The 72089-nt window shown below is 42.8% G+C and overlaps 1 protein-coding gene and 1 long non-coding RNA gene across 3 annotated transcripts in view; one reads left to right on the top strand and one right to left on the bottom strand.

The window, feature by feature from the left end:
* The window catches only part of zbtb44 (zinc finger and BTB domain containing 44), a 25743-nt gene extending 3245 nt beyond the window's left edge, over positions 1–22498 (top strand). Inside the window, exons 2-6 of one of the 2 annotated variants that reach the window (XM_033049995.1) lie at positions 1–969; positions 5261–5345; positions 8600–8763; positions 16019–16319; positions 19065–22498. The exon at positions 1–969 is cut by the window's left edge and continues 76 nt beyond it. In XM_033049995.1, coding sequence (XP_032905886.1) covers positions 1–969; positions 5261–5345; positions 8600–8763; positions 16019–16319; positions 19065–19371 — 1826 coding nt within the window. In that variant the 3' untranslated portion in view covers positions 19372–22498. Of the gene's footprint in view, positions 970–4943; positions 5045–5260; positions 5346–8599; positions 8764–16018; positions 16320–19064 lie in introns of those variants that run through there. The other variant, XM_033049996.1, reaches the window with a different exon arrangement.
* Positions 22499–40445: 17947 nt separating this feature from the next.
* LOC116991379 lies at positions 40446–55065 on the bottom strand. Its single transcript, XR_004416773.1, has 3 exons — positions 54988–55065; positions 41558–41562; positions 40446–40458 (listed from the first exon to the last, which is right to left on the bottom strand). It is a non-coding gene; the product is annotated as an uncharacterized LOC116991379 (long non-coding RNA).
* Positions 55066–72089: the final 17024 nt, after the last annotated feature.

Genomic DNA, 72089 nt, shown 5'->3' with positions numbered 1-72089 from the left:
AAGAACTTCTGGGAAAGTTAAACAAACTGCGCAACGAAGGACACTTCTGCGATGTGACAATTCGAGTCCAGGACAAAATCTTCAGGGCTCACAAAGTGGTTCTTGCTGCTTGCAGTGAATTCTTCAGGGCAAAACTTGTAAATCAATCAGATGCAGATGAGTGCATTTTGGATTTGAACCATGTTACTGTCAGTGGATTTTCTCCATTGCTGGAGTATGCATATACAGCTACACTTGCCATAAATACAGAGAACATTATTGATGTCCTGGCTGCTGCAAGCTATATGCAGATGTTCCATGTAGCAAACACCTGTTCAGAGTTCATGAAATCAAGTATCTTATGGAATACAAGCAGTAATCCTTCAGGACCTGTTCTTCCACTCCCTCAAGAGAACAGTGGTGCTTGCATCATTCAGTCCCACGATGACAGTCTATCTCCAGTATTATCAGAATGCAGTTCCGTTGAGAAAAGTAAGCCCAGGGAATCCCGCAGAAAGAGAAAGAACTTCATAATGATGTCCCCAGAGAGTCCCACAGAATCTGCTGTCCAACCCAACTGTTCACATGTCGTGAACCCATCGGTGACTTTCTCGGATAATCGAAACCAGCAGTCTGTGGACTCGTCGCTGTCATTTCAGTGGACATATCCGGTGGGTGCTGATCGCCGGACTCACGGTGAGAAGGTAAAAGCAACAGAAAGCGTTCGGATTGTGGAACATCCCATAGCCACCGACATTACAGGAAGAGTATCTGAATACACTGCCTGTGAGAGTACAAAAGCAACATCACCCCCCATGATAGAAGACGATGTAAGGATCAAAGTTGAAAGGCTGAGTGATGACGAAGGTCACGAAGTTGTATCACAGCCTGTCAGTGCTTCACAGAGTTCACTTAGTGACCATCAAACTGTACCGGGGAGTGAGCAGGCTCAGGAGGATTTATTGATTAGTCCCCAATCTTCCTCAATCGGTAGGTATTACTGAACGATAAACTGCTGTTTTCCACATGTATTAGCTTTAGTAAACCAGTGTAATAACTCAATGAAAAATCTCCATGACATCTCAAATTGTCATATTGTAGCCTTAGTTCACGTGACCAGCATGTTATTTACAACCCAGAAAACAGTTTGTATGAATTAACAATAATTAGCTGTGGTTATTTAGGAAGGAATAACAGTAATTTGCATGTTGAACGATATTCTTTTATTTTTGAGTATAAGTTTTCTTTCAATAATTGTAGTTAGGCTGATCTCGTCTTCCTTCGAGTCAGCTGAAGTGACAAGTCAGCTCTTTGTTTTCATCACAATGCTGTCAGCTCTCTGAGAAAGTGGGTCATGCTGCAGGTGCTTATCAATCCACAGTTACTGTTTGGCCCTCCTGCCCAAATTCTAAGCAGTGATTGCCAAGACAACAGCAGCACTTCCCTATTTCATGTTTTTGCCTCACTCTTAACAATTATTTCATTTAAAAAAAATCATCAAACAGCATTACTTTATTATTATTCATATGGCATTTGGAAAGTAGCTGTCAAAATGTTTACTGAATGTTGAACTGGTAATTGATTCATTGACACCAGCTCCTGGATGTATAACGTTGATAATTCCTGCGTTAGAATTTTAAGGTCAATAATTAGTCCTGCGTTGAACAGATTGCTCTCCACTTTATTCACAATTAGACAATTGTTTAATTTTTGTGTTTTTGAAAAAAGCTGCAAATTGCACTTAACTGAACTACATCTGCCTTGATTAGTTTGGTAAAGTGTAACTCATAACCCTCCTTCTCTGCAAGTTGAAGGGAGGTAATTCGTATGTATGTCATCTCATTATTTTTCAAAACAGAAAGCAATCCATTAATAATAATTATTCACATTATATTTTGTATTTTCTTGCCATCATTGTGAGTACCTGGAAATATTTTATAATTTCTTATTCCCCAATGTCTGTCACTTAAAGTTCCCCTTATCTTTTCCTAGAAAGCAGGTATTGTCCATCTAAGCCAGTCTCCTGGGGTTGAATGGCGTTTCCACCATTACTCAAATGGCCAAAGAGTCCTTTGTGCGATTAGCAGGTAGACCTTGATGGGGCAAGTTGATCAGTTGTATGGAATGTTCATCGTTCCTCCTATTCACACATACCCACTACATTTTCCCATCTTGGAGATTGGGAAACTTAGTTCTTTCCCAGATGCTCCTTCACCATTTAGTTCACTTGGGGGCCAAGAATCCCCTTGAGTCCATGTGGATTTTACAGTTTTATAGAGGTTTTTAGAATATCCTTTAAGTAATTTACTCCTGAAATTACTTGCTGTGATAGAACTCAAAGTAAGTGTGTTTATTTAGGGAGCCTGGTGTCAGATATAGTGTCAGTCTCCTACTATACTCCCTTTACACTCTCAACTGTACGGACATATTCGGCTCTAATTTTATCTACAAGTTTGTAGACGACACCACTGTGGTGGGCCAAATCGCAAACAATGCCAAGATGAAATAAAGAAAAGCAATACAAAAACTTAGTAAAATGGTGTTAGGACAATAACTTCTCCCTCAATGTTAGCTAGTCGAAGGAGCTAGTTATTGACTACTGGAAGCACGGTGGAGTACATGTTCCAGTCAGCATCAATGGTGCAGATGTAGAAATGGTTGAGAGCTTCAGGTTCCTTGGTGTTAATATTACCAGCAATCTGGCGTGGCCCAACCACATGAATGCAACAGCCAAGGAGGTACACCAATGCCTCTACTTCCTGTGAATATTGAGGAAATTCAGCATGTGTCCAGTGACTCTTACTAATTTCTGTAGATGCATCATTGAAAGCTTACTGTCGGGTTGCCATCACACCTTTCTTTAGCAATAGTTCTGCCCAAGACCTCAAGAAATTGCAGAGTTATGGATGTCGCCGAGTCCATGACACAGACTAGACTTCACACTATTGACTCCATCTAAATTACACGTTTCCTCGGAAAAGCAGCCAACATAATCAAAGGCTCGTCCTACCCCAGTCATTCCTCATCCTCTCTGCTCCTGTCTGGCAGAAGGTACAGAAGTTTGAGGTCCATTATCAGAAGCCCATTATCGGGCTTCTAACCGGTCCTTCCATAAGCTAGGGTTCTGTTCAATTCACCTCTACCACATTGAAGACATTGGACTTTTTCTAAGGAACTGATGCACTTCAATGCTGAGAACTATGCTCTATTATCTATCTTCTCCTTTGCTCTACCTATTGAACTTGAGTTTATCTATTGATTGTATCTATGTGTGGTTTATCTGATCTATTTGGATAGCATACAAAACATCACGTTTCACTGTACCCCAGTACATGTGACAATAATTTACCTAAACCTAAAGGGATCATGTAATCAGCCTCAATCACAGTGGATTCTGGGTGAAATGACTATCACGCCAATTAATTTGAAGATTTTTGATACATCTGCAGTGCTTTGTGGTGTCTATTATTGACTGTCGCTGAAGTATACAAGATGTGGAGATCATTGCTGTTTAGCGGCCCGTGTGTTTTTTGTTAAATTTGAGGTAATTTCCTTAGTTTGTAGGTCTATGGCACACTGGAGTTGATGAAATTATTAAATGAAGAATTTAAGTAGTGAAATCTGCCAGAGAAGTGGGTCCTGAAGTACACAAACGATTCAAAGTTTTATACGGTTGTCATTGTTGATTGTGTTTGTTGTGGGTGGGGAGGGATGCACTATTGCCCAATGGGTCAGGTTTGGAGAGCTTTATTTTCTTGACTTTGCTAAGAGGCTCAGTCCCATGTATGCTTCAGTCAAAGACTTAGTGATTTGTATCTCAGCTTTTGAACCGATGCATTTACTTGTATCATTGGCATTCTGTAAATCAACAACCGAATCTGGAGTGATCTTGGTTTTGGAGTAGAGGTTGAAAGGTAAATAATTCCACTTTGTCCCATACCATGGGAATGACCATATATTGAGTCCTATTATGGCAAGAAACATGTTGGAGATGAGGTACAGTGTTGCAGCAAGGAGAAGAATTAGTAAGATGGCACAGTCTTGCTTTACCTCAGTTCCATTGGGAATGGGGTTGTGGTGGACCTGTTGGTTAGAATCACAGCTGTATGTCATTATGGCAGAATTGGATGGTAGAAAGTTTCTGAGGCCAGCTAAACTTGAGGAGGGTTCTCCATAACCCCTGCATTCTGGCAAGAATCAAAGGGTTTTGTGCAGTTGCTTAAAGCCTTGGATACAGGTGATTTGCTGCCTGATATTTTTCCTGGGTTTTGTGTTGCAGTGATGATCATGTCTGTTGTACCTGTCAATGGATGGAACTCGTGTTACAACTGGAGGAGGGGCATCTTGGCCACTGGGAAGTGAATCCATGCAGTGACTGTTCATGTGGAAGACTCCAGATCTCATGGGAAAGCTTTTGGAAGTTACTGCAATCGGACTTTACTCCTTTCTTGAGATCCCTGAATTTCTCAAGCGTCCTCACCTCTTCCCAGATGAGGATACGCGTTTGAGCAAGAGGTTTTTTCTTGACATGTTTTCAGCTGGGATTTTGTCTGCTCTAGAGGCTTTATTTTTCACTTGCCATTTAGCTTTTTACATCGTTGCTGGGGTTGGGGCACTGCAAGCATTGAGACTAATGGTGTGCTGTGTGATGGACATCAGTATTGAAGATAGACTTTTAGTTGTGGATATCTGTGAAATGGTCCTTCCATCTGACACTGACTGCCTGTCCTGTAAGCTCTTGGCTCTGGATGAGGTGAATCTTTGGTGTTTGAATGGTAGATTTCCATGTTAGCCCCGATGAATCTGTAAATGTTAAACAGCTAGTTGACAAACCTCTTGTGCTTTTTCCAAGTCAAGGTATTTGGTGGATCTCAAGCTTCAGAAGTTAGTCGAAGAATGCTTTGAGTTGCATACTATTAATGCCAAGATCTCCCTGACCATTTTCATCAATCCAGTTTGTATTTTCTGGTTGTGAAGTCATGTTTCTCTACAGCTGCTGATTCTAGACTCTATGAGCACTCCGTGACTCCAAAATTGCCACTATTACCATTGCAAGATTCACATTGTGAATATTTGCTTTTCTTTTTATAATTGGTAGATCTTAGTGTATTGATTTATCATGGTCTGCTTTAGAGGGTTATTATCAAATAGGCACAGTGTAAAGTTTCAATTAGTGTGTTGACTTTTAAACAATGACTTTTTCAATGCAGAATGAAAGTACAAGTTCATTTCAGTTATTGCCGTATTAAATAATTAGTGTCATTTTTTTTACTCTGAACAGGTTCAGTAGATGAAGGAGTTACAGAAGGGCTACCAACACTTCAAGGTACTTCCAATGCCAACAATCACCCTGATGATGATGATAGGTAGGTAGACTTTGTACATACAGTAAATGAGTTCAGAGTGACTGCAGAGCAATATGATGAGATGAAGTAGCAGTTCGTGGTTTTTAAATATATAGTTGACCTTTATGGAGAAGCTATGTCTGAAAATCAGTTTTATGACATTCATTTGGAAATGTTTTATAACAGTCATCAGCACTTGCAAGACAGAAGTCTTTGCTTGCTTCATTGCTACTACCCCTGTGGAGACTTAATGTGGCAAATTAAAGCCATTTCCTTGCTCACTGTAATGCAACTCAAATTCCAAAAACAACAAGAAGGGCGACAAAAGAGCTGATGTATTATCCTTATTTTAATGAATGCTGAAAATACATTTCATTGTGTATTGTATAACTTGAGGAGTATTACACGATGAAAGTACTATGAGCACATCTTGTAGTCTTTTCCAAATGCACACAATAAACTGTTTTTGAGGAATATGTTTTTAACATGCTCCTACCCTGCAGAACATAAAATTGTACTTGCTATCGCAAAGATGATAAAGCAATTCAGACATTTCATAAGTGGAGGATAATTGCTTAGTGGTGTTCATCTGTTGATTGCCAAATGCTTGTAGATCATTAAAGTAATACTGAAATGATGGACTTATTTAAAAATAATGATTAGGTTTGGAATGAAAAAGAAATCACTATATAACTTGGGGAATGATCCAGAGTGCAACTGATGTATATTTATTAATAGTGCGAAGAAGAGGCAAAAGGGTGGACAAGAAGATGTGGGAAAAGTAGAGAATTTATAGAAATATGGTTCAAATTTGTGAGCATGTGCGTACATCTGGGTGTTTAAACTCTAGATTTTAACTTCGAGTTGTACCAGTACCCAAAGTGCCAATCTAGACTGGGAGTGAAGGTCGAAGGGTTAAGTGAGATTTTGTACAGCATGGGATAAAGGCAGTAACATTTTGGGTGAACTGATGTGAACTGAGGGGTGCTGAGCCCCCTCCTCTACTCTTCACCTACGACTGCACACCTGTACATGGTACTAACACCATCATCATGTATGCAGATGATACAACGGTGATTGGCCTCATCAGCAACTACGATGAATCGGCCTATAGGGAGGAGGTCCAGCTCCTAGCAGCATGGTGCGCTGACAACAACCTGGCCCTTAACTCCAAGAAGACCAAGGAGCTCATTGTAGACTTCAGGAAGTCTAGGGGCGGCACGCACACCCCCATCCACATCAACGGGACGGAGGTGGAACGTGTTTCCAGCTTCAGGTTCCTGGGGGTCAACATCTCCGATGACCTCTCTTGGACCCACAATACCTCAACTCTGGTCAAGAAGGCTCACCAGCGTCTCTTCTTCCTGAGGAGACTGAAGAAGGTCCATCTGTCTCCTCAGATTCTGGTGAACTTCTACCGCTGCACCATCGAGAGCATCCTTACCAACTGTATCACAGGATGGTATGGCAACTGCTCTGTCTCCGACCGGAAAGCACTGCAGAGGGTGGTGAAAATTGCCCAACGCATCACCGGTTCCTCGCTCCCCTCCATTGAGTCTGTCCAAAGCAAGCGTTGTCTGCGAAGGGCGCTCAGCATCGCCAAGGACTGCCCTCACCCCAACCATGGACTGTTTACCCTCCTACCACCCGGGAGGCGCTACAGGTCTCTCCGTTGCCGGACCAGCAGGTCCAGGAACAGCTTCTTCCCTGCGGCTGTCACACTACTCAACAATGTACCTCTGTGACTGCCAATCACCCCCCCCCCCCCCCCCCCCCCCCCCGGACACTCCTCCCACAGGAAAAACACTATGACTGTTTGCATGTAAATAGATTTATTTATTGAAATCATATTCTATGTCGTTCTTCCAGGGAGATGCTAACTGCATTTCGTTGTCTCTGTACTGTACACTGACAATGACAATTAAAGTTGAATCTGAATAGAAGGAGACTGACTAAGAGGCCACCTTTAATGATGTTACACAAACTCAAAGCTCTGGAATTTGACCAGTGACTAGTGGGATAGCGCAAGGCTCGGTGCTGGGATCGCAGCTATTTACAATATACATCACTCATTTAGATGAAAGGATTCAGAGTAACATTAGCAAATTTGCAGATGACACTAAGCTGGGTGGCAGTGTGAACTGTGAGGAGGATGCTATGAGTGACTTGAGCAGGTTGGGTGAGTGGGCAGATGCAGTTTAATGTGGATAAATGTGAGGTTATCCACTTTATGTAAATGGTGTCAAGTTGGGAAAAGGGGAAGTACAACGGGATCTGGGCGTCTTTGTTTATCAGTGAATGAAAGTAAGCATGCAGGTACAACAGGCAGTGAAGAAAGCGAATGGCATGTTGGCCTTCATAACAAGAGGAGTTGAGTAGAGGAGCAAAGAGGGCCTTCTGCAGTTGTACAGGGCCCTAGTGAGACTACACCTGGAGTATTGTGTGCAGTTTTGGTCCCCTAATTCGAGGAAGGACATTCTTGCTATTGAGGGAGTGTAGTGTAGGTTTTCAAGGTTAATTCCCGGGATGGCGGAACTGTCATATGCTGAGAGAATGGAGCGGCTGGGCTTGTATACTCTGGAATTTAGAAGAATGAGAGGGAATCTTATTGAAACTAATAAGATTATTAAGGGTTTGGACTCGCTAGAGGCAGGAAACATGTTCCCGATGTTGGGGGAGTCCAGAACCAGGGGCCACAGTTTAAGACTAAGGGGTAAACCATTTAGAACGGAGATGAGGAAACACTTTTTCACACAGAGTTGTGAGTCTGTGGAATTCTCTGCCTCAGAGGGTGGTGGAGGCAGGTTCTCTGGATGCTTTCAAGAGAGAGCTAGATAGGGCTCTTAAAAATAGCGGAGTCAGGGGATATGGGGAGCAGGCAGGAACAGGGTACTGATTGGGGATGATCAGCCATGATCACATTGAATGGCAGTGCTGGCTTGAAGGGCTGATTTGCCTACTCCTGCACCTATTGTCTGATGTCTACTGTCACTGATGAAGCGCAACATTTAAAATACAAAAGGAAAATACTGCAAATACTCAACTGGACATCTGCAGAAAAAGAAACACAATTAATGTTTCATGTGATTGGCCTTGTCATGTTTTTAGTAGATTTAATTTCCATATTGCAAAGGTTTGTTATCATTGGTTAGATAGGTTGCTATATTTGCCAACTATTGAACTCTGAAATGTTTAGGATTTTGTTAAGACAATGGTTTGTTCATTTTGTTACTGAATGGTTACACTTTTACATTAACTTTCTTTTATTTCTCTAGGTTAGAGAATGGGCAGTATTCCTATCAGCTCTATATAAACCCTTCAACAAGTGGCACAGAAAGACCCAGTCCAAATGGCCCAAATAAGCCTTTCCAGTGCCCTACATGTGGTGCCAGGTTCACACGCATCCAGAACCTCAAACAACACATGCTTATTCACTCAGGTGCATGCATTATCTGCTTCTAAAAAAATGGTGTGATTCTTGTGACTTGTACAATTTTCTTTGTGCTGCTGAATGCACATGTGATCGATCATACGCAAAAGCATATAAAAGAATTAGGACTAAATTCCGACGGATACAATGTTTTGAAGAGAATTGTAAGCTAATGGTGTGTAAACTTAAGTGGTATAGTTTTTATAGAAATATTTTTGAACTGTGTAGGATCTAGTACTGAAGAAAGAGCATTCAAAGCATGATGTTAGTGCCGAGGTAGCCAATGATTTGAGGTCTGTTCTGGCATACAAGCCGTGATAGAAGAAGATACAACAATATGTGGTTTCCCTCAGTTGTTTTAAGTTTTCTATTGATCTAGTTGTATTTGATTGATAACTATCTTACCTTCCAGCACACGGTTTATTATTCGTGAGGTGTATTTTGCTGATTTTGTTACAAAAGGAGATCCTGGAGGAAACTTTATTAGTAATTCTGAGGTTAAATAATTTTTGTGATTTATTTTTATAACTTTAATGACTAAACAGCAGAATTTGTAAAATTATATACAGCCTGTAGTTTGTGAAATACGATTTGGAAACTGGGGCCACTGATACCAAAACTAATGGGTGGAGTGCACTTTTTGAGTTTATTGGATATACCATGTCACATTGTCTAAGATTTTGGAGGAGACCACCTTTAAAATATTTCATATTCAATATTTCTTGCTAAGTGTTATCTTCAGACAGAACATTGTTTAACCGAGTGCATCTAACTCCAGTATATGAAGTTCAGTGTATCATTCAAGTTATTAGGTAATAAACCATGTTGTCTTGGAATATGATGGACATCGACATCCTAATGATAAATGGTAGGGTTTGGTTAACAAGCCTACCTTTGGTACACATTTTCAAAATTTTAGTTAAATATTATTTAGCTGTTATGCTTTCAGTAGGTAATGTTTGTATTCCTGACATAACGTAATAGCTGATTTTCTTGTGGAAACTATGTGGAAGAATCTTTTCTATTCATAATTATAAATTTAATGAAATGTGACTTTTTTAATTCTGTAGCCAAAATGGCTGTGAATCAATAACTGCAGTTTGATTAACTGTGAGCATACCCAGTAATATTGGCAGTTATTAGTAAATTAGTTTTGTTGTTGTCTGTTTGCAAATGTATCCGAGTGTTGAACTTTTAACTGTGATCCTAATATTTTTCCAGGAAATTGTTTTCGGAAGGAAAAATAAAAGGGAATTAGTTTTATTGTAGAATTTTCACAACAATCTGGAGTGCAGTTTAGCTGAGATATTGTTATGTGTAATATGTATTCCAGCCGTTACAAAATAAATCCATATCTCATTTATTTAGTAAACTGGGTTAAGAAACATGGCAGCAGGCCTGGTTTTCTTTCCTGGATTGCAGCCAGGTGTTTGATTTCATGTTTGAGGGTAGGAATAAAGCTGGCAAAGCAAGGAAGTGCGCAAGTTTGCTTTTACTAAAAATCCATTTAGAGTCTGAAAACAATTGGTCCTGGATGCTAACAGCTATAATTTTTGTTCATTTTAAATATTGATTGGGAAATTCAATTGTATATTGCATGCTTTTTTAGTGAGCGAGAAGATTGGATTTTGGAGTAAAATAGCTCATTAAATGCTACTGCCAGATTGTAATGTGCTTAGTAAATGATCCGATTTCCTAGCCCATGCATAACGCACCTACGCAACAAGTAGTGTGCATATGATATGATGTTAATATGTCTTCTCTGTAGGTCATCTGGACCAAGCTCGGATAAAAGAGCTTGCTCAGCAAGACCAAACCAAGCACCTAAAAGGGATCATCATTTATTTGTTCTAAAAAATGACACAAACTCAGTGGGCTATAAGGTCATAAGTGATAGGAGCAGAATTAGGCCATTCAGCCCATCAAGTCTACTCTGCCCTCAAGCATGGCTGATATATCTCCCCCTCCTAGCCCCATTCTCCTGCCTTTTCCCCATAACCCCTGACACCTGCACTAATCAAGAATCTATCTGTCTCTGCCTTAAAAATATCCATTGACTTGGCCTCCACATCCTTCTGTAGCAAATAATTCTGCAGATTCACCACTCTCTGATTAAATAAATTCCTCCTCATTTACTTCTTAAAGGAACGTCCTTTAATTCTGTGGCTATGACCTCTAGTCCTAGACTCTCTCCCACTAGTGGAAACATCCTCTCCACATCCATTCTATCCAAGCCTTTCACTATTCAGTACGTTTCAATGAGGTTCCCCCCTCTTCTCAACTCCAGCGAGTACAGGCCCTGTGCCATCAAAAGCTAGCAGTCAGTGTGTGAAGCAGGGGGCAGAGAATGGTAGCACTCTGACCCAAAATGTAGGGGAGAGAGAAGAAAAAGAAAATAATCAGAGAATAAGAGAGGGTGGGTTTCTTAAATGTGTATATTTTAATGCTAGGAGCATTGTAAGAAAAGTGGATGAACTTAGAGCCTGGATTGACACCTGGAAGTATGATGTTGTGGCGATCAGTGAAACATGGTTGCAGGAGGGCTGTGATTGGAAACTAAATATTCCAGGATTTCGTTGCTTCAGGTGTGATAGAATTGGAGGGGCAAGAGGTGGAGGTGTTGCATTGCTTATCAGGGAAAATATTACAGCAGTGCTTTGGCAGGATAGATTAGAGGGCTCGTCTAGGGAGGCTATTTGGGTGGAACTGAGAAATGGGAAAGGGGTAGCAACACTTATAGGGGTGTATTATAGACCGCCAAATGGGGAGCGAGAATTGGAAGAGCAAATATGTAAGGAGATTGCAGATATTAGTAGTAAGCACAAGGTAGTGATTGTGGGAGATTTCAATTTTCCACACATAGACTGGGAAACACATTCTGTAAATGGGCTGGATGGGTTGGAGTTTGTAAAATGTGTGCAGGATAGTTTTTTGCAACAATACATAGAAGTACCTACTAGAGAAGGGGCGGTACTGGACCTCCTGTTAGGAAATGAGATGGGTCAGGTGGCAGAGGTATGCGTTGGGGAACAGTTCGGGTCCAGTGATCACAATACCATTAGTTTCAATATAATTATGGAGAGGGACAAAACTGGACCTAGGGTTGAGATTTTTGATTGGAGAAAGGCTAACTTTGAGGAGATGCGAAAGGATTTAAAAGGAGTAAATTGGGACAGTTTGTTTTATGGGAAAGATGTGGAAGAGAAATGGAGTACATTTAAAGGTGAAATTTTAAGAGTACAGAATCTTTATGTCCCTGTTCGGTTGAAAGGAAATCGTAAAAATTGTAAAGAGCCATGGTTTTCAAGGGAAATTGGACACTTGGTTCGGAAAAAGCGGGATATCTACAATAGTTATAGGCAGCATGGAGTAAATGAGGTGCTTGAGGAGTATAAAGAATGTAAAAAGAATCTTAAGAAAGAAATTAGAAAAGCTAAAAGAAGATATGAGGTTGCTTTGGCAAGTAAGGTAAAAGTAAATCCGAAGGGTTTCTACCGCTATATTAATAGCAAAAGGATAACGAGGGATAAAATTGGTCCATTAGAGAGTCAGAGTGGCCAACTATCTGCAGAGCCAAAAGAGATGGGGGAGATATTGAACAGTTTCTTTTCTTCGGTATTCACCAAGGAGAAGGATATTGAATTATGTGAGGTAAGGGAAACAAGTAGAGTAGCTATGGAAACTATGAGGATCAAAGAAGAGGAAGTACTGACACTTTTGAGAAATATAAAAGTGGATAAGTCTCCAGGTCCGGACAGGATATTCCCTAGGACATTGAGGGAAGTTAGTGTAGAAATAGCAGGGGCTATGGCAGAAATATTTCAAATGTCATTAGAAACGGGAATAGTGCCGGAGGATTGGCGTACTGCGCATGTTGTTCCATTGTTTAAAAAGGGGTCTAAGAGTAAACCTAGCAATTATAGACCTATTAGTTTGACGTCAGTGGTGGGCAAATTAATGGAAAGAATACTTAGAGATAATATATATAAGCATCTGGATAAACAGGGTCTGATTAGGAACAGTCAACATGGATTTGTGCCTGGAAGGTCATGTTTAACTAATCTTCTTGAATTTTTTGAAGATGTTACTCGGGAAATTGATGAGGGTAAAGCAGTGGATGTTGTGTATATGGACTTCAGTAAGGCCTTTGACAAGGTTCCTCATGGAAGGTTGGTTAAGAAGGTTCAATGGTTGGGTATTAATGGTGGAGTAGCAAGATGGATTCAACAGTGGCTGAATGGGAGATGCCAGAGAGTAATGGTGGATGGTTGTTTGTCAGGTTGGAGGCCAGTGACGAGTGGGGTGCCACAGGGATCTGTGTTGGGTCCACTGTTGTTTGTCATGTACATCAATGATCTGGACGATGGTGTGGTAAATTGGATTAGTAAGTATGCAGATGATACTAAGATAGGTGGGGTTGCGGGTAATGAAGAAGAGTTTCAAAGTCTACAGAGAGATTTATGCCAGTTGGAAGAGTGGGCTGAAAGATGGCAGATGGAGTTTAATGCTGATAAGTGTGAGGTGCTACATCTTGGCAGGACAAATCAAAATAGGACGTACATGGTAAATGGTAGGGAATTGAAGAATGTAGGTGAACAGAGGGATCTGGGAATAACTGTGCACAGTTCCATGAAAGTGGAATCTCGTAGATAGGGTGGTAAAGAAAGCTTTTGGTGTGCTGGCCTTTATAAATCAGAGCATTGAGTATAGAAGTTGGAATGTAATGTTAAAATTGTACAAGGCATTGGTGAGGCCAATTCTGGAGTATGGTGTACAATTTTGGTCGCCTAATTATAGGAAGGATGTCAACAAAATAGAGAGAGTACAGAGGAGATTTACTAGAATGTTGCCTGGGTTTCAGCAACTAAGTTACAGAGAAAGGTTGAACAAGTTAGGGCTTTATTCTTTGGAGCGCAGAAGGTTAAGGGGGGACTTGATAGAGGTTTTTAAAATGATGAGAGGGATAGACAGAGTTGACGTGGAAAAGCTTTTCCCACTGAGAGTAGGGAAGATTCAAACAAGGGGACATGACTTGAGAATTAAGGGACTGAAGTTTAGGGGTAACATGAGGGGGAACTTCTTTACTCAGAGAGTGGTAGCTGTGTGGAATGAGCTTCCAGTGAAGGTGGTGGAGGCAGGTTCGTTTTTATCATTTAAAAATAAATTGGATAGTTATATGGATGGGAAAGGAATGGAGGGTTATGGTCTGAGCGCAGGTATATGGGACTAGGGGAGATTATGTGTTCGGCACGGACTAGAGGGGTCGAGATGGCCTGTTTCCGTGCTGTAATTGTTATATGGTTATATGGTTTATATGGTTATATGTTAACCCACTCATTCCTTGGATAATTCTTGTAAACCTCTTCTGGACCCCCCTCCAGGGCCAGCACATCCTTCCTCAGATATTGTGCCCAGAATTGCTCACAATACTCCGAATGTGGCCTGACCAGTGCCTGATAGAGCATCAGCATTACATCCCTGTTTTTGTATTCTAGCCCTCTTGAAATAAATGCTAGCATTGCGTTTGCCGCCTTTACTACCAATCCGACTTGTAGATTAACTTTTTGGGAATCCTGCACCAGCACTTCCAGGAGCCTTTGCACCTCTGATTTCTGGATTCTCTCCCCATTTAGAAAATAGTCCATGCCTGTATTCCTGCTACCAAAATGCATGACTCACACTTTGCTACACTCTATTCCATCTGCCACTTCTCTGCCCTCTCTCCCAACCTGTCCAAGTCCACTGTTGAGTCCCTGCTTTTTCTGCCCCTCCACCTATTTTCGTATCATCTGCAATCTTGGCCACAAAGCCTTGAATCCCCTCAACCAAATCATTTATATACAAAGTGAATAGTAGCGGCCAAATTGTAAAGCACAAGAGTAGCGGCCCCAGCACCGATTCCTGCAGAACTCCGCTAGTCACTGGATCTGTGCAACTGTCCTGACCTGAAATGTCATCCCATAGTTTTTCTCCAATGATGCTGCCTGAGCCGCTGAGTTACTCCGACCCTCTGTCCTTCCTTGGTAAATCAGCATCTGAGGTTCCTTGTTTCTATTACAAGTTGTAAACTCCTATCTGTTCACTGACTACTTCTGGCAGAGGAAATCTAATTTACTCTAGCCTGTGTGACTCCAGACTTGATAAAATGATTGACAGTTAAAATGCCCTCTGAGAGATGTAGTCATACAGCATGATAACAGGCCCATCAGTCTAACTCATCCATGCCAACGAAATACCCCATTTAAGCTGGTCCCATTTGTCTATGTTGACCCATATCCCTCTAAACCTTTCTTATCCATGCACCTGTTCATTGTCATTGCAAATCCCTTAACTACTTCCTCTGCCTTCCGAATGGTTAGCAAACTGCAGGGGCAATTAGAGATGGACAGTAAATGCTGACTAATAAATATACTTAGATGACCAATCCCTGGAATTTCATGATAGCATCAAAGTGTGGAATTGAGAATATGATAGCAGCAGTCAGAGCTTCCAACCCCACATGCAAAACAATGAGTGATTTTGCCTTTGTTGCATTGGGAACTCTGTGACCTGTCATTAGATGTTGTCACAAAGTTTGATCTGCATGTGTTGGCATGGAACTAATTGTCATTTCCACTGTGGAAAAGATGGGAAAAGATGTACACAGCTTGGAGCTGGATCCCTCCAACTACCCATCCATTAACTCCCTTTAATATCTTACGCATATCGACAATATACAATGATGATCATCAGTTTTAGTCTGTAGTCCAACCCATTAGAGTTCTCTCTAAAGCTACAGATTATTAAGAGCACTGATACAAACTGAACAGGTCCCCTGCATAGCAACTTGGGCTGCAGAATGTGTAGTCAGTTTCATTCAGATCGTGGTGCATATTTGTGCAGATAATGGCCCAGCTATGCACTTGACTCGTTTAAACGGATCATTTATTTGTGGGTTAGTAAACCATTTGGAGCCAAGCTATTTGTTTTAAAAACTGCAGTTTCTAGTCTTCATCATATCTTGAAGACATTTGTTGACAACTGGCCTATAACAATCAACCATAATGCATTCTTTATGTTCAGCATATGGATTGTTTATGCCACAGTTTGGAAATTTCTCTGTGATCAATACACTAACTAGAATTTAGTTACAGTACTTTTTTTTTTTTGGTACTAAGTTAAGCAGTTTGTTTAGCCTGTTTGGAAATTAGAGAATGAAGTGTAGCTTCTTCTTAAATAAATTGGATATTGCTGTTTTGGAACATTTGAGGTTTTATTTTTGCAGGTATCAAACCCTTTCAATGCGACAGATGTGGAAAAAAGTTCACAAGAGCATACTCCTTAAAGATGCATCGTCTGAAGCATGAAGGAAAGCGATGTTTCCGATGCCAGATTTGCAGTGCAACCTTTACTTCCTTTGGGGAATATAAGCACCATATGCGCGTTTCAAGGCACATTATCCGAAAGCCAAGAATCTACGAGTGCAAAACATGCGGCGCCATGTTTACTAATTCTGGAAACCTAATTGTACACCTGAGGAGTCTGAACCATGAAGCATCGGAATTAGCTTCTTATTTCCAGAGCAGGTGAGGCTTACTAGTTAAATATTTGCTTTTTTTAAAAAAAAAGCCACATTCTGTGGCTTGAATTTGTTATTCATAGAGTAACTTGCAATTGATGAAACGGGTAAAAGTCATGAACGCTGCATGTGACAACAATTAACATGAATCACTAAAGGTTTGAGATTATAAGTATGTTTAGCAGAGATAGACAGAAGATATTTCCATTAGTAGTGAGTTCAAAATTAGGTACCACAAATTTAAGATGGTCACTAATAAATCTCAGGTCGACACACAAAATGCTGGAGTAACTCAGCGGGACAGGCAGCATCTCTGGAGAGAAGGAATGGGTGACGTTTCGGGTCGAGACCCTTCTTCAGACTGATGTCAGGGGAGTGGGTGGGACAAATATAGAATGCAGTTAGAGACAGTAAGACTGGTGGAAGAACTGGGAAGGGGGAGGGGATAGAGAGGGAAAGCAAGGGCTATTAAAGGTTAGAGAAGTTGACTACCCAAGCAAAATATGAGGTGCTGTTCCTCCAATTTGCGCTGGGCCTCACTCCGACAATGGAGGAGGCCCAGGACAGAAAGGTCAGATTGGGAATGGGAGGGGGAGTTGAGGTGCTGAGCAACCATGTGATCAGTTAGGGTAAGACAGACTGAGCGGAGGTGTTCAGCGAACTAATAAAATCTTGTTAGAAATTCAAATGAAATTTTGAAAGATCCTCGTTAATTATCCTCAGGATCTTGTATGGAATTACGAAATACTCTGTCTTCTCAACCCAAGAACACACAGCTTAACGTCTGACCTTTCCGCAAAAGACAACCTATGCTGTCCAGGAAACCACCTCTGAACTGCTTAAATTACAAGTGAATAGATTTAGTAAGGAGACCAATGCTGTAGATACTACTGTAGAAATTATAGAGACACAAGAAACTGCAGTGCTGGAGGATCTCAGTGGGTCAGCACAGCAACTGTGGAGGAAATGGAGTCTGAAGAAGTGTCATGAACCGAAACGTCGTCTGTCCATTCATCCACGGATATTACCTGACCTGCTGAGTTGCTCAGCACTTTGTGTTTTGCTGCAGAAATTATTTCCTTTTTGGATTTTAAGTTTTGTTTATACATTTCTCACTTGTTTTATACTAATCTGTTTTTCTTTCGTATATCTAGGTGTAAATATCATGCTATAGAATATTTCAATGGGTTAAAATACACGTTTAGATTTAAATGGGCTCCCTGAAAGTAGATCTTGACAGCCTAAGTAATACTGCCTTACTGAAACCAATTTCAAATCCATTTAGAAATTGTAATAACCGACAGTTCGGCTTGTTCTATTTTTCAGCATTGCTTGCTATTGTCGGGCTATGCTTCAGGAGATTAGAACCAGCCTTAATCGTTTTTATTTGAAAACTATTTCAATTTGAATTTCTGCTGTGTGCTCCCTGAATAGCAATTCTTAACTCTTCGGTTAGGTGAAGGAATAAGTAGAGTTAAACAATTTGTATTACTTTTAAAAAGCCACAAAGTGCTGGAGTAAGTCAGTGGCTCAGGCAGCATCTCTGGAGAACATGGATAGGTGACATTTAGGGACAGTGGTATTAAAATCTGGGGAAATTCTTGGAATGCTCCAGGATTTTTTTAATTGTTTTTCTTTCAATTCGATCATGGCCCAGCATTTATTGTTCATTCCTGGTTGCCCCTGAACTGAGGAGACAACTAAAGTTTTACCACATTTATAAATGTAGAATCATATGTAGACCAGAGAAGGTAAGAAAGGCGTATATTGTCCTTATTGAAGGACAATAATAAAATAGGTGGGTTTTGTAACAATTCAGTAATTCCTTTGCTAGCACTATCGAAATGAGCTTTTTTCCATAAATTCCTGATTTCATTTTGATGGTGCTAGGTTTGAAATTTAAAATCTACTCCCCACTGCCTCACACACAATCCAGCTGCCACGGTGGAGTTCACAGCTGTATCCCTGGATCAGTGGTCCTAAACTTTGCCTGCTAGCCCAGTAAGTAAACCAACACAACACAACACAACACAAAATACAGTTGTTATTAAGTGAATAAAACTCATACCAAAAGGACAAAACATTTGCTACTGAGGAGAATTCCAGCATCATTTTTAAAAACTCAGGGTGTTTATTTTTGATCATTTAGCTTGTTTTAATTAAGCCTGAAACTTAGATTCACTAGGTTATTAGTACAGTAACCTAATCGTCACGCTATTTTGTTATTATTTTTTATTATTTATTTCGAACAGAATAAAAGAATAAAAAGCAAGTGTGAAACAGCATACAAAAAACATATATAGTATAATGTTCCCAGTTTCTTAAATTTAATAATTTTTATGATTTTCAATGCGTTCATTAAAACATGTTATTTATAAAGAATGACTGTTTCCTAGGACAAATCATTGACACTTAAAGTATAAAATTAGAAAAAAAATGTTTAACAGTTCGTAAGCTTGGAATTTTAAGATGGGAAATGAAACATTGTTGTCTCAATTATTATATTTGGCCAGGCAAGGTACCATATCCAATTCCCAATTGTCAGTCATTTGTGGAATTGGAGATTTGACTGTAAAATATGAATTGAGTTCATATTTTGGTGTTGTCTATTAAAGATTGATCTACTGGTACTACCTCTATTTAAAGTCAATTCTCATTCCAAGTTTATCTATAGTTAGCAATAGTTTATATTTGGGTATTGAAAGAAACTGTTGGAACACATGCTAAAATCTAATAATCACTTGTTTTCCAGCGACTTCATAGTGCCAGATTACCTGAAACAGGAGCAAGAAGAAGCCCTTGCTCACTATGACATCGGAGACAATGGTTTTGATAATAACTCAGCAGTGCAGATGCCAGTCATTTCACAGGTATCCTCCACACAGAACTGTGACAGTGCGTTCCCCCTTGGACACTTGGCTGGACTCATGAACAAGGATGATGAAATAATAGAAGAGCAAAAGACAAATGGCTCGGATGTAAATGGAATGCTTGGCGTGAGAGAAGATCTGCACAAGAGAGGTTCTCCAGAGGAAGGACCTCATATCCTTTATAGCTAAGTTAGCCCTGGTAGTTAAACTTATGTACTTTTGGAGAAAGTGCCTGGACCTGGGTCAAATGATTCTTGGAGCTTTTCTTCCAGACTCTGAACTTTTATTTAAAATAGGTCAACATTACATTATTTGTTTATCAAAAGTTTTGGACAAGTCTGTTAGCCTTCAATTAATTACAAGCACATTAAACCATACATTTCTTATTTCACACGGCAGTCAAGTACTTTGGAAGAAGCCGTGGTACAACTTTTGAACAATGTCTAGAGACCTGAATCCTCCAACAATGTTATACTTTATACTTTAATAAAAAGCTGCCAATATTAGATGCCTTGTCAAGTTGGCATCTGGGAAGATATTTTGGAATCAAAGTCTAAAATGCTGCATTGATGGATAACAATCTCATCAAGTTACTGGAAAAAAAATCAAATGTTTAAATGTTCTCTGGCAGAAATTATCTTATGACAGATAAATGGAATATTCTCTTACAGCTAAATTATGTTCACAGGGTAGGAAATTTCAAAATCTTCACCAGAATATGAAATTTTGTTTTCAGCAAAAAAGTAACTTTGTACAATAATAAAAAATGTTTTTATCAATGAGAATTCAAAGCTGGCATTGTAAATAGAAATATTAGTCTGGATATCTTTTCCTGCACTCCAAATTATACCACATTTCCTTCTATATAGTCAGATATATTCTGGTCACCTGAAGGGAAGTGGAAGAGTCAAAAGCTATGAGTTATTTGCAGTCAGGCATCGGGCTTTCTGAATGCCATTTGACTTTTGCATTCCTTGCTGAAAAGTTTGAAGTTCCCATCGCTGTTTTTTCCAGTTCAGGAAAGCAGAGCTGCATTCAGCATAGGACCTTGTGACAATTAATGTCTGTCGAGTGTGAAACTAATATATAATTGGTTTCTTGGCCAACTGGGCTAGAAATGGTGCAATTAACCTTGAGTCAGGAGTTGGCTTCGGAGCCATTGGCTCTGGGCTGTTGCTGCCAAAGTGTGACCTTCTTACTTCGACGTGATTTAAACTGGAAATATCCGAACCTATTTCCAGTACATATTTTACTATTAATCTGAAGTAAAAGTGAATGCATATCTCCTTCAGATATGTTTAGCTACTTTTTAGTCTCTTGTAACTTGTGGATGTGTGTTGACATTGACACCACAGTTGGTGGCACGTTAGTGAAAGAGTATTTTTCAGGGAGCTTGTTTGCCTTGGCTGTTGTTCAATCAGTAGTTTATTGCAAACTTTTCTACACGTTTTTGTGCTAACAGATAACTCGTTTGAAGCTTAAATGTTCAGACTTAGATTTCTACGGCTGTTAAGTTTTTTTTAAACAATCTACAAAATTTGCTGTTTTGTGAAGTGTTCACCTTTTTAAAGCTATTAATTAAAATTGTTGATCCTTTTGTTAACATGCATAGGGTCATGTAATATTTTGACAATCTGAAGGCATGCTGTGATTGATTAAGGCATGTGTGTTTTAATTTTTTATTTTTAGTATCTTCTGTAGTCTTGGTATTCAGAATATATACAACGTAGCACTCCTGAGAATAAAGCACAGATAACATTTGATGGTTTGGGCTTATTCAGATAAATGTTTTGTTATACATTATCCGTACCAGCAATACTGAAAAATACCTGCTTGGGTAGCTGGCCAGAATATCCTGTTTGGAGTATTAGAAGCTAAAGGTATGCTGGAAGTATTGTCAGAAAAGCCTCTATTTTTGTGTTAATTGTTAGGGAGATGGTCTGAATGAAACTGATCCATGCACAGAATTCAGTGTTTCAGCACCAGATGTTAAAGATGAATAGTTAATCCAGTTTCTGGAAAGACAATGACTAAATACAATGTTTTGTATATAGTCAGTCATTTTAATATATTCTATACTTCTTCATTCCCAACTTTTTTATTATATTTTGTTAAGATTGAAGAGTTTTTACTTAATTTCAAATAGTACTATCATGAATTCATTTTGGCTTATTTACAGTATGAATCAAAACTGGATTTGTTGTTCGTTTAGTAAGGGGAGGGACGGGGCATGGGGGGAATACAGTGGGAGCTAGCATCGAGGAAGATTATTCAGCTCATTGAGACTGTTGTATGGAAAAATGAAACTCGATACTCGCACCTCTTATTAGAGGTGGGTGATGCAAAGCTGTGTGTTCCCATTATAAAATCTGCTAAACCATCAATGACGCAACACTGTTATTTTTATTTAAATTTTAAAATACCAATTATTACTCTAAGTAGAGCAACAGTAGATAGTTGTTAAACTGAGTTGCTATTATCTTGTTTCATTAATTAATGGTTTTAGAATTGTTTTCCATTATTATAAAGATTTTATTCTGCCAGTGTGGGCAAATGGTTAAATCAACTAAATGTTGACCACTATTCAAAACTCAAAGAGAATTGTTGGTACATTCAATGATACTACAGTAATTGTCCTGTCTGTTTATGTGGGCATGGTTGAAGTTAACCATTATATGTATATCGGTAGTACTAAAAACTGATGTAGTTCCTTCTGTCCTGTATTCAACAAATGTGCATTTTTTAAATTGTTTATGTTACATTGCAGTCTTCAAAAGTTCAGCACTTTGACACTCTACATGTTGGTGATCTTCAACTTGTAATCCCATCACTGCCGTTACCTATTGCAAGGACATTAATAAAGCTGAGCCTTCAGTGTCCCTGTTGTGGTCACCTGCTTGTAAATACTGTATAGTCTGATGACTTGGAAATATTGCTAATCTGTTGAGCAACAGACTTTGGATGGAATTTTTGATAGTATGATTGCCAGTAAATTGGATTTTTCTTTGTTTGTAATCCTTGTTTTTCACCAGCATGGCCCCATGACAGGAGGTTATTGTAAAACATAGCAAAATGCAAAATACATTGTTCTCTGGCTATGGGTTGCTTTATTTATCCTGTTGTGGAGTCTGTCAGTCTTTCTATGTGTAAGCGTGCGTGAGTATGAGTGTATATATAAATTGGGAAAAGTTCACATATTCTATTTTCATGCTCATGATGGTCACAAGAGGCAAGTAGCATTGTATAAAGTTTGATAAAATAATACTGCAGTTGATAATCTGTGTGGAAATTATAAATAAAGCTCTTTACCATTATATACTGCATATTGTGTGTACTTGTAGAAATAACATGGTGTCTTTCCACAATACATATATATTTTTTAATGTTACCTAGATTGCTGCTTTGACTTTCCTTGGAATTGAAAGTAAACTACAGAGAAACGGATATCATTGTATTGCTAATGGTTTATTAATGTCACATAAAGCTGAGATATAGTGAAAAGCTTTGTTTTGCATGCTATCTAGGTAAATCATGCCATACACGAGTACATGAATACTATACATGAGTACTATTGTTATACTGTAGTGCAAATGGTGGAAAATAGTACCATGAAAAATAAACACCAAAGCATGGTGTTACTGCTACAGAGAATGTGCAGATTATAAAAGTGCAAGGACTGCAACAAGGTATATTAGGAGAATTATTTATATAGGAAGTTTATGAGAGGCCCGTACAATAGTTTAATTACAACGGGGAAAAAGTTATTCTTGAATCGGGTGGGGCGTGTTTTGAAACTTTTTTGTCATGTCGAGCATGAGAGGGAGATGAGGGAATTGCTGCAGTGTCAATGTTCCTTGATTATGTTGACTGCATTCTCGAGGCAGTGCGAAGTATAAATGGAAACTATGATGGGAGGCTGGTTTGCATGATGGACTGGACTTTGTGCACAACTCTCTTGCAGTCTTGGGTAGAGATGTTGCCAAACTAAGTTGTAATGCATCCCGAAAGGATGCTTTCTATAACTGCTTTTAGTGCCTACCCCTATTTTTATATGAGAAGTGGGAGATGGCGTTTACGTGAAATTGAATTAAATGTTCCTGCCGTTGGGTTGTAGGCTACTCCAGCGGAATGTGCGGTACTATTTGTCCAGTTTGCACGTGGCCCCATGCACACAATGGAGGTGGCCGTGGACATACGGATTGTTATGGAAATTGGAAGGCAAATTTAAATGGCTGGCAACCGATAGCTCCAGCTGGCTCTGGTGAACAGAGAGCAAATATTTGACGAAGCAGTAGCCTAGTTTATGCTTAGTCTCACTGATCTAGAGGAAGCTGCATCAAGAGCACCAAACACACTGGAGGAGATGCATGAGGCTACATTAAAACAATATATTTTCCCATTGCATTCTCTTAAACTGTTTTGGGCTCCAAATAAATTTGCTTGCAAGTATCTAAGGAATGTTGCCATGATGTGCTTTTGACTTTTTGCACTATAGTTTATTGAATACTATTCTGGATTCCTTATTCATATTATGTAATGCTGAGATTTTTTAATAACATCAGTGGTTTGGTACCTGTTGCGGATGTCTGACAAATTACATTGTGCAAAAAGGAATATTTAAATTAACCTTGCATCTGGTTATAAACTAAATCGATTATTTTGAAAACATTCTCAAAGCGGAGGACGTTTTAGATTTGTGAAATCATGAACTTCAGTGTAATCTCTTTCATTGTAGTACATGAGCTTTAACACATTTTAATCAGCAGCTCAGTTTACAATTTAACAATATTTTAGATCCAATTCATTTTAAAACAGTCCTGTCAAATTCTTTTTTTTTAATTCACTGGATTTATTTCATTGGAATAGGTTCAGTATGTCATTTTAACATGCGTGTTATTTCTAATATGAATTCATTTGTAATTGTGTTTTCTAGGGCAATAACAAATTGGAATATGGTGATGTCCTTGAATTTTGAAACTGAGCTTTAAGCCTGCAATTTGATGGGAATTCTGACAGAATTTACATACAAATTGTATTACAATCGGCTAGTCTTGATTTATTAATTTCAAGTGATTGCGAGTTGATTAAAGGTAAGAACCTCGCTTATCAATTAAAACCTTGAGGTGAATTGGTTTCCTTTTCTAGCATGAGGTTTATTTATCAAAAACTGTTGTTTGGAGTTTTAAAAGAATAAGTGGGGCCCTGACTGAAAAGTATTAAAACCAGAGATGCCTTGTCAGGATGAAAGGTGGATGATGTTACTTATGGGAGACCACGGTGGCTATGGCAGATACTCATTCTCCAGGATGCTAGGAGCATATTTCTAGAGTTCAGTTCTGTGTCTGAACCAAGCTGTGGTGACATCTGGAGCTGAGGTCTGCGTTGCTAGACCCCAGTCTGGGCATAGGGAAGCAGGTTCATGATAAGTCAGTCAGTGCCACAGTGGCCCATTGGTGGCGCTGCTGCCTCACAGCACCAGAGATCTGGATCTATCCTGACCTGATGCTGTCTGTGTGGAGCTTGCATGTTCTCCCTATGACCGTATGAGTTTTCCCGGGTGCTCCAGTTTCCTTCCACATCAGTGACGTGTGGGTTTGTAGGTTAATTGGCTTCTGTAAATTGTGCAGGGAATGGATATACAAAAGTGAGTTAACATAGAACTAATGTTTAAGAAAGAACTGCAGATGCTGGAAAAATCGAAGGTAGACAAAAATGCTGGAGAAACTCAGTGGGTGAGGCAGCATCTATGGAGAGAAGAGATAGGCGACGTTTATCTCGCCTCTGGGGTCGAGACCTTCTTCAGACTGAGCATAGAACATGTGAATGGATGGTCGGTGTGGATTCGGTGGGCCGAAGGGACTGTTTCCATGCTGTATCTTTCAATCAATCGCATTGACAATAACACGTTCCATCACTCTAGATGACTGGGAGTAGGTTGAAAGAGTGGTAAGTGGCTGAAGTGGATTTGTCCTGGGTTTTTTTGTGAATAGAACGTACCACATCTGTTTCTCCATGTTCGGAGTGACCTTGACTGCACTGCACAAAACAATTTGTTTTTCCATTATAGTGAGAGTGAGTCAGTTGAACATAGAGATTGTGCATGACATCACTTGTGGAATGTATTACTGGTAAGATCAGCATGTCTTGCCATTCCTAATTACTCTTGAGAATGTTTGGTGAGTTTCTGCTTCTGAACAGTTATAAGCTCTGAAAGTCGAAGAAAGGCTCACAGATATGTGTGCAAAATCATGAGAGGAATAGATCAGATAGATGCACAGAGTCTCTTGCCCAGAGTCTTGAATCGAGGACCAGAGGACATAGGTTCAAGTTGAAGGGGAAAAGATTTAATAGGAATCCGAGGGGTAACTTTTTCACACAAAGGGTGGTGGGTGTATGGAACAAGGTGCCAGAGGAGGTAGTTGAGGTTGGGACTATCCCATAGTTTAAGAAACAGTTAGACAGGTACATGGATAGGACAGGTTTGGAGGAATATGGACCAAGCGCAGGCAGGTGGGACTAGTGTAGTTGGGATTTGTTGGCCGGTGTGGGCCGATTGGTCTGTTTCCACACTGTATCACTCTATGACTCTATGACAGGTTTAGAGGGTTATGGGCCAAAAGCAGGCAGATGGGACTAGCATAGATGGGACATGTTGGTTGGTGTGGGCAAGTTAGGTTGAAGGCCTGTTTGCAAACTGTATGACTGCATTTTTTAAATTCATTTTTCAGGGGGTGTACATTGCTATCAAGTTCACCCTTCATTATCCATCCCTAATTGCTCATGCCAGGTTATTTAAAAGTCAACATTTGGTCGGTATAGAATAACATCACAGGCCAGACCAAGTAAGGATAGTAGATTTCCTTCCCTGAAGGGCATTAGTGAACCAGATGGGTTTTTAATGACAATCCAGTAGTTTTGTGGTCATTTTTACAAAGACCGTATGTCTAAAGATTTCACTGATACTGTGGTAGGATTCTGTTCTCTGTAGTGTTGGTCCAGAGGGTAGATGCTCAGAACCTTTTCTTCCAGTAGTCTGCAGAAAGGTCTTGACACGAAACATCACCTATCCACGTCCTCCAGAGATGCTGCCTTAACTGCTGAGTTACTCCAGCATGTTATGCCTTTTTTCCCCTTTGCTTTGAAATGTCAAAGACTAAAGGGCATAGCAGTTTAAAGCTATGGGCAATTTACAGAAGCCAATTAACGTACAAACCCGAATGTCTTTCGAATGCTGGAGGAAACCAGAGCACCCGGAGAAAATCCGAGAATATGCAAACTCCATACAGGCAGCACCTGAGGTCATCTGTACTGTACCACCACTGATAATTAAATACTGGAAGCAAAGTAGCAGTTGGGTAATAAATTAGTTAACATTTTCAAACATTTTCATAATTTAATTTGTGACCCTGATTAAGAAATCCATTCCAGCATCTCATTTTGATTGCTTTTTGAATTTTAATCTCTTTTATAAATACAAAAGCCTCAGCACAGATGTGAAATTATGTTGGTTGTCTAATGTAATAAGATATCCCTATGGCTTGAAATATTGGCATTCTGTCTCCAAGATATTTAGCACACAGTCAAGTGTTTATACTAGAAAATAAACACATTTTGAATAGAAAAAAATTAGCAAAATGAAAGGCTATTATATTTGTGTTTCTACTACTCATTTAGCTGCCTTTGTGTGATTTCCAATTTGTTGGCTAATCATGATTGAATGGCATTCACTTGTGACAGAGACCCCACTTATGCTTCATGCACGTCGCTCCATTTCTGCAGTAAAATTAATTATATTTATCAGCCTAGATTTAAAAAAAAACGAGTTGCCATTTTGGCACAGAGAAGTCTGCCTTGAGTGTTGGAACAAATTTAACATCTGGTATAACGAGATTTAGGAGGAAAACAACAGCCTTATTGACCTAGTTATTTTCCATCTGATGCAAACAAAGTATTATAAAACTCGAAACGTAAGGTGGAAAAAAAAAAACCCAGAGTGCGTCTTTGCAGAATAACGGAGTCAAAGTGACTCCAATGGAACTTTTGATCTGACTATACCCAGCTGGTATTGATCAAAGCTGTGAGACAACTGGTGGACTACTGTGAAGATGATTTTTAAGAAGCCTTCCAATAAAAGTATATTTTGACATGTTGTAAGTTAGTTGCTTTATTATACATCCATAGAAAAGCCAAAGACAGACTGAAATAACTCGAGTAACGCAGCAGGTCATACAGCATCTCTGGAGAATAGGAATATGTGACATTTTGGGTTGAGACCCTTCTTCACACTGAGAGATGGGGAAAGGGGAATGAGAGAGAGGCAGTATTTGGGACAAATGAATGGAAGGTATGCAGAAAGCAACGATAAGGAAATGTGGAGCCCACAATGGTCCATTGTTGGCTATGGAATAGGTGAAAACGAGTTAATACAAACAGTGGAACAACAGGATGACAGTAAAACTAGTATGACATCTCTTTTCCCCTGACTCTCAGTCTGAAGAAGGATCTCGATCTGAAACATCACCTTTTCTCCAGAGATGCTGCCTGACCTGCTGAGTTACTCCAGTTTTTTGTGCCTGTCTTCGGTTTAGACCAGCATCTGCTGTTCCTCCCTGCACATAGAAAAGCCAAACTCAATGCTATGGGGTGTTTTTTGATTGTAAGATACAGCGTCGAAACAGGCCATTCTGTTCACTGAGTCCACGCCGACCATCGATCACCCATTCACACTAGTTCCATGTTATCCCACTTTCTCATCCACTCACTGCACACATGGACAATTGACGGAGGGCCAATTAACTTCCAAACTCACACGGCTCTGGGATGTGGATGGAGGGGGGGGGGGGGGGGTGGGACCCACAGTCACGAGGAGAGTGTGCAAACTCCATGCAGACAGCATCCAAGGTTAGAATCAAACTTGGGTCTCTGGTGCTGTGAGACAGCAGCTGTAACAGCTACGCCACCACATTGTATATGAGTTATGCGCAGAAAATGAAGCTACAAGTGGTCTGGTTCCAATCGTTCACTTTGTTGCCAGGAAATCTTTAATAAACACTTGTCTAATTATTATTAAAGGTGGTACGAGGAACTGCAGATGTTGGTTTATTCAAAAAAGGCGCATAGTGCTGGAGTATCTGTTCTCCAGTGATGCCTGACCTGCTGAGTTACTCCAGCACTTTGTGCCTTTTTAAAAAATAAACCAACATCTGCAGTTCCTTGTACCCCCTTTAATAATAATTAATTTGTTTTGCTTTCCACCCTCATTTCTCTAATTTATTCCTCATCTACTTTTTGTCTGCATACTGCTCCTTGATGCCATCATGCCTAGACACATACATTATAGACATTGGGTCCTATACTATCTTTTCTGAGGTTTGACAGATGCTGAGTGGAAAAGTCTGAAACTAGGGGATATAATGCCAGAAAAGTACCTCACTCGTTTAGTTTAGAGATACAGTGTGGAAACAGACCATTCGGCCCACTGAGTCCAACGACTACCCGTACACTAGTTATATTCTACAACCAGGGACAATTTACAGAAGCCAGCAAACCTACATACAAACCTGCACGTCTTTGGAATTTAAAACAGAGGTGAGAAGTATTCCTTTTCACAGTGGGTTTCAAATCGTTAGGGTGGTCGACACCAGAGAGCAGTGGAGGCTGAATTTATTCAAGGCTGGGACAGATTTTTGGGGAGTACAGCTAAAGCCTAGATTTGGTCAGCCATGGAGATACAAGAAACTGGAGGTGCTGGTTTACAACAAAAAAGACACAGAGCTGGAGTAACTCAGCGACTCGGGTGCAGTCTGACCCACTGAGATACTCCAGGTCTTTGGGTCCTGTTATCTGGTCAGTCATGATGTTCTGACTGAGGGGCATGCGTGCAAGGGTTGTACAATCCTCTTTACATCTTATCCTTTATAATCTCTTGTGAAATTGTGAAGGGTTAAAGACTTGTCCCATCCTGTCACTCCTTCTTGCTGCTCTCATCCAGCAGAAGGTACAGAAGCTTTAAAGTGCCCACTGCCTGACACAGGAACAGCAACTCCTCTGTTATCAGGCTTCTGAATGGTCCTTCCGTACGTTGGGGTACTTCCCAATTCACCTCTATCCCATTGAGGTCTAAGGAAGTGGTGCACTACAATCCACAACATTTCTGAGAAGCATATTCTGCACTCTGAATCTTCACCGTTTCTCTTATCTGTTGTAATTGTGTTTGAACTGGTTGTATTGTATCTATGTAGCGTATATCTGATCTGTTTGGTTAGCATGCAAATCAAAGCTTTTCACTGTACCTCAGTACATGCGACAATGTTAAACATAAAGCTAAACCTATTGAACGCACAGAGGAAGATTTCAGGCCAGATTAGATCAGCCATGATCAACAGGATGGTGGGGAAGGCTTAAGGGACTGGGTATCTTTCTCCTGATTTCCTCCTGTCCTTGAGATAGTGCAACCTCTCTCAACTTGCCTGCTCAATTCTGGTGCTGGGAACACTTTTTTATCTTTACCTGTTGATGTTTATCAGCCACCATTCCACCATCATTTAACCTTCTCTCCTTTCCTGCCCCTCCATCATCAGGTCAGCATGATCACATTGAATGGCGGTGCTGGCTTGAAGGGCCGAATGGCTTACTCCTGCACCTATTGTCTATTGTCATGGAGTAAAAGTGGGTCATTCGACCCATCAAGCCTACTCCACCATTCAATCATGGCTGATCTACCTCTCCCACCAGGCCCCATTCTCCTGCCTTCTCCCGATAACCTCTGACGCGTGTACTAATCAAGAATCTATCTATCTCTATCCACGGACATCACCCTCTCCAGAGAGTAACAAACCTGACAGCCTTCCATGATTCCTGAAAAATTGCGCCTCGTTCCAGATTTCCACTTTAGTGGAAATTTCTCGTTGCATCTCATTCCAATTTGAACATTTTCCAGTGTTGCTTTTATATACACGTAGTAATCCAAAGACAAGAAGGAACACACTGATGTATTGGAGCAAGGAATTCTGCCAGAAATGAGAGGACTTTCTTTCCTATCCCTGATGTTGAATTTTCCCAAATCTTTTTGGGAGTAATCCTCATGCAGATGAATGACAGCATCCTTTGTGCAGAGCTGAACTACTTTAGCAGCAGAACCATTTTACTATGGGGAAACTTCCTAAGATATCATTCTTGCCTCCTATCTCTGCAATGATTACAGTCTTTTCCATGTTTCGTGCTGGATCTTGTATTCTTGAAACCAAAATGTATAAAAATACCCTTTAATAAAATCTGACAATGTGCACTTTAACCACATGTGATTTTTCTATTACAAATCTCAACTTGCGGAGTACAGAGGCAAATAAATAAATTATGGGTTTTTGTCCCAAACATTATGGAGGGTACTGTATAGGGAATGGATGGATATGGGTTGCATGCAGCAGAGAAGATTTGTTTATCTTGGCATCATCAGGATCCAATGTGCATCTTGGAGGGAGTTGTATGGGAAAGTGTTGAAGGCTGATTGAAGATACAAACCAGAAAGCCTTTGTGCTGAGTATGTCAGAGGATGGTGATACACCACCAATACAACACCTCAGCTTACTCCCCAGCGGTATGAATATTGACCCCTCTAGCGTCATGTAACCCTTACTTTCCCTCCGTCTCCATCCCTCCCACTTCCTAGTTCTCTGACCAGTCTGACCATCCCCCTAAATGTTCTCTATATGCTTCATTGTCACCTTCGTCTAGCTAACAATGATCTATTCTACACTTTCCTGGGACCTCATCCCCTCTCTGTGTGTCCCTCTCCCCTGACTCTCATTCTGGAGAAGGATCTCGACCCAAAACGTCACCCGTTCCTTCTGTCCAGAGATGCTGCCTGTCCCGTTGAGTTACTCCAACATTTTGTGTCTAGCACCAATACATTTTTCCAATTGAACAAGACGAAAATGGCATTTCATAGGCGGACATTTCTTGAGATAGAGTACAGAAACAGTATAGGAGCAGGGAGGCTCTATTGCAGTTGTACAGGGTCTTGGTGAGACCACACCTGGAGTATTGCGTACAGTTTTGGTCTCCTAATCTGGGGAAAGACATTTTTGCCATAGAGGGAGTACAGAGAAGGTTCACCAGACTGATTCCTGGGATGTCAGGACTTTCATATGAAGAAAGACTGGATAGACTCGGTTTGTACTCGCTAGAATTTAGAAGATTGAGGGGGGATCTTATAGAAACGTACAAAATTCTTAAGGGGTTGGACAGGCTAGATGCAGGAAGATTGTTTCCGATGTTGGGGAAGTCCAGAACAAGGGGTCACAGTTTAAGGATAAGGGGGAAATCTTTTAGGACCGAGATGAGGAAAACATTTTTCACACAGAGAGTGGTGAATCTCTGGAATTCTCTGCCACAGAAGGTAGTTGAGGCCAGTTCATTGGCTACAATTAAGAGGGAGTTAGATGTGGCCCTTGTGGCTAAAGGGATCAGGGGGTATGGAAAGAAGGCAGGTACAGGATACTGAGTTGGATGATCAGCCATGATCATATTGAATGGCGGTGCAGGCTCGAAGGGCCGAATGGCCTACTCCTGCACCTATTTTCTATGTTTCTATGAAACAATTGTGTAGGAAGGAACTGCAGATGCTGGTTTATACCAAAGATAGACATGAAATGCTGGAGTAACTCAGCGGGACAGGCAGCATTCGCCAGAGATGTCCTGCAGAGTTACTCCAGCATTTTGTATCTGTACAGACAGGTTTATTCAGTGAGAACTGCTCAATTATTTGTTTCTATTTATTAAATTGTTCATCGCATCCTGAGGAGGGATACCTTCCAGTTTTAAGGATCGTTTTACGAAACAGCTGCTGTTATGTGAATGATTTTATGGAACTTACTTACATTTTCAGAATGACCCTTTTTTAAAAATCCCAATGGCTTAGATTTGCAGTGAGATAATAAGTAGATAGGAAACAGGAACAGGAGTCAGTCCATTGGCTACTCGAGCCTGCTTTGCCATTCAACAGGTTATGGCAGATCAATATAGAAACATAGAAAATAGGTGCAGGAGTTGGCCATTCGGCCCTTCGAGCGTGCACCGCCATTCAATATGATCATGGCTGATCATCCAACTCAGTATCCTGTACCTGCCTTCTCTCCATACCCCCTGATCCTTTTAGCCACAAGGGCCACATCTCTCTTAAATATAGCCAATGAACTGGCCTCAACTACCTTCTGTGGCAGAGAATTCCAGAGATTCACCACTCTCTGTGTGAATATAGGTCTTAACAGTTTTTTTCCACACTTATACCCCACAACTCGTCGTCGTTCAAATTTTGTCTTTAATATATTCAATCTCCACTTCCACTTACCTCCTTTAAAGGAAGGCACAGTGCGCAGCGGTATAGCTGCTGCCTTACATCGCCAGAGACCCGGGTACGATGCTGACCATGGGTGCTGTCTACGGAGTTTTTCCATGCTGTATCTCTTCTTCCTCGCGTCCGGCCATCTTCTATATCACGTCTTTCTGGTCGGTCAGTGTTGGTTGGCGGTCGGTGGTTACTTCAGTCAGTCACTGTGGTACAGTTTCTGTCATCAGCATTGCCCGGGATGCGCCACGTGGAGGCTTCTGCTTGCATCCCATCTCTAAATTAAACTAAACCCCCTCCTCTCCCTAGAAGTTCAGTAAACTGAAGAAGTCTGAGGAAGGGTCCTGACCCAAAACGCCACCTATCCTATTTCTCCAGAGATGCTGCCTGACCCACTGAGTTCCTCCAGCACTTTGTACCTATCTTTGATATAAACCAACATCTGCAATTCTTTGTTTCTATATAAAAAAACATATGGATATGGATCACGTGTGGGCAGTTCAGATTAGTTTAACATGGCATTATGTTCGGCATGGACATTATGGTCAAAGGGCCTGTTTCTGTGCTGTGTCGTTCTATGTTCTCTCCAGTAATCACGTTTGCGTATCTAGGTGCGGTTGATATTCTGTGGTCAATTGCAGATAGCTGGAATATGTCTGACGTGTAAAAGAGTTCATAGCAACTTTGGCTGAGGCTGTGACTGGAAGGTGTTGAGTACATCAGTAATGCTTCCCGTAATGAAGTACATGTGATTCACATCTTAAGGTCCATGAAGACATATTATCCCCGGAAGCCCCCCACGATGTATCATCCCTCCTCTTTTCCTCCTATTCCAGCACCTTCTGGCACCATTCGCCCTCTGCTCACTCACTCTCACTCACGGAAATTAGTGGCAAACTAATGAAGCAGCTTTTGACATTATTATTAAGTGTCACACATGTTAAATCTCTAATCCTTTGTGACTGACAAAAATAAGAAATTAGTCAACTCTGACTGCCGTGGATTTAAATTTAAATTCAGAGTTGGGGAACATTAATCTAATGCAGGTGGAGATTCTTAATGAGAAAATCTCAGTGGCAGACAAGACTTCCTTTAATCTGATTATTTTCTGTCGGTTGTATGAAATAAAATCTTTAATGAACAAATTAGCACTTGCTTTTCCTATCAACGCATGGATTTGATTATCTCTGTGTAAATGGGAAGGAAAGGCAATGAAAACCATCTTGTCTTCAAAAGCTACTGAGCTACCAAATGTATCTGTGTTAACTTGCTTTTATAATTGTGCGTCAGCGTGGCTGAATTGTTAGACTGCTGACTCTGAGTTTGCAGATTTAACTGGAGAATATGTTCCAGTGCAGTACTGCATATTGTTAACTGTCCTAGCCCATGAGAGCATAAAACCTTTTGCCGAGTCCATCAGGAAGGATGCGAGCATAAGAGGAGTGACATTGCCAGGCAGTGGGGGCATTCAGGTCAAGACCTCCCTGTACAAGGACGATGTCGCCGTCTTCTGCTCGGATCCAAGGTCGGTCCGCAGATTGATCAGCATCTGCGACCAGTTTGAGTCGGCCACGGGAACCAGGGTGAACCGCAGGAAGAGCGAGGCCATGCTCTTTGGCAACTGGCCCGACCGATCTTCCATCCCCTTCACCATCAAGCCTGATTTCTTGAAGGTGCTGGGGATCTGGTTCGGGGGGGCTGAGGCGAGTAACAAGAATTGGCTGGAGCGGATAGCCAAGGAGGGGAAGAAGCTGTAGCTGTGGAGGCAACGCTCCCTCTCCATAACCGGGAAAAATTTGGTCATCAGGTGTGAGGTGCTCTCGGGGCTGCTGTACTTGGCACAAGTGTGGCCTGTCCCTCCCTCCTAAGCCACGGGGGTCACCCGGGCTGTCTTCCAGTTCATCTGGGGGTCGAGGATGGACCGGGTGCGACGGGTCACAATGTACAAGTCGGCAGACAACGGGGGTAAAAGCGTGCCCAACGTCGCCCTCATCCTGATGGCCACCTTTGTGTGTGGCTGCATCAGGCGGAGTGTAGAGCCAAGGCACGTGGGCACTAAGTGTCACTACCTGCTGAGGTTCTACCTGTCCCCGGTGTTGCGAAGGATGGGCCTGGTGCAGATGCCACGCAATGTGCCAGTCAGCTGGACATTGCCGCCCCATCTGACGTCTGTTGAAAGGTTCTTCCGGACCAACACCTTTGACCATCGGGCAGTCCATCGGGCAGTGGTCAGCACGGAATGTCGTACAGGCACTGCAGGGAAAGGACTCGATGGATCCGGTGGCGTGGTTCCCAGAGCAGACTGCCCAGCTTGTCTGGCAAAATGCCTCATCGCCAGAACTGACCAACAAGCACCAAGACCTGGCTTGGCTGGCGGTGAGAGGAGCCCTCTCAGTTAGATCCTTCCTGCACCGTCGGAACCTCACTACCTGCGCACGCTGCCCCCGGGACGGTTGCTATGGAGAGGAGACGGTTGCCCACTTCTTTGCAGAGTGTGGATTTGCAAAAAGAGTCTGGAGAAGTATGCAAGGGTCCCTGGAACGATTTATCCCGAACAGCTCCGTCACAGAGGACTCTGTGATTTACGGACTGTTCCCAGGGACACATTCAGAGATTGACATCGAGTGCTGCTGGAGGGTCATCAACTCGGTGAAAGACGCTCTTTGGTCTGCCCGAGCGTTGCTCACCACCCAGCAGAGCGAGATGTCCGTCAGGGAATGTTGCCGACTGGCCCACTGCAGACTGCAGGAGTACGTGCTAAGGGACTCGCTGAAGCTTGGTGCAGCCAACGCCAAGGCTCGGTGGGGGAGGGCCACAGTCTAGGGTCCTTCCGCTGCTGGGCATGGGGGGCACGGTATGGTGGAGACGCCCCTCAAATCAAAAATTAAATTAAGGGAAGGTATCCCACGCCAGGGGGCCACATGAGTGGCACGGGTGGGGGACATTTTTGTGGAACTTGAAATGTCAGATGGAATTTTCGCACTGTGTACACATTGTATATATTTATTACTTGGACAGGGGCCACAGAGTGGCACTGGTGGGGGACTGTTTGGTGAAATTTGACAAATGTAAAAAAATTGTAAAATTTTGTATAGTCTCCGAAAATGTCGGATGAATTTTGTTTGAATGGTTCAGAAATTGTATATATTTATCAATTGAATAAAGTATATATTTTTTAAATAAGTAAATAAAAATTTTTAAAAATGAGAGCATAACTTAGCATGTGTCTCTCAACTAATAACTGCTTGCTCAGCTGCATTGTAAATGTCGAGAAAGATGAGTCGAGAGAAGAGACAAAAGTGTCAAGAGAATTTAATATGTACAATTAAATTCTCACTTGCGGCAGCTTAACTGGCCTGTAAATGTAATATGTAGAGTTGCTGCCTCACAGCGCCAGAGGCCTGGGCTCGATCCTGACTATGGGTGCTTGGCCGTACGGAGTTTGCACTTTCTCCCTGTGATCTCCTCCCATCTTCCAAAGATGTATGTGTTTGTAGGTTAATTGCCCTCTGTAAATTGTCCTTTAGTATTTTTTTAACTAAACTAAGAGACTGACCCTAGTGTAAAGGATAGAAGTAGTCTACAGTTGAACGATGGTCGGCATGGACTTGGTGGGCCGAAGGGTCTGTTTCTCTAAAATAAAGTTGAGATTTGGGTTGAATTGAATTGAATTGAATGCCTTTATTGTCATTCAGACCTTACGGTCTGAACGAAATTTCGTGCCTGCAGTCATACATACAATCATACAATAATAAACAACAGTAAACACAAATTAACGTCCACCACAGTGTATCCTCCAAGCACCTCCTCACTGTGGTGTAGGCAAAAAATCTTAGGGTTACTGTCTCTTCCCTCCTCTTCTCCCTCTCCGCTGAGGCGATTCCCCACCGGGGGATGGCTCAACAGTCCCGCGGCTCACCGAACCCCGCGAATGGGCCGGCTCAAACACCGCGGCCCGGGGTGGTCAAAGCTGCCGCCCTCCAGTCCAGCGTACGCAGCCGCCGGCCCACGGCTGAACCCAGGACTCAGGTCACCGCCGCCAGAACGCCGTCCCAGCCACCGGAGCACCGTTCCAGCCCCAAGCCGGATCGCCCTCACATGAGTGCCGTTCCTCCCTCGAGCTGGGCCACTCCGACGGGAGTGCCGTTCCTCCTCGGGCTGGGCACTCCGACGGGAGCGCCATTCCTCCTCGGGCTGGGCCACTCCGACGGGAGTGCCACAGCCCCTCACGGGAGAGTCTCGGCCCCTCGCCAGGGAGCGCAGTTCCAGCCCCGAGCTGGGCCGCCCTCATGGGAGCGAACCCAGGGCGAGTCCTGACAGGCTGCCTCCGGAGTCCCGAGGTCGCCAGCTCCGCCATTAGGCCTCAGCGCAGACGGAGGCAGAGAGGGGGGATACGACGAAAAAGTCGTATTCCCCCCGAGGGAGAGACAGCAAACCTCGTTTCAACCCCCCCCCCCCCACATAAACACAACCTAAAAACCAAAAACGCAACTAGACAAAACGAAAAAAAAACAACACAAAAAAAGTAAAGACAAACGGACTGCAGGCGAGCCGCAGCCGTTCCCAGCGCCGCCACTTCCGGGTTGAGGTTCAGACCTGATGTTTGTGGGATGAAGCTATTCATTGAACCTGGTGGTTTGATTTGCCTGGCAAATCATACCCCCGTATATATCATACCGTATATAAACAGGGAACACAATATAGTGAGGGAAAAAGAACTGCAGATAATTGTTTATACCCAAGAAAGAGACAAGGTGCTGGAGTAGCTCAGCTGGTCAGGCAGCATATCTGAAGAAAAAGAGTGAGTGATGTTTTGGGTCAGGACACCTCATCGTCCTAAGGTTAATCCATAGCTCTGATACAGAGTATACAGCATTCCCCTACGTCTCTTTAGTAAAACAATCTTGCCTGTAAGTTCTCTTCCCCCCCCCCCAGGGACTATGCATTGCAGTGGTCCTTGATTATGTTGGCTGCATTCCCGAGGCATAGATGGAGTCGATGGGATGGGGCGAGGCCGGTTTGTGTTATGGACTGGGCTGTGTTCACAACTCTCTCATTAGTTTGATTAATAGATTTGTTTTAAACTTGGCAAAGCTCAGGGCAGCTTTCAGCTGGCAATCATCATTTATCAACTAATTTGGAACTGCCAACTTTAGGCTGTTTTATATGGATTAGAGCTGGAGACTTGCTCCTTCAGATTCATTTACGTTGTGCGTTATTAGATTGTAATGGATGCTATAAAGCAAAGTCCAGTCGTGTGGTATAAAAACTCAAAAAATATCAAACTGCCAATTTTGTCTCATTCCCCACAGATGCGCCTTGACCTGTTAAGTGTTACCAACATTTTCTGCTTTTATGTTAGATTTCCAGGAGTTGAAGATTTAGTTTATTTTCAAAGTCATGTTGGATTTACATCCTGACTGCATCACACACATTAGTTGGACTAAAACGAGAGTTAATTGAAACATTGACATTAATCAGTGATACTAAATTCTTTATGCAAGACTGTTTAGAAATCAGACAGAATATGTCAGATGCTGGTGTACACTGAAGATAGACACAAAATGCTGGAGTAACTCAGTGGGGCAGGCAGCATCTCTGGAGAAAAAGATGGGTGACATTTCGGGTCTCAAGAGATGCGGCCTGTCCCACTGAGTTACTCCAGCATTTTGTGTCTATCTTAGAAATCATACAATCTATTTAGCAAATATTCAGAACATAACAGAGAGTGGTGAGTCTGTGGAATTCTTTGCCTCAGAGGGCGGTGGAGGCCAGTTCTCTGGATGCTTTCAAGAGAGAGCTAGATAGGGCTCTTAAAAATAGCGGAGTCAGGGGATATGGGGAGAAGGCAGGAACCGGTTACTGATTGGGGATGATTAGCCATGATCACATTGAATGGTGGTGCTGGCTCGAAGGGCCGAATGGCCTACTCCTGCACCAATTGTCTATGGCCTAATCCACAGCTAATCCTACACAATGTTGGTGAAGACGATTAGCGAAGGTTATATGCTAAAGGTTGTTAAGTTTCTTTTCTCAGCCCATGAAGAACACTTATTAGAAAGTAAGTTCCTTTGCCTCCAAATATCTACGATTATCTTACATGAAGCTTGAACTCAATTGGATGAATAATAAACAATTTACTAAACTTCAAAACAAAATTAAAAATTTTTGTTCTTATTTTCCAACCCAGTCACATCCTCGGTGTCTAGTACTGACTTTCTTGATCTCTCTCTTTCTTTCTTGCACCTCCTTCCTCTCTCTCCTCTCCCCTTCTCTCCTTCCATCTCTTTCTCATCTCCCCCTCTCTTTCTCCCCCTCTTTCTCCCGCTCTTTCTCCCCCTCTCTTTCTCCCCCACTCTGTGTCTCGCTCTGTGTCTCTCTGTCTCTCTCTCTCTGTCTCTGCCTCTCTCTCTGCCTCTCTCTCTGCCTCTCTCTCTCTCTCTCTCTCTCTCTGCCTCTCTCTCTGTCTCTCTGTGTCTCTCTCTGTCTCCGTGTCTCTGTCTGTCTCTGTGTCTCTATCTCGGGCTCGCTCTCTCACTGTGTCTCGGTCTCTCTCCCTGTCTCTCCATGTCTCTATCTGGCATTGGACAATTAAATAACATCAAGATAAGAAATAGCTCAGAAGATAGACACAAAATGCTGGAGTTACTCAGTTGCTCAGATAGCATCTCTGGGAAAAAAGGTGTCTTGACCTGAAAAGTCATCTATTCCTTTCCTCCAGAGATGCTGCCTGATCTGCTGATTACTCCATCATTTTGTGTCTATCTTTGATGTAAACCAGCATCATAAGAAATAGGTCAGCTCCATACATACGACCGTAGAAAAGTACGTGCTGGAACAGTGTATCGACACCTCTAAAAATTTAAATGTCATTATTTCATTTTCCTTCCACGTAACATATGTCTGTAATGGTGCATTCCAACACCTTTCTGTGGACAATAATACACCTGCACATATGCTGATCTGACATTTCAAACAACACACCCTTGGAACTGTATCACAGTTCCCCTGGAGAATGTAAATTGTACATTCTGGATAGAGTTGTAAATTTATGTTGTTGGTTGGAGATTGTAATTTGGCAGTATGAAGTACTCTTGCAAGCGCTCAGTGGACAATTTCTGTACAATTGCTAATCGGGGATGCTATAACGATACTCTACTGGACTGTTTAAAATAAAATAATTTCACTGTGTGTTTGTATTTCGCACATGTGACAATAAAGCACCTTTGAACCATTCGGGTCAAGACCCTTCTTGACACTGAAGTCTGAAGAAGGGTCTCGAACTGAAACGTCACCCATTCCTTCTCTCCAGTGATGCTGCCTGTCCCACTGAGTTACTCCAGTATTTTGTGTCAACCTTTGGTGTAAATCAGCATCTGCAGTTCCTTCCTACACCATTGAACCATTACTTGAATATTCTTTCAGAAATTACTTCCGACATGATTCTTTGCCGAGCTTTTGCTGCTGTTGATCATGTTGATCTGGCCTCACTACGCCAGAGACCCGGGTTCAATCCTGACTACAGGTGCTGTCTGTACGGACTTTAGGCAATAGACAATAGACAATAGGTGCAGGAGTAGGCCATTTGGCCCTTCAAGCCAGCACCGCCATTCAATGTGATCATGGCTGATCATCCCAATCAGTACCCCGTTCCTGCCTTCTCCCCATATCCCCTGACTCTGCTATTTTTAAGAGCCCTATCCAGCTCTCTCTTCAAAGCATCCAGAGAACCTGCCTCCACCGGCAGAGAATTCCACAGACTCACCACTCTCTGTGAGAATTCCTCAGACTCACCACTCTCTGTGAGAATTCCACAGACTCACCACTCTCTGTGAGACTTTGTATGTTCTCCCTGTGACCACGTAGGTTTTCTCCTAGTGCTCTGGTTTCCTCCCACACCCCAAAGAGATGCACGTTTGTAGGTTAATTGGCTTCTGTAAATTGTCCCAAGAGTAGGATAGAACTAATGACTGGGTGATTGCTGGTTGGCACAGACTCGAGCCTATTTCCACACTGCATCTCTGAACTAAACTAAACTAAAAGGATTCTGAACTAAACTAAACTAAAAGGATTCTGAACAGCATCAATAACCCTTAATGATCAATAACCAAAAAATAAAAATTCATTCGGGTTGATTCCGACAGTGTTAATCCCTACAGCAGCGAACAACAGCTCGCTCCTCAGCACATTTCTACTTATGACTTCTGCCAAGGACTGTCAAAACTCATGAAGACAGGTGGACTTGGCAAGGCTGCAGTGCAAAGCTGTAATCACCAGCCTGTCTCCAGGTTTTGTGTGATTTCTTTCTCCCACAGGAGAAGTTCACATAAAATGAGGTAAAATTCAACTAAATATCACATCTGTCATGTGTAAAACCATTTCCACAGTTTTTTGTACTGCCTACCACAACCTAACTAGCACAAGTCAATGAAGTGACTGATGTTTTGGGTACACTTTGGCCTCCCGACCCCCCTGGTGTGTTCACCCATCCAGCCAGTTGATCTACTCCCTGCTATGTAAACTGACACACAAGACATTTGTAGGAAGGAACTGGAGATGCTGGTTTAAATCAAAGATAGACAATAGGTGCAGGAGTAGGCCCTTCGAGCCAGCACCGCCATTCAATGTGATCATGGCTGATCATCCACAATCAGTACCCCGTTCCTGACTTCTCCCCATATCCCCTGACTCCACTATCTTCAAGAGCCCTAGCTCTCTCTTGAAAGTATCCACAGAACCGGCCTCCATCGCCCTCTGAGGCAGAGAATTCCACAGACTCACTACTCTCTGTGTTTCCTCATCTCCGTTCTAAATGGCTTACCCCTTATCCCTAAACTGTGGCCCCTGGTTCTGGACTCTTCCAACATCGGGAACATGTTTCCTGCCTCTAGCGTATCCAAACCCTCAATAATCTTATATGTTTCAATGGGATATCCTCTCATCCTTCTAAATTCCAGAGTATACAAGCCCAGCAGCTCCATTCTCTCAGCATATGACAGTCTCGTCACCCCGGGAATTAACCTTGTGAACCTGTGCTGCACTCCCTCAATAGCAAGAATGTCCTTCCTCAAGTTTGGGGACCAAACTTGCACACAATACTCTGGGTGTGGTCTCACTAGGGCCCTGTACAACTGCAGAAGGACCTCTTTGCTCCTATACTCAACTTCTCTTGTTATGAAGGCCAACATGCCATTCGCTTTCGTCACTGCCTGCTTGTACCTGCAAGACACAAAAAGCTGGAGTAACTCAGCGGGTCAGACAGCATCTCTGGAGAGAAGGAATAGGTGACATTTCGGGTCGGGACCCTTCGTCAGACATGTTATTGAACAGCAGTGGTATTAAACACAGGAGTACATTGGCAAAGATTTTCCTTCACTTTTGCAATCATTTTTAGAACAAAATTTGAATCTAAAGGTTCCCTTGAATTCCAACATCGAACAAAATGAAATGAAATGAAGATAGAATGAGGGTGGTTGATGCTCAGGTTGGACTCAACATAGAACAGTACAGCACAAGAATAAGAATGTTATGCAGCATTTTGGCCCTTTGGCCCAAGTCAGCTTTACTGACCAACAAGTTTTTTGTTGTGGGATCAGGAGGTGAATGTGGTTTGGAGTGCTCTGCATCCTAACGTTGAAGTCATTCAGCCTGACACACATTTGCGTGATTAATGAAATGCTATTTCTGTCTGGCACTCCGTGAATGGGACAAATATGAAACAGGTGCAAACTATCAAAATAAATGAACACTGTAAATGCTTAGAAGCAGGAAAATAATTTTTAGAAATCAACAATATCTAAAGCAAATGGTTACAAAACTCAACAGGAATTAAGTGGAAGTGGTTTTTTCACAGATAATAGTTATTTTTTATCTCATTCACAACAAACGTCAATGAAATGGTTTTGTTTCCAGGCGCCCCTTGTTATCTTCACATGAAGCGATTAATTAGAGAATTCTGGATGTGTTGTTTGTTGAGGTTACCCAGAATTGGAGATCAGTGGTTGAAACATTCAACCATCTCTAACCTGAAGGAATGCAGAGAACGGAGCAGGCTGACAACCAGGAAAAAACAAATTGTTAATGAAAATTGGGTGGGTGAACTCCACTTTACAAAATGTCACCCCTTCAGAGAGGCTCAGCATTAGAGATGCTGCCTTACAGCACCAGAGACCCAGGTTCAAGCCTGACTATGGGTACTGTCTATACAGTGTACATTCTCCCTGTGACCTGCGTGGGTTTTCTCCGGGGGCTCCGGTTTCCGCCCATATTCCAGACGTATAGGCTTGGACGTCTTTTCTTATCCAAAGACGAACAGGTTTGTAGGTTAATTGACTTGGTATAAATGTAAATTGTCCCTGGTGTGTGTAGGATAGTGTGTAGTGTGCTGGTCGCCGCAGATTTGGTGGGCCAAAGGCCTTTTCCACTTAGTATCTCTAAACTAAATAAAACATCAAAGTGCAGCGCAGTGGCGCAGAGGTGGAGTTGCTGCCTTGCAGCGCCAGAGACCCGGGTTCGATCCTGACTACGGATGCTGTCTTCACGGAGTTTCTATGCTCTCCACGTGACTGCGTGGGTTTTCTCCGGGTGCTCCGGTTTCCTCCCAGACTCCAAAGACGTACAGGTTTGTAGGTTGATTGGCTTAGGTAAAAATTATAAACTGTCCCTAGTGTGTAGGATGGTGCCAGTGTGTGGGGATTAATGGTCCACGAGGTGGGCCGAACAACCTATTTCAACGCTGTGACTCTCAATTAAACTAAACTAAAAATGTGGAAAGATTACCTCATTGCAATCTTCCCTTTTTTTTAATCTTCACTTTCTTTTGTAGCTATAACATTATATTTGGCACTCTGTTATCTTTCTGCACTATTATGGTTTAATCATATTTAGTTTAGAGATACAGCGTGTAAACAGGCCCTTCGGCCCACCGGGTCAACCAGGGACAATTTTCACATTTACCAAACCAATTAACCTACAAACCTGTACGTCTTTGGAGTGTGGGAGGAACCCGAAGATCTCGGAGAAAACCTACGCAAATCGCGGGGAGAACGTACAAACTCCGTACAGACGGCGCGTGTAGTCAGGATCGAACCCGGGTCTCCGGCGCTGCATTCGCTGTAAGGCAGCAATTCTACCTCTGCGCCACTGCGATCTCCCATCCAGCATTCCAATCGAAGGGTCTCGACCCAAAAGATGATTTGCGATGGATTTCTCATTCCCCCCCAGTCTTTCTTTGCTCTCTGGGTGAATATTTGAGCTCCAAAAATAACACTTTGGCTCACCACAAGAGGCTAGAATACTTCAAATTCAATTCACAAAGTATGAAAGGCAATCGAACTAGAACATTAATTCTGCTTCTCTCCCCCTAGATGCTGCCTGACTAGCTGAGTATTTTCAAAGTATTTTTAGAGTACTACTTGTTCTAAACATACACTGGCATGATCCCCCAACTCTTTCTCCGCAATATCAATGGCTCTTTATCCTTTTGGCACCCACACACATTTTTCTTTCACCGCTGGCCTTTGTTTAACAATTTGCCTATCAATTTTTTGTTCACCTATTACTGGCCATACCCTACCCTGTCCTGCCCCTCCTCTCTTCCAGCTTTCTTTCCCGCATCTTCCTACAATCAGTCTGAAGAAGGGTCCCTCCTGAAACATCACCTATTCCTTTTCTTCAGAGATGCTGCCTGACCCACTAAGTTACTACAGCATTTTGTGTCTATCTTCGGTATAAACCAGCATCTGCAGTTCCTTCCGACACAAGCAACCAATTTGAAATGTATGTCATGAATACTGTTTTATAGTGATGTTGAAGCAGCATTTAGACACTGGAATATGCAGGATGTGGAGGTATATAGATTATGCATGTGCAGGCAGATTAGTTTAAATTGGCATCAAGGTTAGCATGGACATTGTGGGCCAAATGGCCTGTTCTGTGCTACTGTTCTATCTCAAAAGTCAATTGAGGTGTGAGATAACATAGAAACATGGAAAATAGGTGCAGGAGTAGGCCATTCGGTACTTCGAGCCAGCACCGCCATTCAATATGATCATGGCTGATCATCTAAAATCAGCACCTCGTTACTGCTTTCTCTCCATATCCCTTGATTCCGTTAGCCCTAAGAGCTATATCTAACTCTCTCCTGAAAACATCCAGTGAATTGGCCTCCACTACCTTCTGTGGCAGAGAATTCCACAGATTCACAACTCTCTGGGTGAAAAAGATTTCCCCCATCGCAGTCCGAAATGGCTGACCCCTTATTCTTAAACTGTGACCCCTGTGATAGATGTGACTGGAAGCTAACATCAATCACGTTCCACTCTCGTTCTGTACAGAAGTCCAAGTCTAACTTCAGATGACCTTTGTTAACGAGGTCAACCCTCGGGTCACAGTCGGTAAAGAGACAATAATTATGATGCCAGGAAGTGTGTCTTATCACTCAGAAGAGCTGAGGGCTAGACGAGTGTTCTGATTTAACATACTCTGTGGGAAGAAATCTTAACTGTGTGTTATCCAACCTGAGTCAGTCAGCTTCACTCCATATACGGTTATGTAAGGCATTTGGAATCAAATAAATACTTCTTTAAATTATCTGAACATACCAGATCACTTTTAAGCTCATTATTGTGTTACAGAAACTGACCATTCCGAGACAGTACATCGCTACATTACTCCCAGCCTTATCTCACACCTCGCTTCACATTTTCAAAATACCTAGTTTGGAAAAAAAGATTAGTAAGAATTATCTGGAGATTAGTAAACATTAAAAAAAAAATGTTTTAAATTCCACGACACTGCCCGGTGAGTTCTTCCCCAGCAGAATGTTCCAGGATTTATCCTTCACTTTCTGTTCAAAGTAAACTTGTTGCCCTGTCACAGCTCCTTGCAAACTCTTCACATTCCTCCAAAAATCTCTCTTCCCGATTTTAACTTTGCCCTTATTAGACAGTTGCGTGACTAATTTACGTGACGCCGCATTTTGTGAAATGCAATCCTTTGAGTTCATGGTTTATTTTTAAAGGTGATAGTGAGTGTGTAGGAAGGAACTGCAGATGCTGATTTAAACTGAAGATAGAACCTGGAGTAACTCAGCGGGACAGGCAGCATCTCTGGTGAAAATGGATGGTTCAATGGGACTTTACTGTCACATGTACCAAGGTACGGCAAAATTCCTTTTTGTACGCACTTGTATAAAGGTGACGTTTCGGGAAGAGACCCTCCTTCAGATGGAAAAGAGCCTTCTTTTGCTAGAGTTCTGTCTATGGACTTCTGACTGGTTTTATGATCAGTGCCATTATGAGTTTGTAATTATAAAGATAACATCAACATGAATCTTTTGACACTTGTGAAATAAGCCATTGCTTTTATTCATTGATTAAAAGATACAGCAAGGAAACAGGCCCTTCGGTCGGTCGGTCGGTCGGGTCCACAATGACCATTGATCACCTATTTGCACTAGTTCGCTGCTATCCCACTTTTACACCCACTCCCTACAGACCAGGGTTGATTTACAGAGGCATTAAGCTGCTGTCTGTGGTGCCTTTGTTCATGAAGCCTCAGTTTGAATGAATAGCTGGTAGAAAATCTGAACAATGACAGATGCTGATCCAATTAGGAGATCCTACTGGGATGCATCACAACTTGGTTTGTCAACTGCCCTGCCCAAGGCCGCAAGTCAATGCAGGAGAGTTGTGGATGTAACCCTGTTCATCACACAGTCCAGCCTCCTCCTCCTTGACTCCATCTACACCACGCTGCCTTGGGAACGCTGCCAAGGGGACGGTGAATCAGTGGGATTTATTGGCTGTGCAGACCAAGACTGGATATTTTTAAAGCAGTGACTGATATGTTCTTGATTAGGAAGAGCGTCAAAGGTTACGGGAGAAGGCAGGAGAATTTGGTTGAGATTGAAAAATAGATCAGTCATGATTGAATGGCAGAGTAGACTTAATGGGCTGAGTGGCCTAATTCTCCTATGTCTTATGATCTATCATAATCAAGGACCTTTTTCACCCCTGTTATGCCCTCTTCTCACCTCTCCCATCAGACAACAGATACAAAAGCTTGAAAGCACATAACACCAGTTTCAGAAACAACTTCTTCCCCTCTTGATTTTCATTATTTTTTCGTTTAGTTTAGACATACAGCGCGGAAACAGGCTCTTTGTCCCATCGAATCCGTGCCGACCAGCGATCCCCCGCACACTAACACTATCCTACCCACTAGGGACAATTTCCAATTTTACGGAAGCCAATTAACCTACAAACCTGTACGTCATTGGAGTGTGGGAGGAAACTGGAGCACCCGGAGAAAACCCACGCAGGCCTCAGGGAGAACGTACAAACTCCACACAGACAGCACCTGTGGTCGGGATCGATTCTGGGTCTCTGGTGCTGTAGGGCAGGAACTCTACCGCTGTGCCACCCCTCAATACTTCTCAAGATATCGTCCACCTGCTGAGGCTGCGTCTAACAACCTTAAGGCTGGTGGGGACTATTTGACATCTGCTTCCAATTTGTTTTTCTGAGTATTCCATCCTTTGGCTTGAATTCATTGGCATTGTTTCGATTTTACCCACATTGTGATAATTGGGCCAACTATCACGTAAATGTTTGAATCAAGGAAGATTCACTGCATGAACACTTGCTTCTGAGGTTAGCTCATGCAATACTATTGAGCTGATGTATTTTATATTCTTTCCTATGTTTTGATATTCTGAGCCACAATTGCAAGATGGAATGTTCATTTAACGTTGTTTAGAAAATTGTCTAGCACTTAGTAAGTCAATATTCTGTTGCTTCAAGTTAAACATCTGTAACTGATGGTAATGCAGAAGCAGTAGTCAACACACTTCTCATGTGGAATCCTGTCTTAACGGAGTCTATTTTCAGAACTCGGCTCATTCCTCAAATGAGTTACTCCAGAAAAAGCTGGAGTAACTCAGCAGGTCAGGCGGCATCTCTGGAGAAAAGGAATGGGTGACGTTTCGGGTCGAGACCCTTCTTCGGACTGAGAGTCAGGGGAGAGGGAAGCTAGAGATATGAGAATGTACGGAGAACGTATAAATGAAAAATATGCAAAAGGACTAATCAAAGCCAGCAAACGATAAGCAAGGAAAGGTGGAGCCCAAATGATTGTTTTTCACTGCAGATATTTTAACATCCTAGATGAATCTAACATTTCTCACTAATTTTAGCAATATGCTTAAGGATAGGTTTTAAGGATCTTGACATTTGGGGATAAGGTAAACCTCATAATTGCTCGAAATCTATGCATGTTTTTTTACAAACTTCCAATTAAATAGTTACTTGCGAAAGTTCTTTGGCCAAGTGGGAAAGTCAATACTGATGTTAGGAGATTGTAGAAAGTGATAAACACTACCTGGTGCATCACAGGTACTGACCTATCCACCATCAAAGTACCCACAGAGGGTCAGTACCTGTGATGGACCATGCAATTATGCTTTTTATTTTTAAGTCGAGTGTCTACATTTTTGCTATTTTACTGTATGTAAGGGCACCTCTAAAATTACAACTAAACTAAACATGGTTTCATTCTGTTGAATATCCAAAATCGTTCCACATTCAGGAAGTTATTTCTGAAATCCATTTGCTGTTTATACATAAATGAACAACATCCAATCTCAATATCAGCAAGTGTAGGAAGGAACTGCAGATGCCAGTTTACACTGAAGATAGACTGATGGGGGGTGGGGGGGGGGGGGAGAAAGAAGGAAAAGGGGAGGAGGAGGAGGAGCCCGAGGGCGGGCGGATGGGAGGGTGGGAGGAGACAGCTAGAGGGTTAAGGAAGGGGAGGAGATAGCAAGGGCTAGCAAAATTGGGAGAATTCAATGTTAATGCCATACTGAAGATAGATTGTTTTAGTGGGAGGAGTCGAAGGGGAATCTGTTGAGTGTGAGGACCAGCTCCGTCTGAAGAAGGGTCTTGACCCGAAGTCACCTATTCCTCTTCTCCAGAGATGCTGCCTGACCCGCTGAGTTACCCCAAGGTTTAATTCTCTTTATGGTGAAATATTTTCTGAAAATACAGTAATTTCTCTATGCAAACACTTTCCACAACAACAAATGTAGGCAGGAAACAATTTGGGGACCTTCTGAACTGTGAGAAACACAAATGCTTTTTATATAAAAATCTGATTGTTGAAATTCACTTAATAGAGCCATGAAGTGATTTACCTTTTTAAAATGTCAATTTAAACATCAAGCATGTTAGTCAAATTATAGACTGTGACAATCCATGCAAAATGATCTGTTGCACCACTGGAATCAGAGGTCAAAGTAATTTCAATCTCTTACCAGTATGGCCATATTTATAATATTGCTGGTTTAACCCATTTGGCATAGGTTTATTATTTTTACATGTACTGAGGTACAGTGAAAATCTTTGTTTTGCATACTATCCAAACAAATCAGATATACCATACACAGATACAATCAATTTAAGTGAAGTACAATGGATAGAGCAAAGTGGAAGATACAGAATGGAGAATATAGTTCTCAGCATTGCAGCGCATCAGTTCCAGAGACAAAGTTCCATGCATGCAATGGGATAGAGATGAAACAGACAGCACCCTAACTTATGAGAGAACTGGTCAGAAGCCTGACAACAGAGAGTGGTGAATCTCTGGAATTCTCTGCCACAGAATGTAGTTGAGGCCAGTTCATTGGCTATATTTAAGAGGGAGTTAGATGTGGCCCTTGTGGCTAAAGGGATCAGGGGGCATGGAGAGAAAGCAGGTACAGGATACTGAGTTGGATGATCAGCCATGATCATATTGAATGGCGGTGCAGGCTCGAAGGGGCGAATGGCCTACTCCTGCACCTATTTTCTATGTTTCTATGTTAACAGAGAGGGAGAAACTGTTCCTGAGTCTGGTGGTGCGTGCATTTAAGCTTCTGCACCTTCTACTCGATGGGAGCAGGTAGTGGAAGGAATGACCAAGGTGGGCCAAGTCTTTGATTATGTTGGCTGTTTTTCCGAGGCAGTGTGAAGTGTAGATAGAGTCAACGGTGGGAAGTCTGGTATGTGAGATAGACTGGTCCACATCTGCATCTCTCTGCAATTTCTTGTGGTCTTGGGCAGAGCTGTTCCCCAAACCAAGTTGTGATGCACCCCAACAGTATGCTTTCTCTGGTGCATTCTACTCTTAGCTTAGTGCTTTTTCAGCGGAAGAAACAAATGCCAAAGGCTGTGCGATTTAATTTGGGGATGATCATGGAGTGTTGAGTGTCTCCATGAGTTTACAGATGAGCTGCGAAGACAGGGAGAGGCAGGGCGAGGGGGGGGTTTGGAAACGAGGGAAGATTCTAAGATGGTAAAGTTGCTTAGCAGGCAGCCAGGGCAAGTTGGCAAGTGGAGGAGTGATGAGAAAATGGTATTTGGCACAAGCTAGGCCTGAGGCAGCAGGGGTTTACGGAGAATACACTAAAGTGCAGCACTTCTGATAATAAACAGATCACCCTCACACCGTGTTCCGAATTCCAGCCACTATTGAAATATTTGATTGTACACATTTGCATAGGAAACAACGCAGTTCCAAGAATTGAATTCTAAGGGTAAAAACTTGATAACCATCCATTACAAGCAAGCCCGTAGAATCTGTTTTGCGAGCAGTCTTTGTATCTTTACAACTGAGGCTGGCCTTGATTTATAGTCTTGGCAACATGATGAAAAAATGTCAGGCTGAAGAGGGTATTACGCTGATTGCCATTATTGTGTTGGCAACTTAAAACAAAATCAAGAATCCTAACCTTCTTTCTGTGTTTAACTGGAGAACACCCAATGTTCAATCATTTTAACCCACGTGTTCATAAGATCATAAGTGATAGGAGTAGAATTAGGCCATTCAGCCCATCAAGTCTACTCCGCCATTCAATCATGGCTGATCTATCTCTCCCTCCAAATCCCATTCTCCTGCCTTCTCCCCATAACCTCTGCCGCCCGTACTAATCAAACTGTTCTATTGTGCACTTTTGTGTTGATTTTATATCAGCTTTGCTGGTCTCTCTTCTCGCATGTATAATGCTGAATTTAAGGTTATGAAGAATTACAATGAGGTCTTGATCAGCTGGTAGTTGGGCAGAGGAGCGGTGGGTGAATGGAATTTAATTCAGTTAACTGCGAGATGTTGTATTTTGGGAAGTCAGACCGAAGTAGGATTTTCTCGGTAAACAGTAGGGACCAGGGGACAAAAGGTCTCTCCCATCGGGCAAAAGGTGTGGAAGTGTGAGAACGCACATCTCCAGATTCAGGGACAGTTTCTTCCCAGCTGTTATCAAGCAATTGAATCATCCCACCGCAACTAGAGAGCGGTGCTGAACTACTATCTACCTCATTGCTGACTCTCGGACTATCTTTGATCAGACATTACTGGCTTTACCTTAGACTAAACGTCATTCCCTTATCAAGTATCTATACACTGTAAATGGCTCGATTGTAATCACGTATTGTCTTTCCGCTGACTGGATAGCACGCAACAAGAGCTTTTCACTGTACCTCGGGACACGTGACAATAAACTAAACTGAACTGACTGATATTGAGTGTTGTCAACCAATATATTAGTCAACGTGATGAGGCGTTCCTCCCTTCCGGCCGCTCTGATCCCCAGCTCCGACAGACAAGGCAGAGGAAGTCGACAATCAGCAACACAAACAATAGCTGGCTGCTGGAAAACATCAGCACTCTGGAGTAAATTGAGGCCATGGGCAAACGACCCACAACTGGGGCCAATTAATGGTTATTGGATCAATTCATCCGATCATCAGCCCTACCCCTTCATAACTCCAGGAGCTCCAGCCAGGAAGGAGATGGAGATGGAGATGGAGATGGAGATGGAGATGAAGATGAAGATGAAGATGAAGCTGTTGGGATGTGTCCAAGTTTGGCTGGACGTCCCCACTGATGACAAGGGACTGTGCCCTTGTGTGGACTGGGACCTTCAAAATGTCAGTTGGAGGGACCACATCACCAACGGCCAGCTCTATGGGGAGATTCCACCTCTGACTGAGAAGATCAGGTGGAGAAGGATGCAGAGAAGGTGCAGAAATAACCAACAAACAAGGTCGCGCTGTGGGAACCCGCCCATGGAAGACGTGACCCGGGACGGCCGATCAAGACGATGATGAAGACGTTGATGGAAGACGTATATGTAGAGACAAAAGAGGAGCTTGCCAGCTGATGGAGGACAGAGATGTGTGGTGCATCAGTCACCGTGCCCGTCGGAAACCAGCACCACTGCGTCCCTGATGAATGATGAATGAATGAAGATAAAGTCTATTGCGTGAGTTCACCTTTTGATGAGTGCTGGTGAAGTCATTGCTGATCTGACGTCATGTCTGATGCCACAGATAGTCACAAGGAAGTTCTATGGACCTAGTATTGAGGAATGGGAAAAGGTTAATGAATAATTTGATGGCTGAAGGCTTTAAGGAAGAGTGGCCACAATATTGATGAAAGAGTACATTAAGATTGAAAGTGACTTAATTCAATTTGAAACCAGAGTAAACCACTTAAACAAAACCAACTACATGGGTAAAAGGGAGAAACAAGGAACTGCAGGCGCTGGGATCCTAAGCACAAAATGCTGGGGTAACTCAGTGGGTCGGACAGTAACTCTGGAGGACATGGTTGGATGGGTGGATGTATGGAATGATCTGCCAGAGGAGGTAGTTGAGGCAGGGACTGTTGCAATGTTTAAGAAACATTTAGACAAAGTACATGGATAGGACAGGTTGATGGGCCAAATGGAGGCAGGTGGGACGAGTGTAGCTGGGACATGTTGGCTGGTGTGGGTAAGTTGAGCTGCAGGGCCTGTTTCCATGCCTCTATGACTCAATGATGTTTTGAGTTGTGACCAATGTAAAATGTATGAATTGTTTATGGTAGATTGGGAACAATGTTAAAAAAGGATGTTGATTAACATAAGTGGTGGCTAACATTTAAATATTTAATACAACGTTTAGAAGAAATGGATATTGCCTTAAGACACAAAAGCCTAACAGGACCAGCAGAACATATAAAGTTGAGATCAATACAGTTTGGGGGAAATGGTAAAGTTGAGCAAAGGAGTTCCCAGAAACATAATTAAAAGGAATGTAAGAATAATTTAAAGGGATCATGAAACCAGACTGTAAAAACATCCACGGATATGTCAAGATAATGTTCATGCTGATGAATGTAGGTCCCTCGCAGACTCAGACAGGGGGAATCGGGAGATAGAACAACTATTTCTTGTCTGTTTTCACAGAAGAAGATACAGGAAGTCTTCCAGAAATCATGATGAACGCGAGTTCAGAGTGAAAGGGAGCTGCTGTACGTGAGCCAAATAATCTCCCCTAATCCACAGTGATCACACATATCTTCTCTGCTTTGAGATGATCTGCCTGCAGAGGCCAACAGGCATTGAATGTGAGCGCTAACCTAGCTGGTGAGCCCTCTCTCCATTGCCTTTGAGTTCCAGTCTTCAGTCCTGTACTATTATCACCATGTGTTGCAGTAATTATAGAGCATGAATTGCCTCCGTACCAACTTCTGTTCTCCATCCTATGACCTCCCTGCCTCTGACTTACAAGGGGTTGGACAGGCTAGATGCAGGATGATTGTTCCCGATGTTGGGGAAGTCCAGAACAAGGGGTCACAGTTTAAGGATAAGGGGGAAATCTTATAGGACCGAGATGAGAAAAACATTTTTCACACAGAGAGTGGTGAATCTCTGGAATTCTCTGCCACAGAAGGTAGTTGAGGCCAGTTCATTGACTATATTTAAGAGGGAGTTAGATGTGGCCCTTGTGGCTAAAGGGATCAGGGGGTATGGAGAGAAGGCAGGTACAGGATACTGAGTTGGATGATCAGCCATGATCATATTGAATGGCTCGAAGGGCCGAATGGCCTATTCCTGCACCTATTTTCTATGTTTCTATGTCATTCTTCCTGTCTCCATCTTCAATGCTTCCACCATCTGGGTACATAGAACAGTACAGCCCAGGGAAAAATTCTTCTGTGTCAATGTCTGTGCCAAACATGATGCCAAGTTAAACTAATCTCCTCTGTCTGCATGTGACCCATATCCCTTCATTCACTACATATCCATGAACTTGTCTAAAAGCCACTTAATGCCACTATCGTATCAGCTTCCATATGACCCCCTCCTCACCTGTATCTACCCACCCAACCCTTCAATCCTGTCTCACTCCTCCTGCTCTTATCTCTGACCTTTGTTCCAACCATCTGCCTATCCAAAAACCCTCCTCACCTGCGTCCACCTAGTATGTACCATGTTTTGCCCTGCCTCTCCCCTCTTCCTGCTTTCTTCTCCCCCCCCGCCCTCCCCTCGCCCCACCATCCTTCTGAACCTTCTGAATTTTGTAGTTGGCAGGGCAGTACTCTGTATATCGCCAACTTGGACAATTTTACATTTTTATCAAGCCAATTAATCAATCCAATTAACCTACAAACCTGTACGTCTTTGGAATGTGGGAGGAAACCGAAGATCTCAGAGAAACCCCCCCCCGATCATGGGGAGAACATACAAACTCCATACAGACAGCGCCCATAGTCGGGATCGAACCCGGGTCTCTGGCGCTACATTTTTGCTGTAAGGCAGCAACTCTACCGCTGTGCCACCGTGACTGACCACCGTGACAGTCTGAAGAAGGGTCTTGACCCAAAATATCACTGATGCATGTTCTCCAGAGATGCTGCCTGACCTGCTGAGTTACTCCAGCACTTTATGTCTTTTCGACCTGTCGTTTGCTGGATCTCACCCCACTCTTACCCCCACCTCATTATACTCTACCCCTTCAGTCTAGATAAAGGGGGTCTTGACACAAAATATTGGCTATCTATGTTCTTCCACTGATGCTGTCTGACCCAACAAGTTCCCCCAGCACCTCTCCTGTAGCAGTGAGGTCCCCTCTTATCACTCATGAACCAAGCAGTGAGAGCTGGCGAGACAATTGGTCATTCGACAGTTTAATCTTGCCCAATGCAAACCATGTGTACTTTCTTTCGGAATCCCAGAGAAACAAAGAAAAAGACACGTAATCGATCACCCTCGTTAGTTTGTATACACAACGTTGTGCCCTCCTGCTATTCAAATGAGACCATGCCACCCAGTCCTTAACATGGGATTGTTTCCTGTTGCTCCTCATCAGCCAACAGTGGACCAGCATATCCCATCTTATTGGGATGAGATGATTCTACAGTTTATGTCTCTCCGCTTGGCTCTGTGGCATTCATGTTGGATATGTGGCCTGAGACAGACAGGGCAGCACGGTGGCGCAGCGGTAGAGTTTCTGCCTTACAGCGCCAGGTTCGATCCTGACTGCTGGTGCTATCTGTACGGAGTTTGTACGTTCTCCCTGTGACCATGTGGGTTTGCTCCGGTTTACTCCCACAGTCGAAAGACGTTACAGGTTTGTAGGGTCATTGGTTTCAGTAACTTAGAGTTGTAAATTGTGACTAGTGTGTGCAGGATAGTGTTTGTGTACGGGGTGATCGCTGGTCAGCGCAGACTCGGTGGACCGAAGGTCCTGTTTCCGCGCTGTATCTCTAAACTGAACTCGATATTGCTTTTACCAGTTGCATTCCACAGATTGTTTTTCCCCCTGCAGTTGAGGAAGTTCTGACAATCACTGTGAAATATTTATATAATGAATTCCAGATGAGGCAGCTTTTTTCCGAGAGGGGTACCGGATTTTGCAAATGATCTGCCTCTCTAATGGGCTCTGGTGAGCCACCCGCTCAAGGCAAGGAGCTGCTGATTGCCGCGCTGAGCTCACGTAGCAGGGATCAGTGGAATTCCAATAGTCCATGAGAGGATGAGAAGAGACACCAACCCTTTATAGTCCAGAGATCAGAACATTTGTCAACTATCCTCATGCATGAGATTGTTCCAATATGTTGAACAAAGCTCCCGAGTGAAATTAAGACACACAATAAGGACGTTTTCTAGTTTTCTAGAAAGTTTTCTAGGGATAAATGAAGCACTTGGCCAAGGTTGACAAAGTTTCCCAAGCTGGGAAAGCCACCAGGAACATTATCCCTACCAACCCTAGATGGTTCAATGAGAAGAGGGAATGGCTGGGGTGTGACTCGTCCTTGATTATGCTGGTGGCCTTGCCGAGGCAACGTGAGGTGTTAATTGAGTCAAGGGAAGTTAGTTTGTGTGATGGTCTGGGCTGCGTCCACAATTCTCTGTAATTTCTTGTGGCCTTGTATGGAGCTGTTCCAAACCAAAGTGTAAGGTAATGCATTTGGAGATAGAGTGATACAGTGTGGAAACAGGCCTATCGGCCCAACTTGCCCACTCCGGTGTGGTAGAACCGACGCACCTGGAGCTAATGTCCACAGAAACTAGCCGAGAGTAGAACAGGGTGATAAGGCAGTTAAAAAGATATGTGGGCTGTTTTCCCTAAGTTGCCAAGAACATAAGAACCATGGGTTTATTCCAGAACTGCACAGAACACTGGTTAGGCCACATCTTGAGGACTATCTAGAGCAGTGATTCCCAACCTGGGGCCATAGGGCCCCAAAGGGCCTATGGCAAATTTCAGGGGGCACAGAAAAATTTGGGATTTGGGGGGCCACAGGTTCAATGAAGGGGGCCACAGAGCTACCTAAATTTCAGTTCTAATAAATTTAAATCTATGTAGTTGAAATATTTTTGATGTTTGTGGAATAGAATAAATGAGAATATATGTGCAATTAATAGACACTGATATTTTTATGGAAGGTATTATAATATTGAAGTACTTTTTTTCCCGCTAATAATGTCAGGGGGGGCCACATAAAGATTAAAAGATCCCAAGGGGGACATGAGCTAAAAAAGGTTGGGAACCACTGATCTAGAGACTGGTCACTACTTTATCAGAAGCACTCGATGACACTGGGGAGGATGCAGGGAGATGTATGGAGGATGTTGCCAAGGCTGGAACTTTAGATTTTAGGCTTTAGAGTTTCAATGTGCAGGTTAATTGGCATCTGGGGAGAAGGCGGTAGAATGGGGTTGAGAGGGAAAGGTCGATCTGCCATGATTGAATGGCGGAGTAGACTTGATGGGCCGAATGGTCTAATTCTGCTCTTACAACTAATGAACTTGTGAACCGTGGCATCGATCTGATCTGCTCTGTTGAAGTATTGAACAAGTTCTTCTGGAGAAGTTCCAATCTCATTCTTAATCTGGTAATGATATCCCCGGAGGCTCTCGGATAAAGCATCAGCCTTCCCACTACAGTAACCAGTGGGATTTTGTGGTTTGTTTAAGCATCTGTTGGGTCTGAGCTATCCTATTTCCTGGTTGATGTTTCTGGCTGCTGATTCATGCATCAGGTTGGGAACAAAGGAGTACATTATCTTCAAGTGTGTTCACTGAGTTCTCTCTTAACTAAATGTTTCATTCTGTTGTGTGGAGACACTTTGAATTCAGCTTAGTGTGTTTCTATTAGAGTTTTTCCAGTGGAAAGTTCCTGTGGCAGCTCTGCATAAAGCTCGGGCAGACTTTTATCTTAACCCTACCTGTATATGCAGTTAACATTATCGCTCGAGTTGATCTGATCTCCTGCCCATTCACTGGAGCACAGACGGCCCCTTCTGTAAACAGATTTGTAAAAGGCAAATCCTCCAAAAAAAATACAGAAGTACCAAGAGGCTACTTGAAGCACTCTGTCAGCAGAATTGCACGTTGGATTGTTAAGACAAGTACAGCCATTCATCATGTGCATCGCATGTTATGACAGAAGAGAAATTCTAATAATATGATTAAGCTTTTCCTGTACTTGGAAAAGCAGGAGAAATGTATAGATTGTTTAGAAAGAAAAAGGGGGGCACGGTGGCGCAGCGGTAGAGTTGCTGCCTCGCGGCTCCAGAGACCCGGGTTCGATCCCCCGACTACGGGTGCTGTCTGTACGGAGTTTGTACATTCTCCCTGTGACCTGCGTAGGTTTTCTCCGAGATCCTCGGTTTCCTCCCTTACCATGTCCATTCCTTGCTTATCCATGTGCCTATATAAAAGCATCTTTAATGCCACTTCCATATCTACCTTCACCCCTTCCCTGGTAGTGGAGAAGGCAAAAAAGAAATCTGGATGCACTACCTGGATGTGCTCGTGTATGGTACAAATTGTTTGGATGGAACATCAACAAAGCTGTTCACTCTACTCGGTGCCTGCTCCAATAATAAACCAATACCAATGCTTGCAATATATCCAAGGCATGTAATCTCTAGGTAATTCTGTACCTTAGAATAAACAATCTGATCTATCACTCTTTGAGGAGTGGTTCATTTTGCTACATTCCCCACTTCTTTTCCTGGACATTGACGTTTAGGTATTGGGGCACCTATACCTACTTTCTCCGACAATGCCTCTGAGACTTGTGAGCAGGGATATCGGAGGCAGCAGGTGCAGGGGAACACTACCATCTGCAGGTCCCACTCCAAATTACACACCATCCTGACTTGGAATTATCTTGTCATCCCTTCCACATTTCTGGCTCACTTGCTGTATATCATCAGCAGGCTCTGCGAATCTGCAAATAACAGAGGTGTCTGACACAAAGGGTAGAAGGCGAGGGGTGGAACGTGAAGTTGAGGTATCAACAAACTATCTTCGATTGAAGACATTAAACTCCCACTGGAAATGATTAGATTTTGTTGCATCAAATCGCATGGAACACATTGGACTGGAACAGGTATTTAAGAAGGAACTGCAGATGCTGGAAAATCGAAGGTAGACAAAAGTGCTGGAGAAATTCAGCGGGTGCAGCAGCATCTATGGAGTGAAGGAAATAGGCAACGTTTCGGGCCAAAACTCTCTTTCAGACTGGAACAGGTCATTCCTTCTGATGGATAATAGTGGTATCTGTGATCCATTGGAGTCTCACCTCACCCCTCCTCAAATCTGCGATCCCTCTATTCATTTGTGTCTTGTGCGTGGACTAGCTTCCCCAGCCAGATAACTCTGCAATGTGCTTCATCTATCCTTGCAACTTCTGAATTCTAACCACTCTTTGCCTTCCATCACAGTGAGGAGGTGTTGCAGACTCACTGTGATGGATGTTTATGTAAACTGTGTTAAGTGTGGGTCTTGGTTTTTTTTGTAATGTAAAAAACTGTAGTAAATGTAATTTCGTTCAAACCTAGGTTTGAATGACAATAAATAGCATTCCATTCCATTCCATTGGTGCAGTAATTTCCTATCTTAGATTCTTTCACTGATTTATTAATGACATATCTTGCATAGTTGGCTTGGACTTTGGGTTCTGTCATGGTGGAAACATTCCAGCTACATCTCCCCCCCTTTAGACCTCTGTTCAGTCACCCCTCAGCTTTTTATCTGGAGAGGAAATCCACTGCATCTTTCATCTTTCTTGACAGATAATTTTCACTCCAGGTGTCATCTTTATCAAGCCTGCTGTATTTTCCCATTTATCTATAACTATTTCACTATAAAAATGACTGCATTCTACACTTAGCAGTACCGTTGACATTGTTTAAATAGCTAATATCCCTGTTTTTAAAAGAAAAATCTATCCCTTTGGAAATGGAACATATTGGACAATCAATGTCTATGCTAAACTTGATGCCAAGATAACTGAACTTCCTCTGACAGCACATGATCTATATACCTCCATTCCCTGCATATCCATGTGCCTATCTAAAAGCCTCTTAAATGCCACCATCATGTCCACCTTCATGGCCACCCTGACAACTCGTTCCAGGCACCCACCAGGTTTAGAGAGATCCCTCTGCAAGTTTAGGGGGATGTGGGCCAAATGCGGGCGGGTGGGACCAGCGTAGATGGGGCATCTTGGTCAGCATGGGCAAGTTGGCATGAAGGGCCTGTTTCTGTGCTGAATGACTCTAAGACCACTCTACACACACTTGCCTGAACTGCAATGGACTCCCTACTTCCTTTGCTGCTGTAATGAGTATTAAACCACGTTGATACATTTAAAGACCAGGACAATTCTCCACCTCACAATGTCTCTCCTCTTTGTTCCCCGATGTTGGGGAAGTCCAGAACAAGGGGTCACAGTTTAAGGATAAGGGGGAAATATTTTAGGACCGAGATGAGGAAAACATTTTTCACACAGAGAGTGGTGAATCTCTGGAATTCTCTGCCACAGAGGGTAGTTGAGGCCAGTTCATTGGCTATATTTAAGAGGGAGTTAGATGTGGCCTTTGTGGCTAAAGGGATCAGGGGGTATGGAGAGAAGGCAGGTACAGGATACTGAGTTGGATGATCAGCCATGATCATATTGAATGGTGGTGCAGGCTCGAAGGGCCGAATGGCCTACTCCTGCACCTATTTTCTATGTTTCTTCAGTCCCCTTCAAACCTAATTTCCCAAGGAATCTGTGGTTTCCTTATTCTCTCAATTAAAATACACCAACACACACTGATGCACATTAAAACTTATTTGAAAGTTGTCCAAATTATCTTCCTTTGAGAAGGTTGTTCATTCAGGCAATTTAAATATCTCCTTTCTGTTTTTATTTCTTCTAGCTTTGAAGGAGGCCTTTCGGTCTGTTACGTTTATGCTTGATCTTGTGAAGAAACTTGAAGACTGCAGCAGCTTAGTGTTGTAGAATCATGGCACCATACAGCATAGAATCCGACTCTAGGGCTCCATATCTATGTTGACCATCAAGAACCATGTGTCCACAAAGTCAAGAGTACAATATCAAATGAGTCAAGCCTTTTAATTGTCATATGTACTGGCAATGGAACAATGAAATTCATTAACTGCTCCCCTTCCCAGCTCTCCCACAAGCCTACTATCTCCTCCTCTTCCTTTCTTTTTCCCGCCCCTCCCCAACCCCCGACATCAGTGAGGAAGGGTCTCGACCCGAAACTTTGCCTATTCCTTCTCTCCAAAGATGCTGCCTCACCCGCTGAGTTTCTCCAGCATTTTTGTCTTCCTATGAAATTCATTAGTTTAGAGATATATTGCAGAAGTAGGCCCTTTGGACCACTAAGTCTGCACCGACCAGTGATCCCTGCACACTAACACTATCCAACACTAGGGACAATTTTACATTTATCCCAAGCCAATTAACCTACAATCCTGTATGTGTTTGGAGTGTAGGAGGAACCCGAAGATCTCGAAGAAAACCCACGCGGTCACGGGGAGAGCAGACAGCTCCCATAATTGGGATTGAACCCGGGTCTCTGGCGATGTAAGCACCGTAAGGCAGCAACTCTACCGCTGCACCACCGTGCAGCTCCTAGTTCCAGGAGCAGAGTTAGGCCATCACGTCTACTCCGCCATCCAATCAAAAAGATTTCTCTACTTAATGTTTGTCATGTGGCCCATGACAACCGACAACACCGCACATTGTGAAACATAGAGATGTACATGATGTGGTCTGTTTCTCCTTAATGATTGAAAGGAGGTGCTGGTGGTCTGAGTGTGTGTTGTTATATTCATAGTAAGGCTGTTTTATTGAAACGTATTAAATTTAATTCCGGATTAGATGACCAAATGTGCCACAAACGTCCTGACATTGGTATACTCCCGTTGTCATGTGTGGTAGTGGTCACAAAGAATTAGCTTGGATTATTTACTACATTCATTACTTCAGCCATTCTTCGTCCTGTCAAGGGGTTAGGGTGACCTCGGGAGTTGGAACAACAGCTGCAATTTAAAGCAGATGAGTAAGATAAGAGTGAATCCGGCAATTATTCGGTGCAGCCCGAGGCTAGGCTTATAATCCTTTAAAAACATGTTCTGAGAGCTACCATGCCAATTAGCAAAATTGGGCCCATTGTATCGGCTTTGATTTCAACCGAGTTGTTGCCGTATTACAGCAGCCTGAGTCTTAATCGGCATTTACCTAAAGTCCATGGTTGGAGGCAGGTTGTAGATGGGATGACATTCCTACCGCAGTCTCCAAGGTGAAATCGTTGCTGGCTTTCAACAGAAATGCTATATTTCAATCCTGACCTCGGGTGCTGTCTGTGTGGAGTTTGTACGTTCTCCCTGTGACCCCGTGGATTTCCAATGCTCCAGTTTCTTCCCACATCCCAAAGACGGGTTGGTTTGTGGGTTAATTGACCTCTGTAAATTGTCTCCAGTATGTAGGACAGAACTAGGGTAGGGGGTGATCGCTGGTCGGTGCGGACGCGGTGGGCTGAAGGGCCTATTTCCACGCTGTATCTCTAAATTAAACTAAACCGCGTGGGTTTCCTCCGGGTGCTCCGGTTTCCCTCCTACATCCCTAAGACGTGCGGATTTGTAGAATAATTGGCCCTCTGTAAATTACCCATAGTGTGCAGGGAGTAGTTGGGAAAGTGGGAACATTGAACTCGTGTGAGCAGGTGATCGATGGTCGGCGTGGACTCGGTGGGCCGAAGGGTCTGTATCTTTCTATCAATCGACCCAGTGTAAACACATGCTGGATCCTGGCAGAGCCACATATATTACAGGCACCATAAGCCATTCCCTTCCACCCCCTTCTTTCAAACACCGACAGTCTTTTAGACTTGCCTCCAGCATTGTTACTGTACAATTATCATAATCAATCTGCATGTTTCAACAGTCTAGAGACCTTATGAAGTTATCTTAACCATTCTGGGCTTTTGCCATTTAAACCATCTTTGAGTAATTTACATTAATTTACTGGAATAAAATTAATTTTGCAGTGCTTAACTTTATTTGGGGCACAGATAAGGTGAATAGCCACAGACCTTTCACTCCAGGGTAGTGGTGTTTAAGACCAGGTGAAAGGTGAGAGGGTGAAAGATTGAAAAGGGACCTGTGGGGCAACTTTTTCACACAGGCAGTGATATGGGGCAAGCTGCCAGAGGATGTGGTGGAGGTGTGTACAATGGCATTTAAAAGACACTAGGGCAGGTAAGTGGATAGGAAATATTTGGAGGGATATGGGGCAGGCACTGGCAAGTGGGACTGACAATTGGGCCCCTGTCCCACTTAGGAAACCTGAACGGAAACCTCTGGAGACTTTGCGCCCCACCCAAGGTTTCCGTGCGGTTCCCGGAGGTTTTTGTCAGTCTCCCTACCTGCTTCCACTACCTGCAACCTCCGGCAACCACCTGCAACCTCCAGGAACCGCACGGAAACCTTGGGTGGGGCGCAAAGTCTCCAGAGGTTTCCGCTCAGGTTTCCTAAGTGGGACAGGGGCATAAGGCTAATTGATTGGCATGGACGAGTTGGGCAGTAAGGCCTGTTTCTTTACTCTAGCTCCACAACTTATGCAATTGGCAAGTTAGCTGTGAAGTGTGAGAACACATCATAATGTGTTAATTTACTTGTTTCAACTATTTCTAACTTTCTAATGTAAATATGATAACACCTTCAAAACCAAAGCACCCCCTTATCACAACATCTCAAACATGCAGACCACCAGAAGATCAGTCTAAAGAAGTATCCTGACCTGAACCAATGCCTATCCATTCCTTCCACAGATGCTGCCTGGCCCAGTGAGTTACTCCAGCACTTTAGAAGTGCTAAGAAGGCGAATGGTACTATAGAACTAAGAAGGCGAATGGTATGTTAGCATTCATAGCAAAAGGATTTGAGTATAGGAGCAGGGAGGGTTCTACTGCAGTTGTACAGGGTCTTGGTGAGCACACCTGGAGTATTGCGTACAGTTTTGGTCTCCTAATCTGAGGAAAGACATTCTTGCCATAGAGGGAGTACAGAGAAGGTTCACCAGACTGATTCCTGGGATGTCAGGACTTTCATATGAAGAAAGACTGGATAGACTCGGTTTGTACTCGCTAGAATTTAGAAGATTGAGGGGGGATCTTATAGAAACTTACAAAATTCTTAAGGGGTTGGACAGGCTAGATGCAGGAAGATTGTTCCCGATGTTGGGGAAGTCCAGAACAAGGGGTCACAGTTTAAGGATAAGGGGGAAATCTTTTAGGACCAAGATGAGGAAAACATTTTTCACACAGAGAGTGGTGAATCTGTGGAATTCTCTCCCGCAGAAGGTAGTTGAGGCCAGTTCATTGGCTATATTTAAGAGGGAGTTAGATGTGGCCCTTGTGGCTAAAGGGATCAGGGGGTATGGAGAGAAGGCAGGTACAGGATACTGAGTTGGATGATCAGCCATGATCATATTGAATGGCGGTGCAGGCTCGAAGGACCGAATGGCCTACTCCTGCACCTATTTTCTATGTTTCTATGTTTATGTTCATCTCAATCCTGGGACTGTGGCCAAAATAAAATTTTATTTTTCTTTCAGGCCCTGTAGTCAACAGTAAAGAGTCTTTCCTTTTCTTAAGGGAATTGAGAACATTTTGTTTCACTGAACAAATCTCTCATCTGCTGAATGCTGATTACTTCTGCGAATAAATATTTTTGATGATTTTCAATGAAAATTTCTAATTCCCATTCAGTGATAGGTTACAGTGACCTGTTCCAAGTGAATTAGTAATTCAGCACCATCAGTCATGGACTAACATCTTGTTTCATAGTCATATTGCTCTATCTATCCTACTTAAGTCTGGCTTGATTGTATTTATGTGTCATATAGACAATAGACAATAGGTGCAGGAGTAGGCCATTCGGCCCTTCGAGCCAGCACCACCATTCAATGTGATCATGGCTGATCATCCCCAATCAGTACCCCGTTCCCGCCTTCTCCCCATATCCCCTGACTCCGCTATTTTTAAGAGCCCTATCTAACTCTCTCTTGAAAGCAAATAAATGGCATGCATGTGCGTGTGCGAGAGTTAGAAATAATCTGGGGGGAGTTGATGGAAATATGTAGAGAATAAAAAAATCATTTGACAGGTACATGGATAGGAAAGGCTAGGGGCAGGACCTACTCTCCAATGAGAATAGGTGGGAGGTTAGGGGCAGGACCATACTCTAATTGGTGAGAGGACGGTTCAGTTGCCCAATAAAAGCTGGGGAGAAACTGTCCCTGAATCTGAAATGAGAAACTGAGTTGACATGTGGATGACCCCCCTCCCTCACCACCAATTGAGGACGTCAGGAAATTAGGTCAAAGGGATTGAATCTGGTGAGATTGGTGCCATGGCGGCTAGCATTGATTCGATGGGCCGCATGGCATCTTCTACATTGCAATGGACATAACTAGATTCTGGGAAGTAAAAATATGTTTCACAAGCTCCTAAGAAGCAGCACTCGGCCCATTTGGGGCCGTGTGCTGCTGGCTCGAAGGACCGAATGGCCTACTCCTGCACCTATTGTCTATTGTTCACAGGTAGTTTCCCCTCCACCAGCTTCACGACTTGCTGTGGGTTCTCATCGGCTTTAGTGTCAATGATTCTGGTTTAATTTCTCAGTAAGTCAAGAGTGTTCAATTGTAATATTTACTGTTTATGGAATAATGAAATTTGTATGTTTAGTTTAGAGATACAACATGGAAACAGGCCCTGTGGCCCACTGAGTCCGCTCCGACCAGCAATCATCCCGTACACTATCCCACACACATTAGGGATAATTTACATTTATACCAAGCCAAGTAATCTACAAACCTGATCGCTGGTCGGAGCGGACTCGTGGACCAAAGGGCCTGTTTCCACGCTGCATCTCTAAACTAAACTAAACTAATCTCTGCAAACCTTTCCTGTCCATGTACCTGTCCAAGTGTCTTTAAATGCTGGTCTCCCTCTGAATTGTACTGCAGGATCAGCCTAGACTTTGTTTCCAAGGTGGGACTTGAACTCACAACCTCAGAGTTAAGAAGGTTACCTGCTGAATCCAGCCCACGCGACAGGCAGCCAAAGATTTTCCGACTTTGCCGATGTCAAACACAGACCAGGTTTCGCTCGCGCTTGACTTATTGAGCACAGAGTCTGGCAGCAGTTCAGAACAATTTGTAAATTGAAAGGTTCCACATATAAATCTCTCCAGCCACAGAGCTGATCACAGTAAAATAGGAGTTCAGTGGCCAGAGACCGGATTACAGAGCACCGCATTTTGTCAGCCGAGTGATTCAATTTCAGTTGAAAATGAAAAAAGAAATAAATCATGGAGTTATTCAAAGTCTGTGGTTTTCCTTCTGCAGCCTCCATCAATGCTAAAAAGGCACAGTCAAATTTGACCAAATGCTAAGCACAGCTTCATGCCTTGCCTGCTGGGCAAGTACCGCAGAAGACTGCAGCAGCATCTCCATCAGTTGGCCTGGTGGGCTGAGGAATGATCGATGAAGTTTAATACAGAGAAGTACGAGGTGCTATATTTCGAGGTGTCCCAAAGGTGTTACCTTTGAGTAAAAAAGTTACCCCTCAGGTACCTATTAAAACTTTCCCCCTCACCTGAAACCTATGTCCTCTTTCTTTACTCTCATTCTGCGATACCTGAGGGGTAACCTTTTTACACAAAGGGTGGTGGGTATATGGAACGAGCTGCCGTATGAGACAATAGACAATATGTGCAAGAGTAGGCTCTTCGAACCAGCACCGCCATTCAATGTGATCATGGCTGATCATCCCCAATCAGTACCCTGCCTTCTCCCCATATTCCCTGACTCCGCTATCTTTAAGAGCCCTATCTAGCTCTCTCTTGAAAGTATCCAGAGAACCTGCCTCCACTGCCTTCTGAGGCAGAGAATTCCACAGACTCACAAACTCTCTGTGAGAAAAAGTGTTTCCTCGTCTCCGTTCTAAATGGCTTACCCCTTATTCTTAAACTGTGGCCCCTGGTTCTGGACTCCCCCAACATCGGGTAGTTGAGCAAGGTACTATCATAACGTTAAGAGACATTGAGACAGGTACATGGATAGGATAGGTTTCGAGGGATATTGGTCAAACACAGGCGGGTGGGACTAGTGTAGATGGGCATTTTGGTCGGCATGGTCAAGTTGGGCCAAAGAGCCTATTTCCATGCTCTTTGACTCTACGATTTTTAATGGGGCACTCACTTGCTTTTGGAGCATGGAATTCTGAGGCTGTCTACTTTGTACTGATTTAGAAAGATGCCAGGAAATTGTAATTTGACTGTCATTTCTGTCCAGGAATTGTCATTCTTGCAGTTGATTGTCAGTAAATAATCAAAATATCAGATAAAAATTCAAACGTTGCTGGAATCTCTCAGCTGGTCAGGCGGCACCTGTTGGAAGAGAAACAGGTTTAATGTCTTTGCCTGAAACCCTATCATCGGATCGGGAAAAGTCTAGAAACGGAGGGTGGGATGGATATCTCGGATTAGGCGAGACCAAGGTTGCCGTGATTTTTACAAAGCCACCTGGTTGATTCAGGAGAGAGACAACAACAAAGTAGTATGTAAAAGCCATGAAAGACAAGTCACAGCTGCCACTGAGAAATGGTCAGAAGGAGAAAAGGCAGAGATAGAAACAGAAACAGAAAATAGGTATAGGAGTAGGCCATTCAGCCCTTCGAGCCAGCACCGCCATTCAATATGATCATGGCTGACCATCCAAATTCAGTATCCCGTTCCTGCTTTTTCCCCATATCCCTTGATTTTTTTTTTAGCCCAAAGAGCTAAATCTATCTTTCTCTTGAAAATATCCAGTGAATTGGCCTCCACTGTCTTTCGTGGCAGAGAATTCCACAGATTCACAACTCTCTGGGTGAAGCAGTTTTTTCCTCATCTCAGTCCTAAAGGGCCTACCCCTTATTCTTAAACTGTGACCCCTGGTTCTGGACTCCCCCAACATTTTCCCTGCATGTAGCTTGTCCAATCCCTTAAGAATGTTATATGTTTCTATAAGATCCCCTGGAAGATATAAAGGGAATTGGATATGGGTTACGTGCAGAAGATAGGTGATGGTCTTGGCATCATCTTTGGCACAGACATTGTGGGCCGAATGGCCTGTTCCTGTACTGTTCTATCTTCTATTTTGTAGAATCCCCCACAGACCAGCCAGTGATTTTGAGGTGAGTTAATATCACAGACAAACCATCTTTTAGCAGAACTATTTAATGTTTCTGGGCTACATCTCTCTCTCTCTAACAGTTTCTTTGATTGACAGTTGTGGTCACGAACTGCTGCATGGAACACAGGGGTTATTAGCGGAAGATTGCTTTTCAGAAGTGTACGTCCGCAAGTGAGGGCAAGGACAACTGCCTTGTGCATCAGGAACTTAGATGTACAGAGTGAACCTCTAAATTTGTAGATGCTTCGAATCAAATTAAATTAAATTAAATTTCTTTATTTATATAGCACATTTTTAGTCAACTTGCATTGACCCCAAAGTGCTTCACATAATTACATCCACACACACACAGGCAAAGGTGGGTGAAGTGTCTTGCCCAAGGACACAACGGCAGTATGCACTCCAAGCGGGATTCGAACCAGCTACCTTCCGGTTGCCAGCCGAACACTTAGCCCATTGTGCCATCTGTCGTCCACCTAGATTCAAGTTACAGAATCAAGAGAGTCAAGACCATTGAACATTGGCCATTGACCAGGACCGTGACCATGACCATGACCATGACCATTGACATTGAACCATTGACCATTGAACCATTGACCCTTCAGCCCTCAGAGTCCACGCCTATCAGCGATCACCCGTACACTAGTTCTATCCTACACACCAGGGACAATTTGCAGAGGCCAATTAAGCTACAAACATGCACATCTTTGGGATGTGGGAGGAAACCAGAGGACCCCAGAAAAAGCACAAGCAGTCATAGGGAGGACGTACAAATTCCATACAGACAGCACCTGTAGTCTAGATTCAACCTGGGTCTCTGGTGCTGCAAGGCAGCAACTCTACCGCTGCACCACTGTGTTGCCCATCTTGCTTTCTGCAGCTTAACAGGCCTCTAAATAACATAACACACAGATAATAGATAATTATACATACCAGGTGGCCATAATAGTGGAAGTCCATAGTGCTACCAAAGACACAGACCCAAGAAGGTCAGAGTTCCTGAGGGTGGTGTTGTGCATTGTTCAAGAGCCTGTTTGTTGCTGGAATAAACTATTCTTAAACCTGGTGGACAAGGTTTTCAAGCTCCTGTACCTCCTCACCAGTTGGAGTGAAGGTAGATTGTGGGCAAGGGTGGTGTGGGTCATTGATGATGCTGGCTGCCTTGTTGAGGTGGCACATCCTATAGATCCCTTTGATGGTGGGGAGCACATTACCAGTGACCGACCGGGCAGTGTCTACCACTCTCTTTGGAGGCACTGTGAAACGTGAAGAGGATGGAAATTGTCCGTGGAAGGGCAGAGATTTTTTTATGGAATGAGCAGATAATGAAATCTAATGCTGAAATATGTGAATGATTTGTTAGGATGAATGGCTGGAACCAATGTAAACTTGAAGCCACAGTTGTAAGTGGGGTACATGGACAGAGCAATCTGGTTTTGTTTTTTTTAAGAGCCAGGGCAGGTTACGAAAGTGGATTAAAAAGCACACTGCGTCCCGTGGTTTACTCTGGACAGAGCCAAGCCCGTATTATATAAAGGTTCTTTGTACATTTGCTGCTCATGCTCTGTGTCTCTGTTTATACTGCAGGAAAGCGGTGATGAGCTTTCATACAATATTAGTTCAGCCAGACCACAGTACGGTGTCCAGTTCTGTCACAATACTTCAGGAAAGATGTATAAAGGTTTGGCACAGGGTGCAGAAGAGGTTTACTAAAATAGTTCTGAGGAATAAGGGCTTAGTTTTGTGTATAGATAGGAGATGCTGGTGATATTGGAACGGAGGAGATTACAAGGAGATCTCGAAGAGACATTTAGAAACAGCGAGGAAAAAGTGAAGTCACTGCAGATGCTGGAATCTTGAGCAAACCACAAAGTGTTGGATTAACTCAGCAGGTCAGGCAGGCAGCAACTGAAGGGGATGGATAGGTGGTGTTTCAGGTCAGGTCCCTTCTTCAGACTGGATGTAGTGCGGGAGAGAAAGGTAGGAAAGCAGTGGGGGTGGGACAAAGCCTGGCATATGAGGTGAGCAGAGGTGACAGGGCTTAGATCGGCAGATGGGTGGAGTAAGTGATAGTTAGAGATGCAAAGGAGGCAAAAGGGCGTCAGATACGGAGAGAAGAGGAGTGGAATGTAAGGCCAGGGAGGGATACAGTTGGGTGAGGAAGGGGTGGGACTGGGGGGTGGGGAGGGGGGGGAAGAAGGGCGGGATAGCAGGAGAAATGGGGGCACACCGGGGTAGCGGCACAACAAAATAGGGAGAGGGAAGGGGGATGTTATTTAAAATTGGAGAATTCAATGGTCATATCTTTGGCTTGTTGGGTTGGGTTGAACGGATGCATCCATGCACAGTTTCTTCATAGTTGTTATCAACAACTGAACCATCCTCTCGCTAACTAGCGAGCAACCCTGACTTCCTATCTGCCTCATTGGAGACATTCAACCTATCTTTAATCGGACTTTACTGGACATTAAACATTTTATCCTGTAATCCTGTATCTGTACACTGTAGACGGCCTGATTGTAATCATACGTATATATATATATATATTGTTTTGTTGCATGCCACCCAGTCAGTGAAAAGACTATATATATATATATATATACTGTATGTAGTCTTTTCTATATATATATATATTCCATATAATGTGCCGCCTTATTATCTATTTTATCTATTTTATCTTTTTATCCATTTTATCCTTTTGTTGTTTTATGTTGCACGGTGAGCCAGATGCAACGAAATTTCGTTCAGACTTGCATTTGTTGGGATATTTTTGAATGACAATATATAGTCTTTTCACTGACTGGTTGGCACGCAACAAAAAGCTTTTCACAGTACACGTAACAATAATCAACTGAATTAAACTATCCCCATTAATAGGGGGGCAAGAACTAAAGGAGATAGAATAAAGGAGAGGCAACAGGATCAAAGTGACACAGAGAATTATTTTTCAGACAACAGTTGTTTGGAACGTATTACATTAGGTAGAGGAAGCAGGTTCAATTGTAGAGTTGAAGTATGAGCTGAAGGAAGAAGTGTTGAACGAAGAAGCTCTTAAAGTAAGAACTGTTCAGGTCGAGGGGATGAGGGTGAGTGACGAGGGTTGTGCTTTTAGTTTAGTTTAGAGATACAGCACGGAAACAGGCCCTTCGGCCCACCGAGTCCGCACTGACCAGTGATCCCCGCACACTAACACTTTCCGACACACACTAGGGACAATTTGCAATTATACCAAGCCAATTAACCTACAAACCTGTACGTCTTTGGAGTGTGGGAGGAAACCGGAGCACCCGGAGAAAACTCACGCAGGTCATGGGGAGAACGTACAAACTCCATACAGACAAGCACCCGTAGTCAGGATCGAACCCGGGTCTCTGGCGCTGTAAGGCAGCAACTCTACCACTGCGCCACCATGCCGCCCTTGCTGAACCAACCATGTTGTCAAAGGCCATGTGGGCTCCTTCTGTGCTGCAACCATTCTGTGATAGTTCAGAGGAATCTAATTATCGCTTGCATCATCATTTTCCATTACCCTAAATATACTGGGATTCGTCCAAAAATCTTCAGTTCCAACAAAAAAATTGCGTCAACCTCAATATGTGGAACAGTCATAAATAATAAGAAATATGGGCACCGAGCAGATGAGTGGCTGTTTCTTATCAAAGATCTGCCATAATAATTGTGCAATCCTTTGCAAGAATTCCAGAATATTGAAGAGCGATTCCTGCTTAAAGATCCTTTTATGGTCTTTTCCCTATCATGGTTTTTTAAGCGCTTACAGAGTTTTGATTATATGTTCCATCTATGTTTTAATCCCCGCTTTGAGCTCATGATTTCATCATAACTACAAGATCGCTAATGTTTCAAAATGACTTAAGTGCCCAACCATTATCCACAGCAATAGTTCCAACTGATAATTCGGCTTACACACCTACTTACTTCCAGAGACCCGCCCAAGTTTGTCTACCTTCATAAAGTCTTTGCCTTCGCGAAGAAAATGGACGAAGTTTTGTTAAAATTACACAGACATCACGAAGAGAGTCTGGGAATGGGCTGAGGTTTATTTAATTGCCTGAGATTAGCAGCAAGATAAATCAGCCCATTCCTAGAAGGAACCTTGAGGAGGTTCCAAGAAGCAACGATACCAAAGATTAAACAACTTTCCCCTTCATCAGCGCAGAGCCATATGCCAAGGGTGTCAGAAATCCAAAATAAGATTTCAGATATAGTCTCATACATTCGGAGAAAGAATGTAAATAACTTCTTCTTATCGAGTTCACACACAAGATTAGAAGTTGTTCAGCCAGAGCTGAACACACTTCTCAACATCTACATACAGTGGTGTCTGTCTTGTCGCTTCTTGTGCTACTTGTGCGTGGTGGTGGAAAGATTGGTGGAAACAGGGCTGTGATGTGAATGTTCTTTCCTTGACCCCAGTGGCACAACTGATAGTCACTGCCTCACAGCACCAGAGACCTGGGTTTGATCCTGACCTCCGTTACAGTCTCTGTGAAGTGTACACGTTCTCCCTACACGTTGCAGCATGGGACCCATACACAAATAAAAACATTTCTTCCATCGAACGTGTCCAAAGACAGGCAGCTCGATTTGTTACTAACACCTATGAGAGAGAAGCGAGTGTCACCAAACTTCTGAATTCACTGGGGTGGAACCCTCTCCAAGACAGACGTGAAGCTCACCGTTTGACCTGT

This window comes from Amblyraja radiata, chromosome 33 (genome assembly GCF_010909765.2).
Source record: "Amblyraja radiata isolate CabotCenter1 chromosome 33, sAmbRad1.1.pri, whole genome shotgun sequence".
Taxonomy (NCBI): Eukaryota; Metazoa; Chordata; class Chondrichthyes; order Rajiformes; family Rajidae; genus Amblyraja; species Amblyraja radiata.
Note: the sequence above shows the minus strand (reverse complement) of the source record. Positions and strands in the feature narration are given on the sequence as shown.